Raw genomic sequence first — 63,624 nt, 5'->3', positions numbered from 1 at the left:
ATGTGTGCGCGTGTTTATGTGTGCACGTGTTTATGTGTGTGTGTGTGAGTGCGCATGTGTGTGAGTGCGCGTGTGTGTGAGTGCGCGTGTGTGAGTGCGCGTTTTTGTGTGTGTACATGTGTATGTGTGTGCATGTGTTTGTGTGTGTGTGCACGTGTATAATTCTAATACATTTGGACTGGTAAGGTAAGAGATGTAGGCAGTGCTGCTGGGAGGACTGTACTACAGCAGATGGGATGACCACATTTATTGGCGCGTGTGCGCGTGTGTGTGCGCGCGAGTGTGCGTGCGTGTGTGATGACCACATTTCTTGGCCTGTTACAATACCAGCCCCCAGCAGGCTGTGTTTGTGTGGTCATCCCAGCACCGCCTCTCTGACCCCAATTACTTAGCCATTTATTCCTCTGGCCACCTCTCATATACACACACACACACACACACACACACACACACAGTACGTTTTCCAGGATTACCCAACACTTTGGAGAGTTGCACCAACATCCTGAGCGTTAAATTGCGTTAAAGCGTAAGAGTTACATTAACACTGCAAAGTGTTCTGTGTACTTTCACGTTCAGGTCATCTAGGAACCAAAATTGAATCCAGGAACAAAAAAACAAAACAAAAAACAATTATGGTGCACCAGCGTCTTTGGTTGCCATGTCGGCACTGCAATAGTGGTGCTACAGACTACTTACTAGTAAAAGATGAGAGTTTGATGAGGGCTGGGTGAGAGATTCTATTACAGCATTCTGTTATTGGATGAGAGATTCTATTATTGCATTCTGTTATTGGATGAGAGATTCTATTATGGCATTCTGTTATTGAATGAGAGATTTTATTATTGCAAGTGTCTGCTGGCTGACCCTGTCCGCTTGTGCAACAGAACATTGCGAATGGTTCCAGAATGCTGCGGCCGCATTAAATGACTATTACCTGTAATCGTAGGACTTGAGGGTTCCATTCTGCCTCATCCGAAAGTGGATATGGCAAAAAAAACTTTTCCAAGTTTCCGAAACATCTTCTCATTATATTAGCCGCCTTTGTTCGTCAAAAACAGGTACAGGCAACGTGCTCGTCACAGGGCACCCGGCGGCCACAGAATAGGTGCAGAACTAACATCCGACGCTGACACCAATACATTGCCATGTTGAACTCTCAAACAGTGTCTGAGTGACGATTCCTCTCCTCTCCCTCCTCTAAGGCGCATCTCCGTGTCAACTTGAGCTGTAACTCAAACCCTGGGAGTGAAATGTGATGTGCGGGGTGGACGACCTAATGTGCGCACCTGACACCAAGGCTGCTCCAGCTAACCTGGCGGAGGAGCGCAACAAAAAGACCTACAGTAACAGATGACACTCTCTATTCTCGTTTGTACTGTGCATTGTGCAGTATTGTATTGTATTGTATTGTATTGTATGCAGGGCTCTAAATTAACTTTTTTCATCACCAGCCAAAATGGCTAGTAGGTTCTAATCTTACTAGCCAAACACACACTCACAGTCAAACACTCAAAGTCGTGGCTAGTAAGTTAGTCTATTCTTCTACCAGACACACTGAAATTTCACCAGCATTTGGCCTGTTGGCTGGTGTTAATGTAGAGCCCTGATTGTATGTGTGACAACAACATGTCTGTGTCTAACACAGTGTTTCTCCCCCCTCAGGGGTGCCGCGGAAACGTGGCTGATAAATAAATTATGTAATATAATACATATTTGTCTAAATTAATAAAGTATTGCTTAGTCAGTGGAGTCTTTCATCTGCCATTTACGCACAATAAAGTCAATTTAGGTTGCCCCAGTAAGCTGCAACTTCGAACGTAGGTTGTGTGACGTCTCCAAATGTGTTACTGTAAGCTTTTGTGGTATCCAAAGCGATGCCATGTTAAGGCTTGTTGGTTTGGGGTGCCTTGAAAATTTTCAGGAATTGAAAGGGTGCCTGGCCTAAAAAAAAGGTTGAGAAACACTGGTCTAACATACAGAGAGCAAGAAAGCCTACTTTAACAGACGAGACTATGATGATCTTTTGTGCGGTGCATTGTTTTATAATGTGTTGTACAGTATTGTATTGTATTGCACTGTATCTGTTACATATACAAGATGTCTGTGTCAAACGTACAGAGAGCCAGAGAGCCTACTTTAACAGATGAGCCTGTATCTATTGTCTGTATCTATCGTCTCTACAGTATTGAATTGCATTGCATTGTACGTGTGACAACGACAACATATCCATGGCAAACGTGTAGAGAGCCAGTATCTCATGAAATGAAGCCCCAACTGTCTAAGAAATGCTAAAAAGACTTACTTTGACAGATGAGCCTCGAACTATTTTTTTCCACTGTGAATTGTGTTAACTTAGATGTCTAGCAAAATGGATTCATTACTGTAGTTACAATCCAGTGCCACATTTCCCAAATGACCTGGTTTTACCTGTCCAATTCAACCAGGTGATCATTCAACCAGGTGATCATTCAACCGGCCAATCACCTGGCAGAATTGGACATCATTGGACGGAAGTAAAAATCAAGTCATCTGGAATATGTGACTGGATTGTAACTGATGAATCCATTTCGCCAATCACTTCTTAAAATGCATTGCACATGTCTATGTCAAATGTACAGAGAGACAATATCTCCTGGAGTGAAATTACTCCTGGAGTGAATATTACTTAAGTTACAGCACAATAGAACAACATTCTAGTCAAACGGCAGTCTCTCGTTTTATATATTGTTATACTGTAAGCTTATTATATGCAAATTACATGTAATAGCACCATTGTTGCAGTCACGCCAACATCTGCTGGAGTCAATTCTAGGGCCCTATGATTTCCGCGATACGGAAAACACGGACGGAATCACAGAATGTAGACATTATAACGGAATTTGGTTATAAACACGGAATTAAGCAGAATTTGCACATTTCTTATGATAATATTAAAATTCAATTATTTTCGTCATCATTCATCAGTCTAAAGACATGTCAACCACAAAATGTGGTCACAATATTAAATGTGGCCCACGCGAGGTGATGCGCAAAAGTTCTATGCATTCTATGATAGGTGAAAATAAGCTAAAAAATGTTTTTTTTTTAATCCGATAGGGCAAAAGATAAATCAGATAAAACGGAATTTGAGAAAAAATAAAACTGAATTTGAGAAAAAAATTAAACGGATTTCATAGGGCCCTACAATTCCCACTACGTAGGTAGGTGGGCTTGGCCACTGATTCCGATCTCCTGCTATCTTGATAAGGTACAGTACACTAAAAACACATACTGCACCATCAGACCTCTTTCTCTGGTTCATATCTATTGACTTTTTTACAGGCCATTGCGAATAACATGTAGAATATTCACTGTGCACACGTACAATGTGAACTATTGAAAGCCTCTCACTCATCAGTACAACAGAATGAATGTGCGAGGTGAGGTCTATAAATATCTAGATATAATGCCTTCCGCAGGCTAAACTGGGAACGCAGCTGCAGCCTGAGAACGAATAGGGCAAATTAATCAATTCCCATGACTGTCATTATAACCTTCAGAAAAAAATAAAATGTATTAAAAACAAACCCATCAGATTACGTTCATTTAAGATCAGATTAAGGGTTTTTGATTTACTAGAATGGGTCAAAAGATCACATCCTCCCCAACGCGTAATTCCACATAATCCAAAAAGGATGCAAAGAACACCGGCAATCTGCGCACGATGATGCGTCTGAGCTAAATTCCTAATCTCAGTTGCGACACGAGAGGAGGGCTGTGCCAAAAACAAGGGATATACAAAGCAAATTCACAGCCAGACTGGAAAGTTCAGTTGTGTGTGTGTGTGTGTGTGTGTGTGTGTGTGTGTGTGTGTGTGTGTGTGTACGTGTGTGTGTGTGCATAAGTGGCAGTGTGTGCTTGTGTGAGTGACAGTGTGTACGTGTGTGTGTGTAACAGTGTGTGTGTGTGTGTGTGTTTGGGTGCGTGTGCGCGCATCTGTGTGTGCGCCTGCATCTGTGTGTGCGCCTGCGTGTGTGTGTGTGTGTCACTCCACTGTGCAAGAGGGAGAGGGTGTGTTGCTGAAGACGTTCCTGAAGCCAACAGGTCTGGACTCGCAAAGCACAGCTCCCCTCCCGCCGCGACGAGGAGAGGGAGAGGGAGAGGGAGAGGGAGAGAAGAGAAGAGAAGAGAAGAGAAGAGAAGAGAAGAGAAGAGAAGAGAAGAGAAGAGAAGAGAAGAGAAGAAAAGAGAAGAGAAGAGAAGAGAAGAGAAGAGAAGAGAAGAGAAGAGGAGAGGAGAGGAGGGGAGAGAAGAGAAGAGAAGAGAAGAGAAGAGAAGAGAAGAGAAGAGGGAGTTGACAGCTCTTTCATGTGTAGCAGCAGGCAACACTAGAGACTGGGGCCTCCTGAGAGAGAGAGAGAGAGAGAGAGAGAGAGAGAGAGAGAGAGAGAGAGAGAGAGAGAGAGAGAGAGAGAGAGCGAGAGAGCGAGAGAGCGAGAGAGCGAGAGCGAGAGAGCAAGAGAGCGAGAGAGAGAGGAAAGGAGGAGAGCAGGAGAGCAGAGCAGAGCAGAGAGAGACTGTGTTCCTGTGCAGATTGTTTTGTGTGATTGGTGTGTGTGTGTGTGTGTGTGTGTGTGTGTGTGTGTGTGTGTGTGTGTGTGTGTGTGTGTGTGTGTGTGTGTGTGTGTGTGTGTGTGTGTTATGCATGAGTGTCTGCGTGTCAGTGAGCATGCCTGTGTGTGTGTGTGTGTGTGTGTGTGTGTGTGTGTGTGTGTGTGTGTGTGTGTGTGTGTTATCCATGTTTGCGTGTGTGCGTGTGTGTGTGTTATGCATGAGTGTGTGTGTGTGTTATGCGAGAGTGTGTATGTGTCAGTGTGCATGCCTGTGTCTATGTCGTGTATGTGGCAGCTGTGTCATTTTAGCCACTCATGCTTGCAACATCTCCACAACAAAACTCCTGGCTCTCCGTCACAGGTGGCCACGGATGATAAATGAGCCACCTGGTGGGTGATTAGTGATTGCCATTAGGAAGACAACAGTGTTGTCAGCACCGAGTGGATGTAACGTAAGTAACACACAACACAGAGTTGTCTTTTCAACCTTAAAACAAATGTTTTCAAAACGGTTTCTGTGGGTCATCAACTTGTTACAGGTTCAATGGTTGCCTGGCGAACAGGAGACTACCCCACAAGTGAGACAGTCTTGGTGGCCACCGATACTCATGAACGGCGTGACGTTTTCCATGTGCGATACGCCCATTTGTGGGGGAAAACAACCCATACAAGTCAATTGGTGATGTTGGGGTTTAATAAACGAAAGATACGGACCTGTAGACTAGCGTTGTTCACACGCAACATGCCGAAAACGTGTTGTGTTGCCGGCTGTTCAAATAATATAGCCAACCAGCCGTGGCTGAAGCATGGACTGTGTTCATTTAGACAAGCCGATGTAGCATGTAAGGTAAGGCAAGGCAAGTTTATTTATATAGCACATTTCATACACAGGTGCAACTCAATGTGCTTCACAAAGTTAACAAATGTAAATGAAAGGAAACAGGGAAGAAAGAAGGAAATAAATTAGAGTCAAAAAACATTTAAAACATTAAGATAAAACGTAAGGTAAAAATAATAATAAAATAAAATCAAAAATTTAATCAAAATGTAAGTTGATGAGTTGACGGTTTGTTTTCGCCCATAAAGGGGCGTAACGCACATTTACGAGCAAAGTACCCGGATGGCAAAGTACCCGGATGGCCGTTCATGAGTATGCAATTTCTCATAGGGAAGGTGTGGTTTGGCCTAGAGCAGTGGTTCCCAACCTTTTTCTTAAGGGACCCATGTTTTTACTATTGTAATCTTTGGTGACCCAACCACGCGAGATGCGTGTCACAAGATGCCCTCTGTTTCCTGCGAAAACTCATTTTAGTTATTTTATTCCTCAATTCGTCTTTGGTCAAATATAGAATAAATGTTTAATGTAGCACTTACAATTTGTTGCTTCTATGCATTTATTAGTTAAATGCTTTGTCTTTTATTCAACATGGGCTATATAGGCTATATTTAAAATGAAACCCCTTAAAATCAAGAGGGCTCCGCGACCCCCTGTGGATCTTTGGCGACCCATAAGGTGGGTCCCGACCCATAGGTTGGGAACCACTGGCCTAGAGGATGACATTTTTCGGGAATTCCCGTGGGTCCCGTGGGTCCTGCGGGATTCCCGCGGGATGGGAATCAAAATTCAAAGATGAACGGGAGCGGGCAGGAGCGGGAATTAAGATGAATGGGAGCGGGCAGGAGCGGGAATAAAAACAGGAGTGGGATTGATTTTGAGTGGGAATGGGCAGGATTGGGAAACATTATTTTCAGGAGTGGACGGGATGGGATTAGTTTCTTTTACTCCAGTCTGGGATGGGACGGGATGGGAATTTTTTTCTGGGACAGGGATGGGACGGGAGTGAAAATCAGGATTTTTTTTCTGGGACCGGGATGGGACGGGAGTGAAAATCCACTCCCGTGTCATGCTCTAGTTTGGCTCTGCCCTGGCCTAACAGTAGGCCACTGGGTTTGGCTACTACGCCAGCGACCTGGGTTCGATTCCGGCCCAGGTCATTTGCCGATCCTTCCCCATATCTCTCTCTTACTCACTCGCTCGCTTTCTGTCATAATCTCCACCTTTCTATCAATAAAGGCACAAAGGCCCCTTACAATATCAAGGAAAGGTGTGGTTTGCAATTGTCCATGACCTACTACTAGGCATTACGAATGCATCATTTGTCATATACCTATAGCCCATACCCAAACATGTCAGTTGTATTAAAACAAATTGCAAACTCATCATTCTCAGTATTGTTTTAACAAATCTCCACGAATCTTGACACATCTCCTCTCGTCATGTACCAACATAATGTAGGCCTACTTGATAATTGTGAGACGCTGCACAATTGCCAAGCCAAAAAAAAACTCACAAAAAAGAGCTGCAACCAACCGCAACACTACATGTTCCTAACACCATGCAGTAACAGAACAGGGGATTGGTGGTAAATGAAATATCCTGTCTACTATTGGATAACGGTTAAACTTGCCAGTCTGCTTCATACCAATTTGGCTCGGTCTCTGTAATTAACTGTCAAAAGCCTTTGCTCAGACTAGTCCTCCAGTCACTCACGGGCGGTTGAGAAATCTTGATGACGAAATGTCAACAAAACCGTAAAGACACCGACACTGACGCTGATGCTGACAAGACAAAGAGATTGATGAGCAGCTGTGGTGACGTGATTTATGTTTAGTCAAGAGTTACAGAAAGCAGGGAGGTTGTGAAACAATGCTTAACCATTACAATGTCTCGTGCCAGGCTACAAGGGAACAGATATGTCATTTTTGGACGTTTTTTTTTCGTTCTTTCTTTCAAAAATACCCAGAAAGAGAGCACGTACAAACGTATACAGTTTGGGGAGGGGATATTGCGTAATCACTGCATTCTATGTGCTGAGCAAATCATCTTTAATTAAAATGCATGGCCATCTTGTTGGCTGGTGAGTGACTAATCAAACACATTGAGACATGTGCATGATTTGAAATGTCATAAGATGCTCATGTCTTCTTTTAGACTAGCACTAGTATGCACATGGATCGATTTGCTCATGGACATTGAGATTAGTAAACAGTTATGCTAGTTGACATATCCCTTCTTTGAATTTCCTATAAAGCGGATAGGATTTATCCATCCATCCATCTGCAGTTTTCTATAGTCCTGCTGAGCTGCACAAGTTGTTTATTTCACCCTCATATGATCCAGTATTCTGACCTAACGTTCAACTGCACTTGTGTTGAATGCCATGAGCACATCAGCAATTGGCAAGTGACCAGAGAAGGTGAAGTAATTTCAACAGACACACACACACACGCACGCACGCACGCACGCACATAATCATGAGGCTTTTTCACACCTCTGTGCTGTCCAGGCCCTTGGCTAATGGAAGTGTAAATTGCTAAAGCAAACTGCATGATGAAACTCACCACCTCTGACCTAATGCTTACGGGACACACTCGCCACATCTAAGGCCTGGTGTGAAATTAACCAGTTGCCTACTTGCACAGTCCTTTCTTCAGGCTGAAGTTTTGAAATGAAATGAAGTGAAAATATTGTGTTGTGGAGATCTTTTGCAGACGTTAAGCTAACTTAAAGTGTTGGAGCAGTGCAGGCTCTGCGATCCATAAAGTGATAGTGTCCCATTTTTGTTTTTATTTTATAAAATAAGTTTATTTTACACCTCTCCTTCAGTTAAATGATTGGGTTGTACCTCTCTCCTGTACTTTCAACCGTTCTCTGAGTATGGCAGTCAGTGCAAATTTTACCTCCAAGCTAGCAGTTAACATTGAATCCTATGAGACCAGCTGGCGGCTAGCTTCAGCTCGGTCATGTGATGGGGAAACATCTGTTTTTGGATGTGGTCATTTATAGAGAATCAACAGACAGACATCGTGGTAAATATCAGATGTCATGAAAGCTGTATCATAATACCTGTTGCCAAGCAAGGTGACAGGAAATATCTAAGCCTGTCACATACTGTAGTGAGGTAGTGAAGCCAATTGGAAGTCAATTGGAGCCAATTTTGGTCCCCTAGGGGAAATGCTTTCTCTGCACTTTATCCCATTTGGACTAGTGAATCACATTGAAGTACACACACTAGCACACTAGTCCGTAGCAGTGGGCAGCCTGCTGAGCGGCGCCCGGGGAGCAGTGGGGGGGTTAGGTGCCTTGCTCAAGGGCACTTCAGCCGTGGTCCGGTCGGGCATTGAACCGGGAACCCTTGGGTTGCCAACCCAGTGCTCTAACCACTGAGCCACGGCTGCCCCCGTGAAATGTAGACAGGCTTTATGAGACGGCCCAATTCCTGCAGCAGAGCCACACAAGACTGTGAGTGCATCTTAATATGGGACCTTGCTTCCTCCACTTGCTCCTCGTCATGATGACATCACTGACAACAGCATTATATTTCAATATCTTGCAAAAGCTCAATTGTAAAGTCTTTTTCTTGTTTGCAATTGGGATGGTGAATGACAAACAGTCCCTCAAAAGTTGTTGTGGCGAGGCTGACAGCTGGGAAACTTTATCGTTTTCTCCACGGAGGAGGGTCCAGGAGGCGGGACAAGGAGACAAGCGCAAGTGGAGGAGGCAAGGTCGCATATTAAGATGCACTCTGTAGATTCCTCCCAATATGTGGACTCCTGTCCTCAGCCTTGCGTTTCCCTGACGCCCCGCCTCTGTGTAGAAAACAATAAAGTTTCCCACTGTCAGCCTACCCACAACAATTTCAGGCTAGACTATTCCTCATTCACCATCCCGATTGCAAATGAGAAAATTACACAAGAATTGAGCTCTTTTTGAGCGATGTATTGAAAAAAAATACACTTCTTTCGTCAGTGACATCATCATGAGGCCATAAGCAGGCAAGGAAGCTGTTGCACTGTCAATCCCACCTCACAACACTGGTGGAGGGTAGAGCTGCACGATTATGGAAAAAATCAAGATCACGATTATTTTGGTCAAAATCATAATCACGATTATTAATCACGATTATTGATTTTTGCAGATTTTTTTGAAAATTATAACAAGATGAAATATAACCAAGAATGAATTACATACGGGATGAGCAAAATAAAATGAATTGTAATAATTATGTAAAGGCAATGGCATGAAACTTAAGTGGACAGATTTCTGGCCAGAAACACCAGCCTGTCAGTATGTTCTGGTTTCAAGGACGCTCTCAAAAGTAGGTCACTATTGCCACAATTAAATCACGATTATAAATCACGAGTTCGATTTCACTATTTTATCACGATTTTCATTATTTTTCGATTAATGGTGCAGCCCTGGTGGAGGGTGTCCCAATGACCTGATTTACAGACCAACACAGTTGATTCTCAGTTTAACCTCTTCACTTTATTTTGAGCTTTTACTGCTCGTTCTGAGTGTATTTGCTGTGGTAGAGTAAAAGCATAACTTGCTTTAATGCAATACTCCCCGTCCTGAACTTGCATGGCAGGCCCTGTATCAGTCTGATATGGCCGCCAATGCCGCCACTCCTCTGTCGACCTCGTGTCAGAGTGCTGGAGGGCGTCCCGAGCATCTTTACAGACTTCCTCCATTAAGTTAATTCTTAGTAAGTTGCAACCGAGTCAGTCAAATGGAAGTCCTTTATGACTTCATGACCTTTATGAGTTTACTAAGAGAATGAAGCACAACTTTATTGTGCGGTGTACCACTTGCTATGGCGTTTAATTGCTCAGGTAAGTGGTATAACCCGCTTCTGAACAGCCACAGGCACCATCTATACCACCACAACTGTTGCTAACGCCGTCAATTCCATCTCAGAATGCTGAAGGGAGTTCCAAATCTCTGGTGAGCTAACGTGCTAGCCTAACTCTGAGTTCAACTCTACTGTACATCGCTATGAGGTTCGGCGTTTGGTCTTTCTTTTCAATTGCTCAGGTAAGCGCCAGAACCTGCTTTCTGCAATCACTCCTCTTCTGAGCTGGCTTCTCAGCCACCGCACAAACATCAATACCGCCACCCCGGCTGCTGCTGTTCCTCTGCTCTGACGCTCCAATCCCCACCCAGCAGGATTGGCCCGGCATGTTGAGACACCACACGACACACACTCACACCACAAGGCACACACTGTGACACACACACACACAAACACACAGCGGTGCTGTTCCAACACGTCTTTACATTACACAGGTGAGAGAAAACATCTGAAACTGGATGACAACACACGGATGGACGGACTGGGCTGCGCTGGGTTAGGCATGTGCACATGTTTGTTATGATGGACACACTGATTAGCAGCAGTAAGCAGAAGCAATTTAGCAGATGACCTGAGGAGGCGCTGTTGTATTAATCATAACAAACCACTCTGCACTTGACAGGGATTCTCTCACACTTTTGACCCAAGTGTGTCAGAAACCTTCCAGAAAACATTTTCCATAGATATAAATAATTTATAATAAAACGGGAATAATGTGAGAGTATTTAACAGAAGTGGTGATGGCGCATTCAAGATGTCTGGGCCTGGGTTCTGGAGGAAGACATTGGGTGTAAGCTCTACTTTGGAAACCAGGCAAGGGTACAGTAAATACAAACAGTGTACAGTCAGCTATTAGACCAGTACTGTAGGGTCTATACTAGGGGGCATTTAAAATCGATGGTTGGTGGTCATTACCCAAGAAAGGCCTACTGATTTGTGAGTGGTATAACAATGTCTGAGGAAGGAAGGGCCAGGGTGGCCCGAAACGTCACAAAATAAAATGGCTTACATGGGAGCTCATCGGTGTGCGTTTTTTCTTCACTACCTACTGAGTGGTATAACAAGCCACCCAAAACGAACCGCCTTGCCGCTTCACTGCCTCTACGGAAGGAGTTTTCGCATCTGGTCTAGTGGGAACCCTAGGCTGCAGCCATATCAAGCCTGTGCCCCCCCCCCCCCCCTGGCAGGTGGGGCTCCCTAGGCTGCAGCCATATCTAGCCTGTGGGGACCCCTGACAAGTGGAGGCCCATTGGCTGCAGCCATATCTAGCCTGTGGGGGCCCTGGCAGGTAAGGGGCCCTAGGCTGCAGCCATATCTAGCCAGTGCATTAATCTGGTTATCTGGCCCTTCTCGGTCCCTTCAGTCAAGGGAGCTTCTGAACTCTGCTGAGGCCTCGAGCAGCGACTTACCACCTTCAGCGAATACTGCACTTCCCCTACAGAAGGTCAGAGGTCATCAGCCCTCTTCCAAGGCCCTTTATTGGCCTATGGGGACTGCCGGGAAGCTCTGCATGACTGCATGTTGATTGTAATAACACCTTTGTTTCCTATGTGCCTTCTGACCCTATCACAGACGGGTGTAAATCAGCATAGTAGAGAGAGAGAGAGAGAGCGCGCATTTTAGTAGTCCCCAAGCATTCACCAATGTTGCCTGCTGGCTGTAGGCATGCCCATAGAGCAGGTGTGGGCAATTATTTTGGCTCAAAGGCCAATTTGAGTTATGAATATTGGCCAAAGGGCCAAATGTCACAGGCAACTTGTGTCAGAAATAACAAATAATGTTCATAATATCAACATAACTTATGTCAACTTAACTTTTTGACCATTTAATTGATGAATACAGCCTTAGATATACTCAAAGCCTAAATACCCCTCTGTTGAGTAGCCATTTTAAGAATGCTGGGTGAGAGCATCATATTGGCTTCCTTGTAAAGGGTCTGCAGGCCAGATGAAATGGCTCACAGGGGGCCCCGTGTGGCCCCCCGGGCCTGAGTTTGCCCACCCGGGCCAGAGTTTGCCCGCCCCTGCTGTAGAGCCTGATGAGTTATGTTTCCGCTCTGAGACCACCAGCACAGCAGCCTGCCTCTAAGGTAGCGGTAGCAGTTAGTTTTCACACCTGGCCTAGACGCCACTGCCACCAGATCAGAGGGGTCAAGGTGGTGGGAGTACTAACTGAGGTGTCCCGCGCAGTCCGCCACCCTGGGCTCGCACTCGCCACCTCTCAGTAAACACTCCAGCTCGGGTATGGGAGTCACAGCACGATACCACTGAGCTAAATGACCAATCCGATACAGTATGAGACCTCGGGAGGTAGGTTTAGGAACGTTCCACGCCACACTCTGCTAGTTGGCCTCCGTTACTGGAGCACTTCAGAGAGTAGACATCCTGAGACAAAATATTCAGTAATTGGCTTGTGACCATCTTCAAAGTGTGAAGATAGATGCTTCCACACGGAGACCACAAGCCCAAGTGTCCACAACCCTCATACAACCAATACAGAGTCATAAATGTGTGTGTCTGTCACAAAATAAAAATGCCTCACCTCACCCACAAATCATCATCATTCATCACACAAATATATTGGCATATTATCCTGTCCCCATCTGCCATGGTAAATGCACACTAAAAATAGGAAATAAGGCTACATTACAGGGCTTTTCTTTTCTTGAAGGGGGGGGGTAAATCACTGCCAGTAAGCTACCACCAGTCAGTCAGTCAGTCAGTCAGTCATGCCTGCACTACTGCCCGCTAGGTTATTTCCTTGTGTGGGTAATTGCCCTATAGGCTAAAGCCTGCCCCCCTCCGTTACCGTTGCTACTTTGGGCAAGTGTGTCAGGGGGTCATGGACTGCACATGGCAAACAATGGAGGCAGCGGCCCCTACACATATACCCAAGTCTCTCTACAATAGCAGCCTCGCCGTCTACTATGGCGGGGAAAACAGAAAATCAAGCAATGCACTACATGTGATTCACCACAATGGCTGAAAAATGGACAAGACAGAGAGAGCACTCCATACATGTCTGCATCAGCAGCACACTGGCTGTCTAGATGGAGGCTTACAGAACTAGAAGCTAGGCCCTACTACTAGGCCTACATACATGACTAATTCACCACAATGCCCGTCAAGGGGAAATGACAAAAGCCACGTCTCATTAACATGCCTGCAGAAATTGTTACAGTGGAGCATTATGGTAATGGTGTTTAAATGCCACAGAAAAGACAAGACAATAGTGAATAAGATTGGGGCACATTCTCAAACATTCTCACAAAGCCACCATTTGTGATTTAGACTTCTATTTAAAAAATGTAGGGATTCTGAACTCTGAGCTCATATCATGTTTTCTTGTAGCCTATGTATATTAACGTCTATTCTGTCGCAACTGTAGCAACTACTCTTGGCTACATCATTAACACATTAGTAACAACTGCAGCCGAATGCAGTTAAGAGAAACATTTCACAATACGGGGTAAAAGTTACCACTTACACGTTTGGGACTAATGACTAAACGTGTTACTGGAGATTCATCTTTTCTGTCTTCCCTGAATACAGCATGAAAAGTATGCTATTAGGCTACTACCACTTGGGTTCACCAAACTACTATTAGGCTACAAGGCAAGCTTTTAAAATGTGAGGCTTTGCGGCATAATGCTTAGGTTTCCAGCGAGGACGTTTCTTTCCATGAACTGGCGCGAATTCAGGCATCAGAAAAGGAATTCACTCGAAAGAACCCTGGCAATAGAGCAGCGCACGCGTGCACTGCAAGATCTGTGGAAAATCCGAGCACATCAATAAAAGCGTTTTAGACTGGTGGTGAGTGAGGCGGTGTTACATATAGGCTACAGTAAAACTTCAGACAACCCTGATTAGGGTATTCATAACCTTTTACTGTTTTACCTAGCCCCGCCTCTTGTGAAGTATAGCCTTGTATGTTCTTCTAAAAAAAACAAGGCTAACTCAACAGAATTCTAATGCATCAAAAGAATTTAGATAATTGTAAGGTTGTGGGTTGTAGACCTGTGTAACTTGCTGACCAATTTCAGCGGGAGCAACTATGTAACAACAAACAATTACTAGATTCCTGACTGATGTAACGTTAGGCCTATTTTAAGGGGTTAAGTACAAAACGGCGCGACAGCAAGCTCCCACTGTCACATAGTAAAATTTCGCCATTTGCGCAAAGCGCGCATAACAAAACTTGGATACGAAACAACAAATTGTAACGATTTTGAAGCACAAGCATTTTCCAACAGATTCCCTACTATGAGACCGCGAGATCTTGTAGGCTGTAGCGCTAGCTTGACACTACTTAAACTGGCAAACAGTTCGGCCAGCGAACTTTAGCCAGCAAGGTTAACCAAAGAATCTGGACAACACGAGGCAAAAGCGCAAAGGCATTTCATAATCTATCGCCTCAAATAGTATTCTAATCTCAAATGCATGTCTCTTGTGTGCACAATTAACGTTGATGGGATCTCTAAGAATTCCCCTTCCCTTCCCTGTTCTCCCAGAAAGCGCCATGTTGTGCGCTCATCGACACGCAGTTCTCAGCCTAACAACAGAAACCAACAGAACACCAAGTTAACAAAATAGACAACCTACCTTGGCAATAGCCTTCTTGTATCGCATAACAGCTTGTTCGATGAGATTGTGCACTTTGATATTCCCATCGCCGCAAGGAACGACCACCCTGGTCCTTCCGAAACACACGGTTACTTTCATAGTTCCTGCTGTTCCTTGTGATTCCAGCGAACGCGCTAGGTATGTGACTAGTTTGTGAAAAGCCCGTTGTCATCGGTTCTACTGAGAGATATAAAATAATTCCCAAGATACATTAGGTGAAGGAATATCATCTTTTCTCCATGGCCGACGCGCCGACGTACTCGTTGCTGACCACCTGTTCAGTGTTTCTACGGGAATCGGGATGACTCGGTCTGGTGTTCCTGAGGCCGTGGGGTGGTGCTTGGGACTCCTGTGTCGTGAAGCCGAGGTAGGCTGTAACACCAAAGTTAGGGGGCAGCTCACGTCTTGAGAAAGCAAAAGAAAAGGCAGGCAAAAAAGAAAAAGAAAGGATGCGCTTCTTCTGTGCCCAAATTAGCTGACAGTTACTTTAAATATTTACGCGCGCAAAATATTGCCTTTTTGCCTCTTTGCGGCTCTACTAAATATTCAACTAAATATTAAAGTTAACTCCGTGACATGGCTAGGTCTATTTCACCTTCAAGAGGAAAGCCGAGATTCCCCAAAAATGTGTACCAGTTTATTTTTCCATTTTATTTCCTTTTCATAATCTACTGCATTTATAACCAATTTTCCCTTTAGAGATTATTGATCATTATCATTATTTAGAGATCATTGATCATTATCAGTATTAGGCCTACTATTTACAAATAATAAAACAAATAAATAAGTAATAAGTAAAGACACTTCAGGTGGGAAAACTGGAAATATACACACACAATGTATCAGCAAAAGTAAAATGTAGAAATAAAAATAAAAAATGCATAACACAAACACTCCACCACACCAGAGTGGCACGACACGCCACTGCCATTTTCGGCCCCACTTGCAACAGAGGCGGCTGCCCCAACCTCAAGGGAAATTGGGTGGGGGCGTCTGAACTCACTATAATTAAAGAGTCAAAGCTTGCCGCTTGAAAGTGTTCACTGGGTCTGCGGCCCTTTCCTTAAACCACCTCCTAATTGCTACCACTTGGCTGCGCAGTAGGCCTGGTAGGGCCGCTTATAGCTTTGGCTGGGACCGGGACAAAGACACATGAAGGGGCCCCTAGTCCAATACACACATTGTAATGAGGATCCAATTTTGGGCCCCCTCTCTCCTTGGACCCGGGACAAGTGACCCCTTGTTCCCCCCCTGTCGGCTTCACTGGGCCTGGTCCTATATAGGCCTGCACAGGGAAGCCGACATGGGGGGGCGCTAAGCAAGTCAGCTGTGTGAGGGAGAGGGGCGCCCCAAAATTGGGTCCTCATTACATTGCATGTATTGGGTGGGGGGGACCCTTTGAGACGACTTTGTCCTGGGACCCGGCCCAAAGCTGACGCCGGCCCTTAGCTTGCACTCTCTGATCTGAAATCACACTCGCAGACTAAATCGAGCTCCCTTTTACTGAGGAGAAGGGAAAGGCCTAGATAGCTGTTAGTCTACAGCAGACAGCTTTCTGATAAACCTCCTTGCAGTGGGGCAAAGATAGCCAGGCTGTGCCCACCTAGTGACGCAACAGCTTCAGCGTTGCTACCAGTCAGGTCAGGAGTCCATGCAAGTATTTTCTGAGTTCTCGCAAATACGGGAACTTCTCCCACTTTGTTGGGAAGCAAACAATCATCAGCAAACCAAGGGAGGCCATTTGGGAAATGCTGTTTGGGAAATGTTAATTGTTATGCTCTTGGTCAGACCAAGTCTCGAAGAGATTTGAAAGTCGATGATAATCAGGCTAGGGCAAAGATGGCAGACATGAGAGGTGGTATGGGGCACATAAGTCACGCCTTTCTACTTCCGATCCATGGGGCAGTAGCTCTCAAAATTTTGAATGCGAGTTAATGGAGCGAGTCAAGCTAAATCCTCATCCCGTTTGGCATGTGCTCCGGATTTCACATATGATGACAGTGAATTTGAAAGGTTTGGATTTGCGTCGTAAGACCACTCATTTTCGGCACGCAAGAAACGTTATTTTAGCTTTTGTGCAAAACTGTGTTGGAGACTACACGTGCGCCTCGCATATCTGACGTGAACCGAGGCACAGCCAACCCTACTGCTGCACCGTGGCTTAAGTGGCTGCACGTCGGACATGCGACGTCTGTTGTGTAGTCCAAATAATTACATATTTTTGCACACACACAACTCAAAAATCGCTTGCCAAGTGAAGTCAACAAGCACACCATTGGTTGTTATTAATTCTGAGGCACAGCATATGTGTGATCGACGGGGAAATGCGAGGTGGGTCGGAAAATAGCTTTGATCAGTCCATTACAGCCCAGTCAAACGTTTTTGCGTTGCCAGCCCCACAAGCCGCCCGGAAGGGGTGGAGACTTAGGTGCCCCATTAGTGAACCACAGGTTTGCCAAACTCCCAAAGCATCTTTCACTGAATAAAGTAGCTGTCCTTGGTGAGCTGGGGAAGCCAATCCCACATTCTAGGGGCACAGTTTGCACACACATACATCTCCAGAAGGACTGAAAGTACTGTACAGGCAGGGCCGGATTAATGCACAGGCTAGATATGGCTGCAGCCTAGGGCCCCCACCTGACATGGGGCCCCCGATTGGTCAAAAGTGAGAAATTGCAGAAATATGACCAGATGCAATATTGAAATATTCATCTGTCATGTTGAGTACTGTTGGTAGATGTGTTGTCCCTAATTCCTAGCATGTAATTATGAAAATTTGTCACAAAATGTGCTTTCTGAGGGGCCCCACATCAACTTGTAGCCTAGGGGCCCCAGGCCATCTTAATCCGGCCCTGTGTACAGGTACAGTAGGAATGACATACCCTTCCCTGAAGACAATCTAAGCACCTCTGTATCGGACAGTGAATCTCAAAGTGTGGGCCGGGGACCACTGGTGGTCTATGACAGAGCTCAGGTGGTCCGCGAGGGGATTTCTACTTTTCCAAGACAAGCTAACACAGTAGGCTATATTTCTAACATTATTGCAAAGCTAAGCATATCTGATGTCATATTTTCACCACAATAAGACAGGCTTGTAAATGTGAATAAGAAGTAAGTGATCAGCATCGGAATTAGCAGTGTAAAATTAGCACACGCCAACTGTCAATTCAGTTGTCAGGTGGTCCCTGAGCATGTTTGGGGGGGACAAAGTGGTCCTTGGTCCTTGGAAAAAGTTTGAGTTTAACAGTTTACAGTTAAAAGTTTAAAAGTTTTACAGTTAAAAGTTTAACACTGTTATAGGAAAAGCAAATGGCGTCTCCAAAATATGGCATTTCTGTTGCACTACACAGTGCATTGCGCTACTGTTTATATGGAACAAAACAATGTCACTCACATCCTATGTAAGTACTAGAGATGCACCGGATCCGGTTCCGGTTCCGGATCCGGCAGGATAATAGGGTTTTTCACAGGATCCGGGTCCGGCAGTATCTTAAGCAGTGGATACGGTATAGGGTGACCAGCTGTCCGGACTTCGGCCGGACAACCCCGCCCCTTAACTTTCTAACCTAGCATCCTCGCGCCGTACCCATTGCTTCGACTTGCCGACTCCCCTCCTCCGTGGAGAAAACAGTGAAGTCAGCATTCTAAACTGTAGGCAGAAATCAGGGAACCGCGCTGCCATCTTACCTCAGACAAGATGTTTTTGGGAAGGCTTTTCGCATTTCATTACCTCACTCCGATAAAGGAGTCATCAGTAGGCTACCACTAACTTAATGTTGTATCAGAGACGGCAGGTTACAATAGACAAATCCTTCCGTTGTTGTCTGTATTATTTCATAAATATTTTTTTCATGTATTTTGGGTAGTCACAGTCATGCATGCGTAGGCCTATAATAGCCAACAATTAATTTGATTTACTTTACTCAAAGTTGGTCAGGAGTGTGTTTATCAGCGGTGTTTTAAAACCGCTTCTGTCCACCTTTTTTTTCATGCAGACGCTAGATAACCATAGCAACAACACAAGCTCAAAATACAGACAGAGCGCACATGCAGAAAGGCGCTTTCTTTGCCCTGTTTGTAAAGTTGTGAGAGCCCTCCTTGTAAAGGCATTTAGCGGACAAACTTAGTTGCACTATGCGTTGCCACCAGTGCAGGAAAAAATAGGAAACAGACAGTAGACAATAATATAGTTACCTTATTTAACTTTCATGCGGTCAGTTAATGCACTTCATTGGACCGCAATTAACACTAATTGCACAGAGAGTTCCCCGACATAAGGCGACAGCAATAGGCCTACAGTTAATTCGCTGTGCGTAGTCTGGAGTTAAATCTGGAGTAACATGGCGGCCGCAGATATCGGAAACGCGACCGACTGTCAAGGTCTAGTTTGAGTCAATGACGTTGCCTCGCATCTCGAGGCCATAAGCAAAAGGGTAGGAGGAGATGAAAGACAAAGAGAGGGACACACGGATGTCGTGAACAGGTCGTAAAAACGAACCGATGGCCACCCTAATACGGTATCCGGCATGTTACCTAAAAATCAGGGTCTGGTGCATCTCTAGCCTAGGCTTTTCAGTCAGTCTTTCACAACCCCAATCACTGCATGGCGTGAAAGCCCTTTGGAAGCGGCAGTTGCAGGCAGTGTGGCAATAAGCCAATGAGTCTAAAAAATAGTTTGAGCCAAAGTAATAAAAAGGGCCCACGTGTCTGAGTAGACTATATGTTTCAACCCTTTTGTTCCAGATCCGGCAGGATCTTAAGCAGTGGATCCGATATCCGGCAGGATCCTAAAAATCAGGATCCGGTGCATCTCTAGTAAGTACACGTAGTAGTGTACTGTACTGTACTGTACTGTATGTTGAATGAGAGAACACTTCACACACAGCCCAGAGAGGTACGTGATGCCAGAGCCAGAGTGCTGACCTGTCAAGAGCTTTAAATTACTGCCAGGATGAATCCAAAAATCAATCCTGTGTTGCTCGCGTGCATCCCTATTGTCAGCCCTCCGCTTGAGTGAGTCGCTGTCTGTTGTGGCTTTACAGCAGGGGTGGGAAACCTTTTTAATTCGAGGGGCCACTTGAAATGTTATCAAGTCCTCCAAGGGCCGTACTATGAAAACAAACCATTAAAGTCCGTTAATATCCGAATTAAATGTCTCATGTAAACGTAGCAATTATATCATCTATGGCCCTCGAGTAAGGCATTGATCGAACCTGACACAGGCCCAGTGACAGTAACCAAAAACATTTTTTTGAGTTGCTTTGGATAAATATAATAATGGTATAATAATAACTGGTAACTCTTAAACCAGTGGAGAGGTTATTTTAAAAAGCACTCAAAATCTGAGATAAAAAACCTATTTCATACCACCATTGTCACATCTTGGATAAATACAACTTACTCAGTTTTGACAATTTTTGTAAATTTTCCTATAGTTGTCTTTTTTATAAAACTTTGCATGGCCTGGCACCACCTTGTTTACAGGAATTCATAAAATATCGTCAAACACGAGTAACTCGAGGAATGGTCAATAAAGATGCTGAGATTCCTTTCAGGAAAACCTCTTTTAGCCAAAATGCGTTATCTACTAAAGGCAGCGCATTATGGAACTCTATTCCACTACATATAAGGGAACGTCCCTCTTTAGCATCCTTTAAGATGGAGATTAAAAGGAACCTTCGAGCCCAACAAACATGTTCACACTGATAGTCTGAACCTCTACACAGCATGCACACACACACACACACACACACACACACACACACACACTCACATAATACAAAGCCCTATCTTGGGACCATTTTCTTTTTTTCTTCTTATTGACACGCTTTTTGCGTCTGTATTGTGTTTAATTTATTTTGTTACTAACAGTCTGCTTTGGTTTTAGATGTATGTTTGGGATTTTAATTTATAATGCTTGTTAACATCTAGCCTGCCTATTTTGGACACCAGATGGAAATTAGCCTTTGGGCTACAATCTGGCACATTTACATATATGTGCATGTATGTATATGTTCATTAATGTGCAATGTCCTGAAGAAATAAATAAATGAAATGAAATGAAAATAGTGTCTACTACACCTCAGGTTAGGGTATTTTGCAGAGGAGTACTGGACACTGTGGTCTGTACGGCCAGTCACGCTGCAGCTGTTACATTACATAATGGATCAGTGACAACAAACCTACACAGGAAAGGCCTTTGATGTGAACATTACTTTCATGAGGACGAGGCGTCTTGTGCTTTCATCGACACACAGCTCTCAACCAAATGAACAGCTGCAACACAAACACCTCTGCACCACCTTGCCAATGCCGTTCTGCTGAAAGACACCAGCACTGTGGCCTATAGGCTACCAGCGGTTTTCAAAGTGCAGGCCGGGGAGGCAGGTAGAAAGGAAAAGTATTGCAAAACAAAATCTCCTAATTTATGCCATAGTCAACACTGCTATATTTATTACAGTTCCTGTTGCTGCTGCATGGATTTCGAGGTGCATTTATCGACTTGTGAAAGGGGGCACGCCAAAAAAAAAAAAATGTGTGGCACGAACCATCCATGTGAGGGACCTCTGCCGGAATCTATTGGTATTAGGGGGGGGGGGGGTGTTGTCATGGTAAAGTTTGGGAACCCCTGGCTTTTACAGTTGTTATGACATGGTAGACCTTTGATGTGAATATGGTGAGTTTGATGTGGATGAGGCATAACATGCATTGCATGTACTGTGAGGGGTTTCAAGGAAATTGTCATCGCCCTCTAGTGGTTGGCCTGTTACATTACATCCAGCTTTATGGTGTGCCAGCCTGGATTCCATAGTCCGTATCCTAGTAGCACATATTCCCAAATCATCTGGGCAGTAGTCCAACTATGTGGTTGAGTGACTAACGCACATAAGACAACTCAGAGTGAGCAGTCAAATTTCCAACAGAAGTCTCATGGCCTCATTCTCTTTGTAAAATACAACCATAGGTTTCAAATAAGGCAAGGGCAAAGTCAAAAGCATGGACCATGTTTGCAATTAAACTTCTGAATAAGGCTGATGCAGACAGCACAAACTTCTGAGTTCAGCAGAGGGCAATGAGCAATCAGTCCTCAGCATAAGCCTACCTAAATGGACACTTGAATGTATCTTTCCTAGGATACAAAGTGCAATATAATTTCAAAACAATCTCAGTCTCAGCCAACAATAAGCTCATCTTTTTTGGCTCGTATGTTTACGTTGAGTGGCAAACACTAAACATGTTCATAATTAAGTCACGTGCATAAGGAAGAAAAGAAAAGGAGGAACCACTGGGAAACCCCCATTGTCACTGTGACATAGAACTCAAGTGCAAAGAAATCCCGCACACTGTCCATTCCACCAACAAACTTTAATACAACGTTTCGGTCATCCGACCTTCTTCAGGTAAAGTTACAAAAGAAGGTTGGATGACAGAAACGTTGTATTAAGTTTGTTGGTGGAATGGACAGTGTGCGGGATTTCTTTGCACTTGACTGATAACCCCGCTGGGATAACATCCTACGCACCTGCCCAACTACAGAGGTGTGCAAAAGCGTCTTTGTTGAACTGTGACATAGCACACCATGACTTTGCATTTATGCCTCACCCATACAAGGGGGCAGCCCAAGGGAGGGGGGGCTACCTTGCTCATGGTAGGCCTACCATGGAGAAGGATTGGAGAGAGCGCTGCTTGTCCACTCTCCCCATCCACCTGGAGTTTTCAGGAATCAAACTGTCGGGCTACAATAAGAAACATCCATTGTTTTGGCTCCAAGGTGATTGAGAAATACTACACATGTTCATCATTAGTGTAGTGTCTTCAGTCATTGGCTGGTACACAAGTGAACAACATTGGCTGGTGCATATTAAGGTCATCAGACAACTGAATCCTTCAGAGAAATCTAACACGGCTGCTTAACAAATTCATCAACTTGTTTTCTGGCATGCTTGATGTGGTGACTTTGTAAGCAGTGTTGCACTCTTTCTACACCCTCAAAACAATTCAACTTTGAAAAGTTGCACCTGCAACAATAAAATACTTTCAAGGTGTGCAGACCTTTGCTAAGGTTTACAGACAAGTAAATAACATTTGCTGCAACAGATTACTGTCAACAGGGGTGGGGAACCTTTAATTCGAAGGGCCACTTCAAAATGTATTAAGTCCTCCGAGAGCCGTTCTACGAACACAAACCAGGATTTCACCCTGCACTTTAGGCCTACTATATTGAAGAACCACCTTTTCAACAGATCCCACCTGCACCAGGTTCCCTGAAAATAGAATTGTATTACAAATATAATTTCTAAGATTGCTTTCCAAAACATGTCATATTTCATGTGAAACTGCATAACATTGCAATTATTACATTGGGGGGGCGTATAAGACGGCCTCATACAGGGCTGATATGGGGGTGAAATAGGGCCCAGGCACTTTTAGCTTAAGGGGGCCCCTCATGGGGGAGAAATACTGTAGGGCCATAATTAGCAGTGCAGAACTGACTCACCGGTGGGCCCCGCACCCTAGTGGGCCCCTATTTTCAGAAATGTAAAAAAATTATAATAATAATAATGTTATTTATTTATTTCTTTTTCAATGTTTGAAAATAGGGGCCCATGAGCATGCGGGGCCCACCGCGAAATGCCCGCTATGCCAGATGGCCAGTCCAGCCCTGGCCTCATGAGCCATAGGTTTCCCACCCCCATGGTCTACAACAGCATTAACTGATACATATTATTTTCTCGAGACGGATGAATAACATTGGCTGTTTCTTTTATTTATTGACAAGCAGCAGGATCATCTGTCACCTCAGTTTTCTCTTTTTTTTAATGTCTTTACACTTTGAAGTAAATACAGTTATCAGTATGCCGGTTTTATTACAATATTTTTTCTTACTTTGATACATTAAAAAAACACACACAACTGCAAACGTGAGAAAAAAGCATGGTTTTGTTTTGTTTCGTCTTCCTTGAAGGGTTTTCTTGTGTAATTTTTTTATGTCTTGCTTTGTATACCTTTTAAAGAATCCCAGAACGCGTCTCTTTTTATACTCGTCTTTTTTGCGTTCTCTCTCTCTCTCTCGGTTGCGCGCTTTTTTTTGTCTTCGTTCAGTTAATGGTTCAGAGAAATGGTGTTTGTTTGTTTTTTCTTCTTCTTCTTTATCAGCATTTGCACTCCGGTAGCTATAGGCATCTCTCATTGACGCACGTTGGCGTGGCACTGGTGATGTTGTAAACAGCATAAAAGAGGAGTAGGACGAGGAGGAGGAGGGGGGGGGGGGTGGAGGGGGGGTTGCAGGAGACAGCAGGGGCGTTTTGGGGTTGGGGGTTGGGGGAGGGGGAGGGGGCAGGAGAATGAAGATGGGTGGTCGAGTGGAGTGGAGTGGAGCCAGGTGGTGATGGGTGGTGATGGGTGGTAGGGGAGTGAAGGGTGGAGGGTGGAGGGCGGGTGGCATCTGGTGGTTGCCAGGCAACCCCATGGCCATTTCGGTTTCGGGGTTTTTCTTTTCCAAGATGGAGGAACACAAGTCCAGAGAAGCTTCGTCCAAAACTCTGGGTCGTCGTCGTCGTGGTCGTGGTCGCCGTTGCCATGGCAAATCGCTGCCGAAGGAGGAAGGAAAAGAAACTGATAATAATAAATGGTCTATTTTTATTAGATTTTTGTTTCGTTCCACTTTTGCCTTTTGTTGCTCTTCTTCTTCTTCTTCTTCTCCTCTGTCCGGTGCGGTGCGGTGTGCACTATGCCACGTAGCTGTACTCGTCCGCAGAGCTCTGGCTCCGCTCGATATACTGCTTGTCGATCAGGACCTCGATGCACTTCTTGATCATGCTGATACTGGGGTTGAACCGGGCTTTGGACTGGTTGATCACCTTGGTTACACATAGAAATAAAAAGACAAAGGGGAAAATGGTGGAGCTCTTCATTAGTCTGAGGAGGGTTCATATGGGCATCTCTGAATTAAACATCAGCAACATCAGGAAATGTATGAAATAAATTCAAATTCAAGAAAAGGGGGGAAAAACTTAAATGATACCTCAATAATTTCAACTGTGTGTGTGTGTGTGTGTGTGTGTGTGTGTGTGCGTGTGTGTGTGCGTGTGTGTGTGTGTGTGTGTGTGTGTGTGTGTGTGTGCGTGTGTGTGTGCGTGTGTGTTTGCCCACCTCTTGTATAAGCGCGTTGTGTCTCAAGATTTTCCTTGCCTTCATGATTCTCACTATTGCAGCCTGTAAATACATTTTTCTGTCCTCGTCCACGGCACTCCGAGTTTGTTCAAGCTCCTGCGACAAAAACAAAAAACACACATATGCACAAGGCAGACACGTTACAGTCAGAAGCAAGAATATCTATAGTATCCAAACATGTTCATTTTAAATTGCAATGATTACAGTGAATCATACCTGTGGTGTGTCTTTCTGCATTGACGTTGTGATTTTGAACTTTGTTCGTTTACTGGTGAAACTCATATTTAGTGAAAACGTTGACTCTGTCTCTATGTCCTCCTGTGAAAGACAAGAAAACGACAAGAAAGTGTCAAGAGCTAGAGCTAGCATTGAGCAAGAGCTAGCGTTGGGGATAGGTTACACCAAAAATACTGAATCAAACCAAGATAACGCAAAACACGCCCACTCAATGCAAAAGTGTGTGTTCAAGTTGGGTCTCCTAAGGGGGCGTTGTCCCCTACTACTTCTTCTCTTTTTGAGGTGTTTGCGCAAGACGTGCGCTACCGCCATCTACAGCGCTAAGGGGACTCTCAACCTCAGGACTCCGAAGGTCTCCTAACCGAAGGTCTCCTAAAGGGGCGTTCACCCGACATAAAGTGGATACCGGAAAAGAAACAAAATGACGCTTCTTGTTAGATCCACCTTCTTTGGGTTACACTTTTGAACAGCTCCTTAGACCCACAGTCGGTACGTGTACATGTTATACACTCACCGGCCACTCCATTAGGAACACCTCTCTAATGCTGGGTTGGACTCCCTGACAGGAATGACACCATATGTGGTTTTCTGCAGCCAGCTATAGCCCATTTGCCTCAAGATTTGATGTGCGGTGTAATCAGGGATTATCTTATGCATACCTCGGTTGTAATGAGTGTTTTTTTTTTTAACTTAATGTTGCCTTTGTATCAACTCAAACCAGTATGGCTATTCTCCTCTGAACTCTGCCATCAACAAGCCATTTTTGCCCACAGAATCGCTTTTTTGTACCATTCTTTGTAAACCCTAGAGATGGTTGTGCGTGAATATCTCATTAGATCAGCCATTTCTGACATTCTCAAATCAGGCCCTTCGTCACCCACAGCCATGCCATGTTAAAAGTCATTTAAATAACCTTTCTTCCACTTTATAATGCTCGCTTTGACCTCTATCAGAACATCTCGGCCATGTCTACATGCACAAATGCATCAAGTTGCCACCATGTGATTGGCTGATCAGAAATTTGCCTCAATGAACAGTTGTAACAGGTGTTCCTAATATAGTGGCCGGTGAGTGTCCAATCTTGTAGCAAAGGGAAGTAGAATTGCCCAGCCGGGACTCAAATCCATATCTCCTGGGGTACCAAACTGAGGCTTTGACGGCTACACCAAAGAGCCAGGCTCGTTAACATGGCAGTCAGTCAGAGCGCGCCCACAACCCTTATGATGACCACTACATCACAATACTGTATGACAACTCTCTCCTCCCTTCTCTGAGGTGCCGTTTCCACGTAGCTGGATATTTTTATATGTGGATATTTTTTTCTCCTGCTTGTATTGGTTTTGCATTGGTTTTGGCCTTCTGTTTCCACGTAGCTGACATTTAAAAATCCAGGTGCAGGAGAAAAAAATAGCAGGAGAAAAAAATATCCTGTTTAGGGGTCTGAAACGCATTTGTTACAATGGAGGATTTTTTTTATCCACATGTTGCGTTTCCACGTAGCAGGAGAAAAAAATACCCTGCTAAAAAAATATCCTGCTACGTGGAAACAGCACCTGAGTCGTGGTTGAGCATTTTTGTGTCGAGTAGGGACTTGTAGCCTGGTCCTGACCATCCCATAATACTACTAGCATTTCATTTCGTATTCATGGTCTGGAGGTTGTTTGATCTGACGCTATTGCAGGAAGCAGGAAGGAATTTTTCAGGGAAGGAAAATCAGGATTTAACTTATAAGTTGTTGAACAAACATGTTTGACGTCTATCTATGGCGATGTAGGACCGTTTAACAGACATGTCTGACAGAACATCCTACCGTAGGATAAAATTACAATGTAGGACCGATTGTCAGAACACCGGCGCAAATCCTACCGGTCAACATTGCTCCACAGAAGATAGGTACCCGACGTAGTGCGGAGCCAAGTCTCTTGGCGGAAGTACGTAGGATGGTGCGCGAGGCTAAAGGACTTGATGGTCAAGCACTACTGACATAACACCATATTGAAAGGCCCTGCCCATGGCTCTATCAGTGGGGCACTGGGCTACTACACCGGCGACCCGGGTTCAACTCTGACCCGGGTCATTTGGTGACCCGTCCCCATCTCTCTCCCAATTCGCTTCTTGTCAACCTCTCCAACTGTCCCATCATCATCAATAAAGTCGAAAAGACCAAAACAAATCTTTATTTAAAAAAAACATTATATAAAAATAAGTGAAACTCTTTATCGTACCCTCTCGGAGTCGTGGTTGAGCATCTTGACGTCGAGCAGGGACTTGATGGTCAAATACTTATTTATACAGTACTGACATAATAAGCCTATATTAAAAATAAGTGAAACTCTTATCGTACCTTCTCGGAGTCGTGGTTGAGCATCTTGACGTCGAGCAGGGACTTGATGGTCAAATACTTATTTATACAGTACTGACATAATAAGCCTATATTAAAAATAAGTGAAACTCTTATCGTACCTTCTCGGAGTCGTGGTTGAGCATCTTGACGTCGAGCAGGGACTTGATGGTCAAATACTTATTTATACAGTACTGACATAATAAGCCTATATTAAAAATAAGTGAAACTCTTATCGTACCTTCTCGGAGTCGTGGTTGAGCATCTTGACGTCAAGCAGGGACTTGATGGTCAAATACTTATTTATACAGTACTGACATAATAAGCCTATATTAAAAATAAGTGAAACTCTTATCGTACCTTCTCGGAGTCGTGGTTGAGCATCTTGACGTCGAGCAGGGACTTGATGGTCAAATACTTATTTATACAGTACTGACATAATAAGCCTATATTAAAAATAAGTGAAACTCTTATCGTACCTTCTCGGAGTCGTGGTTGAGCATCTTGACGTCGAGCAGGGACTTGATGGTCTTCTGCAGCTCCTTCTCGCTCATCTGTGTGCTGTCCTGCAGCTCCTTGTAGCTCACCGTCTCACTGTTGTTGAACGCCAGCAGCACCGCCATCTGATAGGTGGTCACGATCGCCACGTACGGCTTCGATAGGTAGTTCATCTTCACCTCGCCTGGAAATGCCGAGTAAGGGGAGAGGAGGGTGTGTTAGTGGATTGGCCACGTACGGCTTTCGCCATTTTGGCTGGTGACTCAGGGCCCTGATAGCCATGTATGGCTTTGATGGGTAGTTGATCTTAACCTCTCCTGGAGATAGGACATGAGAGTAAAGGGAGCGTGTGTTAGTTGAGCTTTTCCCCCCTACAAACTATGAATCAAGCGAAAGGGAGTTTTTCCTCACCCCTAATGCCACCAGGGACCGCATCTGAGCGCCCAATTTCAGCGTGACTATCTATGACTTATGCTAGACCCAGCCACTATGGACCTTACGCCTCTAAGAATCCTGGTCCTAACCTACGTTGACCTTATGACTCTACAATCTCTTTCTATCTCTTCTTCCTCTGCCTTCCTGCTATCTCTGCCTCTCCTCTCTTCCTCTCCTTTTAAATCCATCTCTAACAATTATGTTTTTTTCCCATTTGTTAAGCACTTTGAGTTGCATCCCTTGTATGGCACAGTGCTATACAAATACAACTATTATTACAATTATTATTAGTTAATTGCCACGTATGGCTTCTATAGGTAGTTCATTTTCACCTCTCCTGCACTCGAGAAGGAGAGCAAGAGAGTGTTGCCGAAAAACACAAGGGAATATTTTATAATGATACCATATCGTTCAGCTCAGAGTTTCCCGACCAAGACGTCCGAGGACCAACCGCAGGAAGTATTTAGGCTTTACTTTGCTGTCTGTCACATGCTGCATTTTTTTTCCTTTCTACAATTTTATAACATTTTCAATCAATTTCAAAATGGTTTCCCAAAAGAGATACCTGTGCAGAGGAAATGAAGCCAGGTCAACTTTCTTCCACTGAAGTGCTGATTGTAAAATAACTCGAACTGTGGAAACAAAGCACACAAGAGTATTCATTTGTCATCGTGTACCCAAAACAAAGGCTAAATAAACAACAAAAGATGTACCAAAGTTAGAACAATTTTGAGCTTACAACACGAGAGTACTACTATCTCACAACGAGTACTCTGAATGAATCTGCCTGAATAGTTCACACTATTTAAGGCCTTTTCCCCCCTTTACATGTACAGTTAGGGCCAGAAATATTTGGACAGCAACACAATTATCACCCTTTTCCACCCTATACCCCACCACAATGGATTTGAAATAAAAACAAACAAGCTGTGCATTAACTGTAGACTCTTAGCGTGAATGTGAGGGTGTTAACATCCATGTCGCATTAACAGGAATGAAATAGCAACGTTTTTTGTGTGTGTTGCCCACTTTTCAAGGGATCAAAAGTAATTGGACAGTAGGCTTCTCAGCTATTCTCCAGTCAGATGTGTGTTATTCCCTTACTACATCATCACCAAGATGTCAATACAAGGTCTTAGAGTTCATTTGAAGTGTTCCATTTGCATTTCCATATAGTTTTACGGAATGTCCATGAGATCCAAAGTCCACCTGTCACCATCAGCGATTCAAGCCATCATAAGGTTGAAAAAAATCTTGACAAACCCATTTGAGAGATGGGGAAACATTGAATATGATTAATTCAAGAGTTCAGAATGTTGGAAAAAAGCAATACCACAGCAATACCAAATTACCTGGCAGACATGGAAGACAAATGCTGTGGATGACAGACAATATTCTGTATCTGGTGAACAAAAACCCATCTCCCAAAAGTTTGCCAGATGTAGAACAGTGTCCAGGTGAACGGTGGATACATGTCCAAGGCAACAATCAAGAAAAAAGATCAAGAACATTCAGGAACACTTCACCATAGGAAATACAGAGGGTTCACTAAAAGATGTAAATTATTGATTGCATCAGAAATAGCAATACCAGATTTGGCTTTGCCAAACAACGTCTTAAAAAGACTGTATAGATCTTGAGCTACATCCTATGGACAGAGGAGACTAAAATCATCTTGTACAAGGGTAATGGGAAGAAAGGAGTATAGAGAAGGGAAGGAACTGCTCATGATTCAAAGCATACCACCCAATCAGTGAATCATGGTGGTGGTAGTGTCATGGTGTGGGCATGCATATCTGTCAATACTATTTTCCCCTTGTATTTATTGATGATGAGGACTACCGACAAAAGCCACAGGATGAATTCTGAAGATTTACAGGCTATATTATCATGTCATATTAAACCTAATGGTTCTGAACTCATTGGACAATGCTTCGCAGTGCAGATGGACAATGACCCAAAGCTTCATCTGAAAGCCACTAAGCCATTTCTACCCCAAAAAAGTGGAATATTATTCAATGGCCCAGTCAGTCACCTCACCTGAGTATGGTTGAGCAAGCATTTCACTTGCTGGAGGCAAAACTGAAGGGAAATACCCTAAGAATAAGCAGGAACTGAAGACTGTTGCAATAAAGAGCTCACCATAGCATCACAAGGGCTAAAACCCAGTGTCTATCGATGTCTATGGATGGCAAATTACAGGCTGTAACTGACTGGAAAGTATTTGCAACCAAATAATTAAAAATTGAAAGTTTGATGTATAAATACTAGACTGTCCAATTACTTTTGGTCCCTTAAAAATGGGGTGGCACTGATAGACAATGTCATAATTCCTTCACAGTTCACTCGATTTGGACGCAAACACCCTCATATTAAAGCTGAAAGTCTGCTGTTAATGTACATCTCGTTTGTTTAATTTCAAATCCATTGGGATGGTGTACAGCACCAAAAAGATGAAAAATGTGCAGATGTCCAAATATTTATGGCCCTAACTGTATTTCCATTACATTACATTACATTACATTACATTGCATTGCATTTGGGGGACGCTTTTTAACCAAAGCGACTTACAATCGAGGATCCATTGTTTCTCTTATAGCATTGACTAATTTTGATGAGTCATACGGGCCATATGCTGCTTCGGTGTGTGAGGAGGCTCACCATCTGTACGCTTTTCAAAGTTACAGAAACTTTGGGTTCACACCAGGACGGAACAACACACAAGGAGATAGATGTGCTTAAATAGTTATTCGAGACGTTTCCCCTTTAGTAGATTGATTTAGTTTACTTTATATTTTCCAGTGTGTGAAGTGGCTTACCATCTGTACACTTTTCTCTAGCTCCTGAGGGATGGCAAACGTGGATGAGGAGGCGTGCGTGAGGGGCCAGGCTCCCGCCTTGATGGAGAGAGGGAGAGAGAGAGAGGGAGGGACAGGGAGAGAGAGAGGGAGGGGGAGAGAGGGAGAGAGAGAGAGGGAGGGACAGGGAGAGAGAGAGAGAGAGGGAGGGGGAGAGAGAGAGGGGGTTTAGAGAGAGAGAGAGAGAGGGAGGGGAAGAGAAAGAGAGACAGGGGGGGAGAGAGAGAGACAGGGCGAGAGAAAGAGAGAGAGAGAGGCGGAGAGAGAGAGAGAGGCAGAGAGAGAGAGGCAGAGAGAGAGAGAGAGAGAGAGAGACAGGCAGAGAGAGAGAGAGGCAGAGAGAGAAACAGAGAGAGAGGCAGAGAGAGAGAGGCAGGGGGAGAGAGAGAGGCAGGGGGAGAGAGAGAGAGAGAGAGAGAGAGAGAGAGAGAGAGAGAGAGAGAGAGAGAGGCAGGGAGAGAGAGAGATGGAGAGAGGCAGAGAGAGGCAGGGAGAGAGAGAGAGAGAGAGAGAGAGAGAGAGGCAGGGAGAGAGAGAGAGAGAGAGAGAGAGAGAGAGAGAGAGAGAGAGAGAGAAAACTATATTTAAGGTGCACTGTGCAACATTCTTAACAGTTTATTTCAGAATTCAAGCTGCCCATTAACAATGTTACCTTTCGCACGAGTACTTACCACGACTTTCAAATTCTAAGTACCAGTATTCATTATGACTGGGAAAAAATCACTTTTCATACATGTTAAGGGTGGTTTTAAGAACAGATTTGGATATGCCCATAGACGGCCATTATAAAGCCAGTTGAGACAAAATCCAAAAAATTATCAAAATAACTGGGACAGCAGCAAACATCAAAAAATGGTTGAGGACCTCTCTACTTTAATGAATACAATTCAGAAATGGGGCTAAATGTTCAAAACGTGCTTTTGTCCTTTAAAATGTACTCTTCAGAGTACTTCACAACTACTGATTGAACACCGCTATTGATGTAGAGAGTAAAAGACAAAACCAAAAAATTCTTCTCTTTTTGAGGTGTTTGCGCAAGACGTGCGCTACCGCCATCTACAGCGCTAAGGGGACTTCATTTATTCTCAACCTCAGGACTCCAAAGGTCTCCTAACCGAAGGTCTCCTAACCGAAGGTCTCCTAAAGGGGCGTTCACCCGACATAAAGTGGACACCGGAAAAGAAACAAAATGACTCTAATTGTTAGATCCATCTTCTTTGCACTAAACGTCAGCCAGTGTTCCTGCAGCAAGGCTGATGAGGGCTTTCTCACCTAGCCTCACAGGCCAGACCATTCATTTCCAATTACTTTGTAATTCACGTATGGCCTGATTACGCTTCTCTGGGGAGGTTTAGTCGTATAACGCATATAGACGAATAACAACATACATCATGAAGGTCAACTATCAGCGATTGGGCCACTAATTTCCAACCAGAGCTGAGCTCACTCCTCCAACCCAAGCGCTCCAGGGCATCGAGCATCCAGACCAAAAATGAATTACGAAGTAATTCACGTGGTCTGGTAAAACCAGGCTAATTCTCACCTGCAGTACGTAGATCTGAAAGCCGATGCCCAAGTCCACCACCGTCTCCTGAGTTTTGATGAAGTTGTTGAATTTGTTGTTGAGGTCGGCACTGACGCTCATGTCTGTGTACATTCTGTGCAGTTTGCTTGTGAACTCATACCCACACGCTTGCTACAAACAGACACAGAGAGGGAATATGTAAGAAAAATAAAATTCACTCTTCATCTTCTTATTTCACTCTTTCTTTGTATTGTTCATCTGTTCATAGGAGATTGCTACTTAACAATTGTCCATATATTTAGTTAACACTACAATCATAATAGTACCAGTACGTAGACGTTGCAGTAGATACTTCAATGATCCAAAAGGAAATTGTGATTAACGAGACATGTCCATACCGATCGCACTGCTATTGTAACATATAATTATGCACACGCTACATACAGTATAGCTGCATGAATAGTCGTCGTAGTGAGATGCTTTATTAATCTCGAAGGGAATTATGATTAAAGGACCAGTTCAGTCAATTTCAATATGCTGTTGTATTGCTCACGCTACCCTTGACTTGTCAGTACCCGGTGATGCCACATTTTTCGGCTAAGCCCTTTCCGAGATATGAGCTATTCTAATGGGGGCAGCGTTTGTTTACTTTTTTTTTTTTAATTAACATAGGCCTACTCCAAATATTTTCCCATAAGGTACCGCTGTTTGCTAGTTGTCTGCTGATGTTGTATAACCTTTCAGATGTTTTTGGGAATAAATAAAAAAAATTTAATGAAATGTAAACAAAGAGCTGCCCCCATTACAATGACCAGGATCTCGGAAAAGGCTGAAGAAGAAGAAAAAAACCCAAGTCCATGGTAGTGTGAGCATTACAACTGCATGTTGAAATTGACCAAGCTGGTCCTTTAAGGAGACATGTCCATACTTATCGCTACATGAAGCCATTGAGTTACCTTGAGTTTGTTGATCATGGCCTCTTCTGAATCCATAGATAAAGACAGCCCATGTATTAACCTCTTCGCAAGCATCCTCGCATAAAACTGGGAGACAAAAGCAATGTTTATGAAGAACAGCAACAAAAAAACATTTTAACCTAATAATGCAAATAATGTGTTTTTGTTTGTTCGTGACACCTTGAAAGCAAATTTGTAATTACACTGATTTACACACACACGCACATACACGCACACACACGCACCTTTTGAAAGACGTCTTTGTCGTCGATGTACTTGAAGACTGTGATGAAGCTAGTCAGCTTGTCCTCCACCTCGTTCTCCGTCATGCCCTTGGCAGACTTCTTCAGCAGGTTGTCACAGTACTTAGCCAGCTGCAGAGGAAAAGAAAATGGAGTGTAAATAAATACATCAATCAAAACAACAAAAAAGGGAATGCTTCACTGGGTCCTGTATCCAGTTAGTAAAAAAGGGTGCTCATCAAAAAGAACTTGGAAGTCCAAAATTCCATGAAAAGATAAAAAACACTATTTGAGGCACTCCTTACTAAAGTCAAAAAGTCTTTATTAAATACTGGCTACATGCCTACACGTTTCGACCCATTGTCTTCATCAGGGCATCCTTGATGAAGACAATGGGTCGAAACGCGTAGGCATGTAGCCAGTATTTAATAAAGCCTTTTTAACTTTAGTAAGGAAGGAGTGCCTCAAATAGTGTTTTTTATCTTTACATCAATCAAAAAGTTTGAACACAAACACAATAGGCTACTGCATGTATATGACGACTACTGGTGTTGGGAATTGATGTCGTCCCTGAGAAGGACACGGAAACGGCGAGTGTTATTATGCTAAGTGCTTTCTGTACACTCCTCAGCAGAAGAAGCGCACTCTATACAGTTAATTTCCATTTAATTGGCTGATGACAGACAAGCAAAAATGACATTTAAAACGGCAATGAAGGCCCTTCATGTGGAACAAGAAAAAAAAAAGGCCAAAAAAGGAGAAAATATACAGAGTGCATTGTGTGTTACAGAGATCTCTATGGTGATAGTGGTTTTTATACATGCATGTTCAGATGGGAAAATCGGGAATTCCTGACTAATCAGGAACAATGTGCATATACTGTACGAGTGAACAAATGAAGAGTTTCTCCATGGTTTAAGGTAGACCCCCCAACTCAAGAAGACTGGCTTAGTATAGTGGAAGAGATATATGGCATGGAAAAGTTCTCACATTGTTTGAAAATGCGGGAGGAACTATTTGGAAGGAAATGGGTGAAATGGCTCTGGTACAAAAACAAAGATGATACCACTGAACAAATTATAGATGAATAGACTTGATTGTTTGCATTTATATTTAAAAAAAAAAGAAGACGATGAACCCATAAGCTGTTATATTATGTTTTTGTTTTGTTCTTTATTATTGTGTTGTTGTTTTTTTCATGCTTGTAACTTTGTATCTGGATGCAAATAATTAATAAAAAAGAAAGTTAAAAAAAAAAAAAAATGAAGAGTTTCTCACCAGTTCAGGAGCTTTGCAGATGGATTTTGGTTCCCTGTTGTTCACTACAGAGGTCAAAGCCTACAAAATAAATAAACACCCAGATTACGACAAATTCGATGGTGAAACTGGCAAGACTGAGTGTTGCACATTAACCCAGACAACACTTATTGGAAAGACATAAGTCTGGCTCTTTTATGAATCGCGTTCGATAAAATCGCCTGCTAAGTGTCATGAAATATAGGCCACACTTTGGAGGGAAATTTCTTGAACAGTTGTACTAAACACACACACTCGGGACGGCAGACAAGATTTCTCATGTAGTAAATCAGGAGAACGAGCTCCTCCCTTCTGGAAGACGTTTCGTTTCAGAATGCCTAGCTAGCTGCCGGAGAAACAAATAGAAACACTGGGCATTTCTCAAAGTCAAGTGTTCTAGCCTTGGTAGTGCGTGAAACGCCCAGTGATTGGATGCTCTCCGCTGAGTATCCAATCACTAGGCGTTTCACACATTACCGAGGCTAGAGCACTTGACTTTGAGAAATGGTGACTCTTTTCTCCCTCATTCTAGAATCTACATCATCACTGCAGCTCCTACCTTATCCAGTGCGCTCATGAAGTGCTAGAACACTTGACTTTGAGAAATGGTGACTCTTTTCTCCCTCATTCTATATCATCACTGCAGCTCCGCCTCCTACCTTATCCAGTGCGCTCATGAAGTGCTAGAACACTTGACTTTGAGAAATGGTGACTCTTTTCTCCCTCATTCTATATCATCACTGCAGCTCCTACCTTATCCAATGGCTCATGAAGTGCTGGTCTCCTATCTTATCCAGTGCGCTCATGAAGTGCTAGAACACTTGACTTTGAGAAATGGTAACTCTTTTCTCCCTCATTCTATATCACCACTGCAGCTCCTACCTTATCCAGTGCGCTCATGAAGTGCTAGAACACTTGACTTTGAGAAATGGTGACTCTTTTCTCTCCTCATTCTATATCATGACTGCAGCTCCTACCTTATCCAGTGCGCTCATGAAGTGCTGGTCTCCGTTCAGTACTGTGTTGATCAGCTGCACAAACTTGCTGTGGACCTCCAGCACAGACTCCACAAACTGCGTTGGCATCTGGAAGGGAAACGATTTGTTATTAAACGGTTCGCTGGGAGATGTCTGTCAGTTTTTTTTAATATGATCTTGCTTTCAACCAGAACGCGGCACATATATTCCATTAGCTGTGTTGGTTTGAGTAGGGGGAAAGAAAATGAAAATTTTGACCAAATGTTTGCTATTTGTTAAGTTTACTTTTTTTATTTGATGGGGACACGATACATAACAGGTAGGTTGCATAACAACCAAACAGCAAGCATCATTAAATGGTTAGGTAACTTAGGGCATGTATGTATAATGATTACTGAGTTATTATCCTGTTTTAAAGGAGAACATAGCAGCACATACTCCACAAACCGAGTTGGCATCTGGGAGGAAACGAGAGTGGGAGATTGCGATCTGGAGCTGGGTGAACTAATTGGTCATAATGAGGCCTTCGTCCTGCATTCTAACTTGGCCCTCCACTGCGATTACTGTGTGCGAACAAGTTGCTCTCGAGTCTCGACAAACTTAACACTAGAACTGCCCAAGTGTACCCTTTTGCATAGGCGTTTCATGATTGTTCATGCCTTATAATGGTGCGCGCACGCGCGCACACACACACACACACACGCACGTGCACACACAGTAAATGCACGTGCACACACACGTGCACGTGCACACGCATGCACGTGCGCACGCACACACATTCCTGTGAGGGTGTTGGTAGATCTTATCTCCTTGTCATAGTTATGAAAGCCCACCTGGGAAACTCCCATTGCCATAGTGACACAGCAAACAGTGCTCACTGCACACAAATAAATTGCATTTATGCCTCCCCGTGCAAGGGGGCAGCCCCACACAGCGCAACAAGGGCGCAGTGCAGCATACTCGGGGTACCTCAGTTATGCAGGGCGACGGGAGAGAGTACTCATTAGTTATTCCACACACCAACCTGGTGGTTCAAGGGTTAAACCGGCAACTTTTGTGCTGCAAGTCTGACGCCCCAACCGCTTACCCATGAGGACTGTAATGACCTTATGACCATACACATACAAACACATACTGTAAATACAGTACATTTTCACACACACATACACACACACGCGCACACACACACGCACGCACCCAAACACACACCCCATACAAACATCATCCTGCACTGTCATACTGTCATACACACACACACACACCATCATGCAGCTACTGTCATACTACACACACATACACACACATACAGACACAGACACACACAGACACACACACACCATCCTGCAGCTACTGTCATACTACACACACATACACACACATACAGACACAGACACAGACACAGACACACACACACACACACACACACCATCCTGCAGCTACTGTCATACTACACACACATACACACAGACACAGACACTACACACACACAATTCTGCAGCTACTGTCATACCACACACACACACACACACACACACACACACACACACACACACACACACACACACACACACACACACACACACACACACACACACACACACACACACACACACACACACACACACACACACACACACACACCGAGTGGGTAGGGTACTGACGTTTTCCTGTGAGGGGTTGTTGGTGGCTCTGATGCCCTCGTCGTGAATGTGCACCTGGAGCTCCTGGATCATGTGAGGTAACCCGCTGGACACCGCCCTCAGCAACGTGTACATGTTGGCCATGTCTAATAACACACATGTCAAGTTCAGATGAGTATACTAAGAAGTTATATGAAGTGTAAGTACTGTACATATTGGACACCGCCCTCAGCAACGTGTACATGTTGGCCATGTCTAATAACACACATGTCAAGTTCAGATGAGTATACTAAGAAGTTATATGAAGTGTAACATATTGGACACCGCCCTCAGCAACGTGTACATGTTGGCCATGTCTAATGACACACATGTCAAGTTCAGATGAGTATACTAAGAAGTTATATGAAGTGTAACATATTGGACACCGCCCTCAGCAACGTGTACATGTTGGCCATGTCTAATAACACACATGTCAAGTTCAGATGAGTATACTAACTACCTGCCGGTACATCTATTAGCAGGTTCACCACGTCCTGTAGGTTGACTAAGTCTGGTTTACTACTTAAACATGTTCATAGTATACTCCCCAGGTGTCAAAGAACAAAAACAAACAATGAACAGCAGCAGGATATTACTAAAATGTTAAAATTTTAAGACGATTGTCTAATATGGAAATATGTTAGACAATAAAGCTTTTTGATTCTTGAATCTTGAATAAAATGCTATTTGACTTACTGTAGGACCTGTACAATATATATATATAATATTGAAAGTGGTTTGGCCCACTTCACTAAAAGCTCCAGATATATTGGGAACGTTGAGTGTAGTGGACCAAACCACTTTCAACAGAAAACCACAAGCTTTCTTGGAATAAGCGCTTATTGATATGAAACAAAGTGCATACCGAGAAAGGCAAAAAAGGATGCTACTAGTCAGACAGAATTTACTGTTTCGCTTTCACTTCTCATCATGACAAAACAAGAAATCAAAATAGCTGCAAAATACTGATTGATTCATACTGACACATATACAAACATGAACATGAACAAGAATCCTTGTTGGCATGAACTGAAACCATGTGATAGTCATGACATGAACGTAAATAAATAACTAAGCGGCGGCGTGTAGGTTTGACTTGGAAAGTGGTGGGGACATTGATATTGCAAATTGCCCGGGCTAGCTATTTTTGCATTGTATTTGTAATTAAGTGGTGGGGACAAGCTAGCTCATCTCAAAAGTGGTATGGATATTTCCTCATCATCTACACCTGAAATTACCCCCCCTCCCTCACCGTCTCCCTTCTCCTGGCGGTAATGTTTTGGCACTTGGGGTCAGCTAAAATATTTACATTTTATCTCACATTTATTCTGGCTTGCCAGGCTACTAAAAGTCCTGAAATGAGCGTAAATAAATAGCTACCGGGTAAGCGTGCCCCCTCACCATCTCTCTTCTCCTGGCGGATGATGTTCTGGCACTCTCCGTGGAGGAACTGCAGGTGGTCGGCCACCATCCTCTGCTGACATTCGTGGATGACCTTGCCGTAGGAGCTCGGGTGCAGGTACTTCCGACACCGCACCTCCTCGTCCTTCAACCGCCCCAGGACCTGCCGAAGGGAGAGGGCAGAGAGGGGAGAGGGGAGAGAGAGGAGAGAGGGGGGAGAGGGGAGAGGGCAGAGAAGGGAGAGGGGAGAGAGGGGAGAGAGGGCAGAAAAGGGAGAGGGGAGATAGGGGGAGAGGGCAGAGAGGAGGGAGAAGAGAGAGGGCAGAGGGGGGAGAGGGCAGAGAAGGGAGAGGGGAGAGAGAAGAGAGAGGGCAGAGGGGGGAGAGGGCAGAGAAGGGAGAGGGGAGAGAGGGGGAGAGGGGGAGAAGGGAGAGAGGGGAGAGAAAGGAGAGGGCAGAGAAGGGAGAGGGCAGAGGGGGGAGAAGGGAGAGGGGAGAGAGGGGAGAGGGGGGGAGAGGGGAGAGAAGGGAGAGAAGGGAGAGGGGCAGAGGGCGGAGAAGGGAGAGGGGAGAGAACGGAGAGAGGGCAGCCAAACAAGGATGCCAGTCAGAGTGTTTCAGCATTCTAGTGTGATGGTGCTCTGCTGTTAACGCAGATTGAAAATGAAGTCTGAAGGGCATCCAAGCCGTCGTCTTAATCCAAGCCGTCTTCTTAGATTAAAAAGCTTTTAGTGTTAAGTAAGTAAGCTAGTTCTTGTTTCATAGAAGTTCATATTTCAACAAGCCTAAAATGCCAACCTAGCAGAGGAAGGGGTGACGGGAAGAAAAAAATAGGACAGTGTCAAGCTTTGTGCTACGTAATCGGTTTAGTACTTTTTGTTTTGTTTGTTTTTGACGGGAGGTTTCAGCCAGCGGAGACCAATTTGAAGCTCATTGCTAAGTAGTATGTGCAGGGAAGCTGACAGGGGGGAAAGAAGGGATCGGTTGTGCCGCGCCCAAGGAGAGAGGGGGCCCATAATAGGGTCCTCCCCATTACATTGCATGGCTTGTATTGTATTGGAACACTTTGTCCCGGGCCTGACCAAAGCTGTCAGCGGCCCTGTGTATGTGTGTTAAAGGGACACTGTGTGAGAGTTTTAGTTGTTTATTTCCTGAATTTATGCTGCCCATTCACTAATGTTACCTTTTTCATGAATACCACCAGCATCAAATTCTAAGTATTCATTATGACTGGGAAAAATGCATTTTTCATACATGAAAAGGGGGATCTTCTCCATGGTCCGCCATTTTGAATTTCCAAAGAAAGCCATTTTTAGCTACAAAAATGACTCTACTTGGACCATACTAGAAAATATTTGTTTATTACTTAGTGAACTTTCATGTAAATATCAAATTTGGCAATAGGCAGCCCAGTTTCAATGAGCAGCATAGTTGCAGTACCTTTTTTGACCATTTCCTGCACAGCGTCCCTTTAAGTCAGGTGTCACCAACGTTGTGCCCGCGGGCGCCAGGTAGCCCTCCAGGAGCTTCTGAGGTGCCCACCAAGGATGTTAATAAACAGTGACGACTACCAGATTTTAGTCACAGTTAATACTTTTCTTGATTTAAATATGAGATTATTTATTCTTTACAACCTATAAACAAATTATCATTCAAAAGTGTGATTTGAGAATGATGCCAAGACATCAGTAGAGGATTTTGAACAAAAGTAGCCCTCGGGTAGCCCTCAGTAGCCCTCGGGTAGCCCTCAGTAGCCCTCGGGTAGCCCTTGGTAGCCCTCAGACCTAGAAAGGTTGGGGACCCCTGCTTTAAGTTATGGCAACTGGTGTGCAACGTAGTAGGTTAAGGGTCATTCCATGACAATTCACACGCCTTCCCCACATGACCCTCTCCGATTTACCCGATATCTCACATACAGGTACCTTTTGATGTCAATTGAAAGAATACCAAGTATTAGCATCCTACGTCTAACGGTTGCGGAGATGAAGCCCTCCAAAGTTGGGGTGCCATGCCCACTTTTCAAGCCTGTGAATTGCATACAAAATTTACAAGCAGATTTTGACACCTCTAGTTTTAGTTTGAAGGAAGATACAGGCCTAAAAATCACCATGGCCCCTCAATATGACCCTGTCTACCAGATGATGTACTTACAAATAGCATGCGTTGATTATTTTTGGCTATATTAAGCCTTAAAAATTGAATTTGTGAAAAGCGTGATGAAGAGTCTTGCCATTTTGGGGTTCCAGATCTTGGAAACTATGTATGCTTTGGGAGTTATAATTGATTTTCCATGATATTTGGGAACTGTACAGTCTATTCCAAAAAAAGTAGGGCACTCAGACTTTTAATCATGGAATAGGAGGGACTCAAAAACAGCTTTTGGACAAAATTACCTTACGGTACCCTCTACTTCAGGCCTCAAATTAACCATGTGGGCACTTGATGACTGGAACGCCCTTTTAACCCCATGTACAGTAGCATTGTATCAAACATTCAAGCTTCGAAAAACTTTGTTTTTCAAAGTTCTTCATATTAATCTTGGCCTTCAAAGTATATGTTTTTGTCTATGTCTCATCACAGTGTCTGTTTTGTCTGCTGCCATCTGCTGGTCAAAAAATGCAACAACAGTGTAATGTAAGAAAACAAAAGGGGCTTGACAATCTTGCCCATAATTTACCAATAAAGTAACCTAGAAATCTAGACGCCCCTAGGGGTTAAGGTCGCTAGGCTACCAATAAAGCACTTTAATTCCACAGTATATTGCTATTAATTATTGCTATTATTTTAACGAGCATTATGCAGAATGCTCAATCATAATTACATTTCTACCAGGACACCCCCACCCCCATGGCTGGTAGAAATGTAGTGCAGGGTGAGGCCATCTTGGGACTGGCATCATGATTGAGCATTAAGCAGTCACACATAGGAAATTATTTAAACTATAAATATTCATCATGCTTGTTAAAATCATAATTAGTATAAAGCAATATACGGTATAATAATTACAGTGCTTTAATGGTAAGATTTTCCAGCCCCTGTTGTTCTTACACTACGTTGTTGTTACTTTTCTAGACCAGCAGATGGCAGCAGACAAAACAGACACTGTAATAAGATAGAGAGAAAAACATATACTTTGAAGGCCAAGATTAATATGAAGAACTTTGAAAAACAATGTTTTTCCACGTTTGAATGTTTGATACAGTGCTACTGTACATGGGGTTAAAAGGGCGTTCCAGTCATCAAGTGCCCACATGGTTAATTTGAGGCCTGAAGTAGAGGGTACCGTAAGGTCATTTTGTCCCAAAGCTGTTTTTGAGTCCCTCTTATTTTATCTTTTAAAGTCTGAGCGCCCTACATTTTTTTAAATACACTGTACAGTTCCCAAATATCATGGAAAATCAATTATAACTCCCAAAGCATACATAGTTTCCAAGATCTGCAACCCCAAAATGGCAAGACTCTTCAACATGCATTTCACAAATTCAGTTTTTAAGGCTTAATATAGCCAAAAATAATCAAGGCATGCCATTTGTAAGTACATCATCTGGTAGACAGGGTCATATTGAGGGGCCATGGTGATTTTTAGGCCTGTATCTTCCTTCAAACTAAAACCAGAGGTGTCAAAATCTGCTTGTAAATTTTGTATGCAATTCACAGGCTTGAAAAGTGGGCATGGCACCCCAACTTTGGAGGGCTTCATCTCCGCAACCGTTGGACGTAGGGTGCTTATACTTGGTATTCTTTCAATTGACATCAAAAGGTACCTGTATGCGAGATATCGGGTAAATCGGAGAGGGTCACCTGGGGAGATTCTAGGGAATCATGTGAATTGACATGGAATGACCCTTAAGTAAGTCATGGTTTGTTTGCCTGTTCATGACGGGCGGTTTCAGCCAGTGGAGACCCTTTTGAAGCTCAATGCTAAGTAGTATTTTAAGAAAATATACTATTATGACATCACGTTGGGGGTTCCGCAGGCTCATAGGAGTCTATGTAGAACCTTAGAATCCTGGGGGAGTTCCCCCAACGTGATGTCATACCTGCAACCCCACCTTTAAGTTATGGCAACCGGTGTGGTAGCCTGGGCCTGGCTCTCACCAAATACATGATTCCACAATGTTGTCAGTAGCTTATAGAATGAAACAGTAATGTTCATTTTACTCAAACACATGCCTATAAGTAGTAAAATCAGGGAAAAAAAAAACAATCATTTCGAAGTGGTTTCTTAATTTTGTCCGCGGCTCCATACTGTATGATTCCCCAAAGCTCGGCTTGGATCCACTCACAGATATGGGAGGGCCAGCCTATTTGGGAAGGTCAGCTGACATAACGAACCAATCGGGGGAGATTACCGGGAGGGATTTTCACAAATGGGACGTAGTCAAAGGGGTTAAGCATAGTGTAGAAGAAAATAGCAGAGAAAAGCGACAGCTGTCACAGACAGCAATGAGGGCTTGCATGGAGGAGTCACGCATTATTCCGAGTCGAAATTTCAACTGCATTGTCGAATCTGTGAGTGGTTGAATGACGACATACAAGTGGTTCCTTTTCTAGCTTCGCTCGGCGTTTCACTACGGGGAATCACTTAGGGCGTAACCATCTATGGAAGCTCCAATGACATTACGTCTGTCAAAGACAGACAGGTCGACTCAGTCAGGCTCCGCCCCCCTGGTTGTACTACCCATTCGACCCGCTTGATACAAGCATTCTATACACGGTGTCTTCATTCTATACGGTTTCGCCCCAAGGGTTACAGTCGTAACTTTTACCCATCTTGTGTGAGGATTTTTTTATAAAGCCACACCCTTGGGATGGCGAATCAGTACGGCGCTAGCTAAATGGAACCACATTCATCTGCCGAAGGCCACATTAGTGGTGTGTGTGTGTGGGGGGGGGAGAGACTCAGCGAAACAGACCACAGTGTCATGTGTCTTCCAGTTTAGGCATTAGTCTGTGGGTTGAGGGAGGGGGAGAGGTGTGTGTGCGGTCAGAATAACAAGGTCAATGTTGCATCGTAGTATCTTTAGTGTTATCTTAGGGTATTAGTCGGTTCCTGTGTATTCCTTGTACGTCAGTCCTTATCGTCTCCATGTACTGCATTGTGTGTGTTTGTGTATTTATGAGCGAGACTGTGTGTGTGTGTGTGTGTGTGTGTGTGTGTGTGTGTGTATATATGTATGCATGTGTGTGTGTGTGTGTGTGTGCGTGTATGTATGCGTGTGTGTGTATGTGTGTGCGCGCGTGTGTGTGTGTATATGTATGCGTGTATGTATGCGCGCGCGCGCGTGTGTGTGTGTGTGTGTGTATGTACGTGTATGTATGCGTGTGCCTGTATGTATGTGTGTGTGTGTGCATGTGCGTGTGTGTGTGCCTGTATGTATGTGTGTGTGTGTGTGTGTGTGTGTGTGTGTGTGCCTGTATGTATGTGTGTGTGTGTGTGTGTGTGTGTGTGTATTCCATATTGTGTGTGCGCGCGCGTGTGTGTGTGTGTGTGTTTTCTCACCTTCTCCATGTACTGTGAGCAGGTGGACTCCTGTAGGAGATTGGAGGCCTCCTGTTTATAGTACTCTCCAGTCTTCGTCAAGAAAGGCCCTTCAAAGATTTCCTGGTAAAACTGCACGCAAAGAAATGGAGGGAGGGGGGAAACATGTATTCAATGCAAGTGTGCAACATCAATTAACCCATTGTGTCCTGGAAGCACATATACGCTGCATTCAGGTTCTTGAGATTTGAGCTGTTTTATTTAAAATGTGGGGAAGTTAGAGCTGAATGAACACATTCTCAGGCAAAACGAGGGTCCTAGCTTTTAAATGCAACTCATTTCATGTTTGTATGTGCTTCGGAGACTGAGATAATAGGTAGAGGGCACCCTTTCCCAAAAAGGGCTTAGGACAAAATGGGTTAAAAAAAAAAAAAGATAATTCATTTCCTTAATCTATCCAGAGTCAGAGTGTACTTGATTGTCCCCAGGGGGATATTTGTCTTGGGCTTCACCCACTGCATTGTGATTCACTAGTTGTTTTCAGGCCAGCCAGAATCGTGTTGGTGCCTGTTCCCGCATTCATGCTAGACTGGGTACTCGACCAGATATGACCATGGGTGCGTTCCAATATACGACCTTGCGTCCTCCACTTGTGCTTGTGGCCTCGTACCAGGAAGTAATACGTCATGATGACATCACCGACAACAGCATTATATTTCAATATCTCGCAAAAGCTCAATTGTCAAGTCATTTTCTGATTTGCAAACTGGATGGTGAATGAAGAATAGTCCGCCAAAAATTTTTTGGGCTAGGCTGACAGTGGGGAAACATATTTGTTTTCTCCACGGAGGAGGGGCCAGGAGGCGGGGCGAGGCCACAAGCACAAGTGTAGGACGCAAGGTTACGTATTGGAATGCACCCCATGTGTTACCCCGCATGAACCTGCAACCGCCTAGATCAGTGTCGTGGTTCACAGAGAAAAAAAAACCAACTTTCTTGTTCCTAAATGCCCAGACTTTCGGCGTGAAAGTGTTTTTGTGTGTCTGTTGGTTTCGAGATTAGGTGCAGGAGAGGGGCACCAGCATGGTTCTCTGTTCGGCCTGAATACTCCAACTATACATCCATCTAGGGATGGACCGATACCGATACTTGCTCATTATACTCGTACTCGTCAAACACTTGCCGATACCAGGCACCGATACTGCTATTACACGAAACACTGCAACATCTCTTCACGTTTTTTTGACTTGACAGCAGCATGGGGAAAAAGCACCACCTCATACATTTACTAACATATAAATCTACATGGAAATGGACAATAAAATGGACAATAAATAAATACCACGGGTGGAAAAAAAATAGGATGTGCCTATTTATTGCCATTGTATGGTGGTAAAAGTATCGGTATCGGGACTGGCAAGTACCAGAGGTTGCGCTAGACTTTTTCACAGTCCGTCATTTTGACGGACAGTGTCGAAAAAAATCTGTCATCGCTCATTTTTTAAAATCCTCATTCTCGTTTCTCAATGTGGGGGTCGCGACCCCGCACCGGGAACAACACATGCGCAATTGCGGCCAATTGAGAGTAAACCGCTGTGAATACACCCCCTTTCACTCGACATTCATTCTCCAACTTTGAGGATGGAGTCAATTTTGCTGTCCACTTTCTCTCTCTGCCCCCCTCGTTGCACTAAAGCTGCAGATATCTCTCATGACGCGCGTCTGATTAAGTGTTCAGCGCTATGGTCACCACAAGCACTTTTTTAAAAGACGCGTGCAGGGCTTTATCCAACAGCTGTCAGTCACTCGTTTTGCTCTGATTAATACACCGATTGTAATAGCCTACAAAGGCGCAGTGTTAAATGGGTTAACATGCACGATGGAAAGGAAAGCCGTCTTGAAGCAGAAAGGTTTAGCCCAGGCAGTCGACAAAGGCACTGAAGCCTACAACAGGAAGACGACCAGATTTCGCAAAACTTTGTTGAAAAATGTCAGCGACGGTAAAGGGAGCCTCTCTATACGTAGCCCCATCGGCTTAAATATGTTGGCTCTGGGAGCGCGGTAAAGTTGTCTGAATAAAAAATATATCGCCTATAATGGGTGAACCAGCTATCGAAATGAGAGAAGCCGTTTCAGGCAACGTTTGCCAAGTTGTAAGTTGTGTTGCCTGGTAATATTTAGGCTCTTGAATATCCGTCGTTTTTATTAGTTAATGTCCTGAAGCCGTTTTAGACCTGCGTTGCCTTTGAGTGAAGGTTCTGGCTAGCAAACATGCTATTCGCATATTTGTTTATGTTTCAAGTAGGGAGTTATGAAACAATGCTTCTATGAAGGGCGATAGAGGGACAACTTCGTCATTGGCAGAAAATCAGATAGTTGGTAAATGTAGTAGGTCTAGGTCTACACATAGTTCTGAATCTTAAAGTCGAAGTCACACGTGTATGGTGGCAACGTCTTAGTTATTTTAATTCATTATTTGGAACAAGTGGAGAGGCGCGCGCTCTGCTGCAGCCAGTCGCACAGCCCTGCTGCGGCGCATGGTATGACAAGCAGGGAGAGAGGGAGAAAGGCAAATGTTATAGCATGAAATTATCTGCGCTGATAACTATGCCTAATTGAAATGCAATACTCTACTCGATAGAGGCGTAGGCCTACTTAAACTTAGGATTTATTTATCATGACCCTGAATATTGATCCGTCAAAATGACGGACAGGCTTCAGAATTTTCCGTCATCCTTCAAAAAAATCCGTCAATGACGGACATTTGTCGGTTAACGCGACCTCTGGCAAGTACAGACATTAATGTACTCATACTCATATTGGTTTTCAAAAAAGTTGGTATCGTGCATCCCTACATCCATCCATCCTTGCTGCCCATTCAGCCTCTGCACAGTGCTACTTACCTTTAGTGGAAATTTCTTCTTGTACTGTTCAACATGAACAAAGGAGTTGATAACCCCATGAATCACTTTCTGGTTGGGGTCCTCACCACACCGGTCGCTGTCAGACACAAAACAACACATCCCATTCGTTACCAATAGCACTGCAGTACAGTAAAGTACAGGGACCGGTTGCACAAAACACCTCAAGTTAAGGATTTCCCTTGAAGTCTGAGTAAAGGGTTCCCTAAGTGAAAGTCAAGTTGAACAAACATCCTTACACCTTATTTATACCATGTACAAACCCTAACCCTAACCCTAACCCTAAATAAGTACAAAAGTACAAGTAAGAAATTGGTACATGGTGTTACACTGGTATTACATGATATTAAATATTGTTACACTCAGGGGAGTTAGGTACCCTAATGCTATACAGGGGCACAGTAGGGCACTGAGAGATAATACGAGTATGTGAAGCTTGCCAGCACATTTTTTAGCAGTAATTTATTTTAAAAAGCTTGTAAATGAATTACATTATTACAGGTAGTGCATGTGCGCCATTTTGTGCGCATTCTGTAGATTACTCCGTATGCTAAACTTGAGCTAAATTCCAAGGTAGCAAGGTTGTTGTTTTCTTTGTGAAACTCATACCGGGGCACAGCAAATCAATACCAAGGCACGTGCCCCTGTGAAATAGGTCTAGCAAAGCCCCTGGTTACACTGTTTATTACACTGTACCTAATGTGGTAGTAGTGTAGTAATAGTGTAAACTGTTAAGTGTAACCTACACCTTAAGTGAAGGATTTCCCTTGAAGTCTGAGTAAAGGGTCCCCAAAGTGAAATTCAGTTGCAAAAACATTCAGAAGTTTTTGTTTACATTAGTGCCAATGGGGACGGAAACAGACCCCAAGTAAGTATGGCCGCCACTTGAAAATGTGAAACATGCCTGGATATTCAACTTCAATAATGCAAGGTCCACCCTTCACCATAGAACTACAGTGCAAGCACAGCACAGTGTGGTATAGGTTGTATGGAATGGTACAAGGTGCATCTTTAAGCCAAGAACTACAGCAGAGTACAGTCGTTTCCTATGCTATTAACAGTTGCTCACATTCAGTCACCATCCATTACAGCAGTGGTTCTTAACCTGGGGTGCGGGCACCCCCTGGGAGTGCGCCAGAGATTTCAGGGGGTGCGCAAAAAATGTTTTTGTGTTGAGGTTGTGACCAAAATTCTGCTTCCAAACATAATAATTAGGCCAAATCAAGACAAAATTATAACACGTTTTGGTCCCCATGTAAAGTCATTAAAGTATTGATTAATGTCTAAAGCAAGAATCATTGTAATTAATCATTGAAATCATTTTTTATTGCGTATACACATGTAGAATTTTGGGTTGGGGGTACGCGGCTTGTCTTAGGTTAGGGGGTGCTTCAAAAAAAAAAGGTTAAGAACCACTGCATTACAGCATCCATTACAGACATTAACAGACCAGACATATTGCAAACACCTACATAAATAAAAAAAACTCCAGCTCTGGATAAAAGGACACTGAAGGAGCAGCGTCCTAATCTATTTCTGTCTTTCATGAGTTCATGTGCAAAATGCCACTCACAGAGACGTAACTATAATACCAACAAATTATTCAATTAAAACCACAAAAGGTAAATCGAGCCAAAATCTCTCCTGTTTTCCAGTAGTGAGTTAGAACAAATTACTCCGAGAAGGTGGCTGAGTTCAAATTTGTTTTCACGACAGCAACAGCTGCACCCCTTTCCTTTAGTAATTAAATTTTTGCAAAACCCAGACTCAGAAAATGACTCATTATACAGCGACTAATGAAGTTTGTGATGAAGTCAAGTTACACGGATATGACCTTTGAACACGCCCGGGACAAACTATGAGAAAACAGAATTACGGCTAATGTAACAGAACAGAACAGAACAGAATACAGCAGGATGTAACAGAACAAGAGAATACAATACAGCAGAATAGAACCGTATAGAACCAAATAGAATAGAATAAAAAATGAAAGAATAGAAAGGAACAGAATGGTATAGAACCGAATAGAGTAGAATAGAACAGAAACTACTACAACACAACAGGACTGAGCAGGATAGACAGCCCGAGGTCCGGCAGGTGTGTAGACATGACAGGTGACTTACTTTTTGATCTCGTTCAGCAGCATCCGGATGAGAACAGCCTGCAGCGGCTCAATCATCAGCTTCCTCCACATATCCAGAGCCAGCTGCAACAAGACGACAGAGTTTTAATGAAGAAATATACAATAACAACAAAGTATACGCTAAACAATGCAGTAGTCAGGGGTGATAGTGAAAAAAAATCCTGAGCCTGAACTTTTTCCCCTGCTCTAACGACTACGACAAGATACTGCATAGTGACGTATCGTAGGCCTATTTTGACACATTATCCAAACATTTAATAGCCTGTGTGACCATTATTCAGGCCTGATAGTAGAAGAAAACTCTGAACCTGTAACACTTTCTGAGATAAGAATTACCTAATGGCTATTTATTATCAATGTTTTTATTTTTGCAAACTCTGTCAAGCCTGAAATCAGGCATGGAGCCTGAATACTATCAGCCCTGAGCAGTAGACCAAGGCAAGGCAAGTTTACTTGTACAGCGAATTTCATACACAGACACAGTTCAATGTGCTTCGCAAAAAAAAACCCCAACATTTCACTTCTCTACATTTCTCTTTTAACTGCTCACAACTTGTTGGGCCATTCAGACCTTCTTAAGAGGCAAGTGTAATAGACAGTGCGCAGGAAATGTGTCTGCTACTTTGAACCACTGGTTACAGTCAATGGACCTGATTGATTTGAGGTGTGCAAATAGTAAGCAATGCACAAATCCTAAAACCAATAGACTTTATTGTATTTATCATGCATTTCCTTTCAGCATTACTGAAATGCACTGTAATGTGGCAGCACGAGGTCACACCAACTACCACACTAAATTCAGTGCAATCCTGTGTATATTTAACCAATATCACATGTCAATAAAGGCAATAAAGAACTGGTCATGAACCTGCCCTGAATGAAGAATCTGAATGAATGAATGAATGAATGAATGAATGAATGAATGAATGAATGAATGCTTTCTAAAATTGCTCTGGTAGCTCTACTACCGATTAGATATGAACAGGGGTGATAGTGAAAAAAAATCCTGAGCCTGAACTTTTTTCCCTGCTCTAACGACGACGATAAGATACTGCATAGTGACGTAAAGTAGGCCTTTTTGACACATTATTCAAACATTTAATAGCCTGTGTATGACCATTATTCAAGCCTGATAGTAGAAGAAAACCCTGAACCTGTAACACTTTCTGAGATAAGAATAACCTAATGGCTAATTATTATCAATGTTTTTATTTTTGTAAACTCTGTCAAGCCTGAAATCAGGCATGGAGCCTGAATACTATCAGCCCTGTATGAATGTCTGGGCCTCGTCTGTGGATCAGACGACTAGGGCACTGCCTGTTACGCCGGCGACCGGAGCAATTCCAGCCTAAAGGGCCGTACACACACACATCGCTGCTATTTGCTAGCTTCTCGCTTGCTCGCCTACTCGCCTCTCTTTCATGAAACGTTCACTGAAAGTTTCCGCGGCTTTAACTGCCAATGAACTGGCGAGAAGTACCGAACTCTGCCTTCCAATTGGTTACTCGCTTACTCGCCTCGCTCGAACATAAAATATTTTCAACTCGGGATCCGCCCACATCGCATCGCTTGTACAGTACTCGCCTACTTGCCTGCCAGTCTCGCTGGAACACATTGACATTCTATTGAGTTCATTCGCAAAGCGAGTAACTAGCAGCGACGTGTGTGTACGGCCCTTAACAGTAGGGACACAGACGTGAATCTGTCCGAGCGAAGCGAACTTCACCATTCATTCCTATGAGGGAGGCGAAGGCAAGCGAACAGGAACGAAGTGAAGCGAAATTAATCAACCAAGTTTACCATCATGCAAATGAGGCGGCGGCCAATCAAATCAAGAACATGACTGTTTTATTCCATTTGATTCGCCGTGACGACCTGGCGACGGTTGAGCTGTCAGAATGAAACTCTGATTTTCGCCTCTCTTCGCCCCGCTCATTACGCCTGCTGCTGTATGTGTCCCTATCGTAAGGTCTTTTCCTCAGTCCTCCCGTCTCTCTCTCTCTCTCTCAAATTGCTTCCTGACTCCTCTCAAACTGTCCTGTCCAATAAAGGCAAGAAAAGTCCAAAAAATAAAAAGAAATGAAAAAGATCTGAATGAATGGCTCACCTCTCCGATCTCCATGAGTGGTTCGTTCATGTCTACCCCTCCGTAGCCATACTGCAGGTCTGCTTCAGTCAGCTTGTTCTTCTTGATAAACTGAGTGTTGAGATATCTGCAACAGACACATTATCACCACAATTATCACTACTGGCGGTAAAAGCAAAAGCCTCCCAGCACACTCCCACCATTGACACTTCAACTTGGAATTTAGGAATCCTCTGAAAAGAGAGGTGATGCGTTTTAAAAAGAGCAGAGAAGAAGAGAAGTCAACATGCGATGACTTCATCTGACTATTCCCAAAACGTAACGATATGAAATTCTGTGTTTGTTCAGGAATACCATTACGTTCCCAGATTTGCCCAAGGCCCTGAACTGTAGGCTTTCTGTCTGGTAGCAGAAGCTCTTGAGAGTCGGTCTGAGGGGAGCCAATAGACAAAAGCCAATTTGCACAGAGTGTGAGAGATACTTTGCGAAGGAGATTGCCCTCTGCCACTGTCTATGGACAAAACCCCAACAGCTTCTTTTGATGGACTGGGACTGTTTTTGATGGCTTGTCTGATGCCTTACAAGTTCTTTTTCTTGTTTCTTACAGATGGGAAGCATACAGAATGCGATATTGCTTGCGTACAACCGAAGGCATCACCTTTCACATGTAGTTTCCAGTGTACTCATTAATTTGTACAGTGTCTTTTTGTGATGCCTGATATGACAGAAGCCAATGAACACACACACAAATTTGACCATATGCCATCAGTTCTGTCTCCAGCCCTTCCCAAAAATTTCCTAATAGCCAATGTAACAGCACTTTCATACAAAGACTGCAAGCTTGGCAACAAGATGTGTTATGGCTTTGGTACAACAAACTCTTTTGCCGTTGTTCTCTGCAAGGATGTTCCCCAATTGGTGTTTAGAAATGATTTGCGAATGTATAGGAACTGAGAATTCTAGTTACAGGGCCCTCTTATACGTGCTGTGACGTGAGTGTAAAAACATTTACTTCTGAACTATGCATAACATCATAAATAAATAGGCTTTCTATTCTATTCTATTCAATTATATTCTATCATCCAAACATGCACATCTTTCAGTCATCCTCACATTCAGGTTATGCAGTCCTCATCTCAAACTGAGAAACTGTAATTACACCGAAGTGAAAGTAAAAGTGACTCCATCAGATAAGAGGGAATCCCCTTCCAGAAAACACTGTGTGATCTGCATCCGGGAATCGAGCGCTCATGATGATGCACAAAATAACACTGAATGAGATGACGCCAGAGCATTTGGCAGTAGTAGGGTGCCTTGCTCTAAGGCCAGGGGTGAAGGTAGACCAGAGTGCACAGGTACCGGTATGAAATTTACAGCCGGTGCGCAGTACAGAGAATAGGTTTAATGCTGGCCCAAAAAAAAAACACATCTGAAAAAAGTAAGGTCTGTTATTAAAGTAGAAAACACATACAAGTAACACTTGAGACAAGTGTCCTATGAACAGACATCCGAAACGGCCATGCAGCTATATAGAGCTATATAAAGCCAAAATCTGTAGTGCACGTGTTTACTTTGTTTGCTTGTTTATTTACTTTGTTTATTGTTTGATTGTGGGTGAGGGGTTGGGTAGCACCGGAAAGACATGAAAACTACTTTCACCCCTGTCTAAGAGACAACATTTTTGTGCTTCAGGCTTCACCCCTTTCTGAGATTCTGGTCAGCTAATGGCGGCATGATTGTTTGGTGGTTGATGGTTTGTTAACATTTTCTTTGAATATGTTTTAACATACTCCGAATATCATCCTGGACGCTACTGCTGAATTGTTCTGCAGATGTTGCATAACTTGGAATAGTATGTTAAGAAGACGTTTCCAACAATCTGTAAAGAAATCCATGCCCCCATTAAATGGCCAGGAGCTCCAAAAAAGCTAAACAACAACAATCAGGAACATAAGACATGAATAAAAGACATAGATGCTAATGACCTGTATAGGCAGTCCATGTAGTCGGCCCCCTTGCTGTACTCCTCCCAGTATCTGTGGTACATCACTAGAAGCTTCTCCTCTGACTCAAGCACTTTCTGCAATGAAAAGAGAGAGAGAGAGAGACAGGTACATTAAAGTGTGCTGTATTTACACGGATATCAGGATTTTCTTATGCATGCATAGAAATACTATGACAAGTAATAAGCATGCAGTAAAATTGCCTGTCATAGACTGTTTTTGTGTGTGTGTGTGTGTGTGTGTGTGTGTGTGTGTGTGTGTGTGTGTGTGTGTGTGTGTGTGTGTGTGTGTGTGTGTGTGTGTGTGTGTGTGTGTGTGTGTGTGTGTGTGTGTGTGTGTGTGTGTGTGTGTGTGTGTGAAAAAAAGCTATTTAAAATGTGTGAAAAGTGCAATGGTTTATTCATGTGTTTTTAATCACACCAAAATAACTACATAAACAAGTGTAAAAATGTACCGGTAATTACCTTGTACAACTGACGAACATGATTCTCGAGAAATACTTTCGTCTCAGTATACAGTCTCTCGCCCAAAGGTTCTGGATAAGCAACGCAAAGTGCGTAAATGTCCCTGTGTGTTGTGGGTCAAGGGGTCATATAATCGATGAGGTGTGGTGCGTACAAGGGAGTTCTTTTAGGCTGGACTCATTATTTTGCCGTCATGACAGCCAAAATTGTCATCATCCCGTACCTGTACACAGCGTTAGAAAGACCAGCCCTGCATGGAGATTCACTACCAGCCCTGAATGTCCCTTTAATGCAGCATCTCAAAGGATGGAGACTGAGAGCATCGTGAGGGATTGCCCATTGAGTCCTCACTGCTAGAACCAAGACCTCAAGGGCGCAAGTAAAACTGCCCAGAAATGGATCCAGTGTTAGCACAGCAACTGTCATCGAAACCCAAAATCAAAACAATAGCCATAATACAGTGTTTAGTGTTGTTCTTGTTGATGTTGTTAAAGGGTAATTTGTGCCAATTTCAGCATTGTATTGCTCACACTACCCTTGACTTGTCAGACATTTTTTGCTCAGCACTTTCCAAGATCCTGGCAATTCTTAAATTGGGACATGCATTTGTTTATTTTATTTTTTTTAAGTGTCTCCACATACTAGAAATATCAGTTATTGGTGTGTTGTAAGGTCCCTGCTGATGTTGCCAACTTTGAGGATGATATTTTAAGTAGGTAAAATGTAAAGAATTATAAACATTGTAACTTACCAAAGGCACAACGTTGTAAATGATGTCAACAAACTATGCCCCCATTTGAGTGGCCAGGATTTCAGAAAGGGCTAAACAAAACAATGCCCTGTCGTCGAGTATTGACAAGTCAACAGCAGCGTGAGCATACGTGTTTAAATGTAGGTTTACATTGACAGGACATCTCCTTTGAAGTGATGGATGGTGGAAGGAATCAGCTCTCATTATGATGAAGGATACGAAAATCTGTCGTTCCAGGTTGCTCTTTCAACATAGTCGAGCATCACTACTGCTTTGATTGTCGTCAGAAGCTTGTTCCATGTCTCGTCAAAATCCACTACCCGTGGTTTTAAGGACATTCTGTAATCTCTTGTAAAACCTGAATGAAGTTAAATAACACCAAGTTAATAGGGACACATAAACAAGACAGGTGAAATCCAAAGCAAGCCAAATACAACTACAACACAAAACAACCTATGCGGGTAGCCTACAGAACGTTTAAACAGGCGCACACATAGGATGAACCTGCATGGCACTGCAAATTACTTTAACCTTCGTACTAACTGCCACAGACATACGCACAATGCGAGACATCATGTTATGGAGGGTTTCATGGTAAATCGTCATATTCTTCGCCAATCCAAGGTGTAAGCTCCCCAATAGAAAACATTTAGCATCCGTGACATCCAAGCTTGGTGACACTTCTTCCTGTATCGTTAACTCATTCTCTGCCCTTCTAAGGACAACTTCTCACAGTTCTCAGACTTAATTGGTCACTCATTTCGTTAGATAACGTAAACAAGGTGTATCGTTGAGGTTAGGATGAGTTTACTCACGTGCAGTTTTCAAGTAGACACTGATATTTTAATGAAATTTATGAAGAGGGACGAGTTACTAGAAATGCCTCAAGATGTCAACATTCTGCACACAGCACACTGAACAAATCTTCATAGCGAACTCATTTGGGGTTTAGTTTAGTTATTCTCTCTGCCAGACTACAAGGTCATCTTGTTTTTCGATTTACGATCATCACGTAAACATAATGCCTTAAAATGCTGGCTGTAATCATATTTGTTCAGCTAGCTGACAATGTTAGCTGCCAGGCTCACTTGCTCTGTAAAACGGGGGCTAAAAACTAGCCTTAGCTTTAGGCCTACCCAGGTAAGGTACATTAGCTAGGCTATGTGTATACTGTCGTTATTCAAGATTCTTGAATAGCATTTCAGTGATAACTACAGAACTCATTGCAACAATATATATCAAAAGAGCAAGTTTGCCCTGTTAGCGGCATGTTTTGCAATAGTTATGCATCCCAGTTCACGAGCTAGCTTTGTTGTAACTGAAACGGTGACTGTAGTGATAAATACGAGTCCTAGTACCGAACGGTTTAGCTAGTGAGTTAGCAAGCACGTCAACTCATAGCTTTCTTTCATATGCTCTGCACAAACCCATGATACACAGCCGCATTTATTTGTCAAAGTACGGCAAACAATGACAGGTAGGTAGATTGATATTGCGATTACCTCCAACCAATGTCACGATGTTGGAATAAAACTTAAAGTCCTCAACTGACAGGAGCTTGATCTCTTTCACTCACGCCTCTTCACAGGCCCTACCATTGTATCAGCTGTAGGTGATTTACAACATGCATACATTATTGACATATTAGTTAATTACATGTTTGTGACGTTTTAATTCAATTAACTTAAACATATAGGAGGTAAGTCCATCACATATCAAATCATTCGGCAAAAAACAGATCCCATTGTGGAAAAGGAATATATAATGGGGCACCACACCCCTAAATTTGTTATGGTATTTTCTGAAACTACGGAAGGTGAGTAGGAACAAGAGGAGTCTCAAGACGTACAGTCACTCTACTGACCCACGGAGCAAGATTGCGACAGGCGTTACAACATTCCACACACATTCAGATTTTATACCAATGTAATGAATAATGGTGGCTTTGAAACAGCGGTAACATCGCTAGTGTTGTTTTGGTCATACTATCTCAGGGGGGCCGAGTTCCCTTCTTGGACATCTTTTCTCATTTCTTCGTGCCAACCTTCGATGCCCCACTCAGTTCGGACCACAGGATGGCCTGCCTTGCAGGGGCCTATGTACCGTAGCCCAGGCCCAGTTTGCCTTAAAAAACTAAAAATAGTTTAGTCAATAGAAGTAGTGGCGCGTTAATGTAATGTGTGTAAACGATATCCTAGTTGTTAGGGCCTGCCTGAGCCTGACACACTTGTAAAACCCAGGTTATTTATGGAGGGCTAGGTTGATTCACACTCTGCTCCACTCAGATTGTGTTAGAATGGTCTCCCCCAAAATAGGCTTCATTGGTGAACGTGCTATTAGGCTACTAGTGTAAGGTGTGTCCTTTAAACCTGTGCTGTAAAACCAGGCAATCGCGGAGACTTACTGTGGTAGTGCAAATGAACCTGGAAGAAGTCATAGTGGATCCCAGGAGTTCTTGTCTTCATTCATGCAGATGTCTTCTTGAAATGGGTTGACCCTGGCCCCTGGCCCTTGATGCTGAAATACTACATAATCACAGCTCACCACCCCTACTGGGGAGAGGTTGTATCATATCACTGAAGAAAGTAAGATAAATTAGTAGTACTTTGTAATACTCTACCATGCAGTGCTTAATTTGTCAAGCGGGAGGTCCTGGAGCGCAGAGGATGGGTGGCTCCCCCCTGAGGGGGATCTGTGATGTATTTCCATGAGGTTCCATCCAAGGTTCCGGAGCTCTCGTCTGAGGTTCCGGAGCTAGCTCCCCCTTGCTCCCCCTCAAATTAAGCACTGCTACCATGTAGCCTATGAAGTGATAACTGACACTGTGGCCTGGAAGTGTGAGTAGTGGATGACCAATTTCAATCCTTTGTGCAGAGCTGCTATGACTTTACTGTCACCAACATTGTAATGACCACGCTTTAATTTCTTACTTAAGGCTCTCGGTAATGTCATATCAATGTTGTTATTAGGCACAACATTTCTTGTATAGAAGGCTTCAATAATGCAGGCGCTGATGTATGAACCCGATCAAGGATGAAAGTTCAGATAACAACACACCCTGAATAAGGTTCCTTTTTATTTCTTGGAGCGAACTATGCATTTTGCCCAGTGCATCTGTGACTGAGGTGTTCCTTTTCTAACGTTTTATGCCACACTCTGCTAGTTGGCCTTCGTTACACTGACTCTCCCCCCTAAACCTCACTCCCGTCCGGGTCACGGCACCACTGTGACGGAGGTGTTCCTGCACCTTGTGAACTACATGGCAAAAATACTGAATCAAACCAAGATAAAGCAAAACACACCCACTCAATGCAAAAGCGTGTGAAAAAGTTGGGTCTCCTAAGGGGGCGTTGTCCCCTACTTCTTCTTCTCTTTTTGAAGTGTTTGCGCAAGACGTGCGCTACCGCCATCTACAGCGCTAAGGGGACTTAATTGATTCTCAACCTCAGGACTCCGAAGGTCTCCTAACCGAAGGTCTCCTAAAGGGGCGTTCACCCGACATAAAGTGGATACCGGAAAAGAAACAAAATGACGCTTCTTGGTTAGATCCAGTTTCTTTGTACATGGTTCGGCAATGGGGGTCACAGTACAAGTGCGCTGAGCTAAAGGGCCGGTCCGATAGCCCAACCAGAACGTATTGATGCTTCGGGAGGGAGGTTTACTATTACTAAAGTTCCACGCCGAATTCTGCTAGTTGGCCTCCACTACACATCTAAAAAAGAACAGTATCAAGTGTGCTGTGTTTTCTGAACTTTCATCGCTGTTATAATGTAGCGGAGTCTTTTCAGCAAAGAGTGAACAAGCCCGATGGCAGGCCCATCTGAAAGAGGCTACAGGTTATGACATGCAGTGGCCTATACATCGCACAACAGAATATAACTGAATGACGCAAGTTTCACAATGGACTTCGTTTGCTTGCGGATGATGGTAGGCTTTGTCAAACTTATGGGGGGGTTATCTTTCTTTTCTTTTTTTTTACATACATTCTATGTGAATACACACGGTCTGGCTTTCGCAGGACACGAGCGCCCACACACACACACACTACTGACTGAAAAACCCAAAGGTTGCCGGTTCGACTCCCGACCCGCCAGGTTGTTGGGGGAAGTGATTAACCAGTGCTCTCCCCCATCCTCCTCTATGACTGAGGTACCCTGAGCATGTTACCGTCCCACCGCACTGCTCCCTTGGGCGCCATTGGGGGCTGCCCCTTGCACAGGTGAGGCATAAAAATGCAATTTCGTTGTGTGCAGTGTGCAGTGTGCACTTGTGTGCTGTGGAGTGCTGTGTCACAATGACAATGGGAGTTGGAGTTTCCCAGTTGGGCTTTCACTTTTTCACTTTCAATTCTGAGGCCTCAGGCAGATGTGGTATCCCTGAGCTATTGGCCTGTGGTATCTCTTAATACCTGTACCTCTCAAACTGTAGCCGTTGTAGCTGCCATTTCAAGCCTTACGTAAGTGGCAAACTGCGCAGGAACACCTCGGTTACACTGCTGCCGTGACTGGCGTTTGCCTTTAGCTCCGTGGTATTGCATCTGTGCCTCCTCCCATGCTGAAGTGTGGCAGTGATTGGGAGGTCACAGGTTCGAGCCCCGAGTGCCGACCTCGGTTGCATATAACCTGACTCTCGCCAGATGAATGCGTTAGGCTACGGCAATCCTTTGCATGATTGGAGAAACACTTGTCGTCACACATTTTCAATGAGCTGCCACTTTGACTACAGATTTGAAAATACTGTTAAAATGAGCGAATCAATATCGATTCTCCACGCGAGCGGGCATTGTTGCTGAAAAAAAAAATCGCTTTTTATTTATTTTTCACCGTTGCTACGACCGCCTGGCTCAAGGCAGCCGGAGCATGAAAGGGAGACCAGTCCGCAACGTCATTTCACCAAAAAGTATTTATTTTTAGAAAGGCAAAATATCAGTAGTGTAAAATAATAGTGTAATGCATGTGTGCGAAAAATGTAGGCCTAGTGCGAAAACCAAACAAAACCAGCTCTCAGCGAGAGCAGGGGCCAGGCGTAGCGTCAGCCCTGTGAGAGAGAGCGAGATGCTGAAAGCCAGCCGCTTTAGTAGTAGCAAAGAGACTTGAGACAAGAGGGCTTACTCACGTCATAACAGCGTAGTAGGAAATGATGGCGAGGGGAGTACGGAAATGTTATTCACTGTGGAACAGGTCATAGGACAGCGTGAATGTCTGTCAGCTGTCCTTAATTACCCCCAGCAATTACTGCTGACCAACAGCTGCCGTTACTTGGCCACAAATTATCCATCATGGTGTCGCCCCCACTGACCATGTGCAAGGGAGTACGAAAATGACATCTATACTCATGAACGGCGTGACGTTTTCCATGTGCGTTACGCCCATTTGTGGGGGAAAACAACCCATGCAAGTCAATTGGTGATGTTGGGGTTTAATAAGCGAAAGATACGGACCTGTAGACTAGCGTTGTTCACGCGCAACATGCCGAAAACGTGTCGTGTTGCCGGCTGTTCAAATAATAGAGCCAAACAGCTGTGGCAGAAGTATGGACTGTGTTCATTTAGACAAGCCGATGTAGCATGTAAGTTGATGAGACATTCGGTTTGTTTTCACCCATAAAGGGGCGTAACGCACATTTACGAGCAAAGTACCCGGATGGCCGTTCATGAGTATAACCATGCGCAAGGGAGTTAATTTTCCATCCACTCGTGTCCTCAGGCAACGCCCCCGTACTACACCGTGGCCAATGCATTCCCCGCCAAGAGATTGTTCTTTCTCTTGAGTTTCTTTGGTAGTAGCCTCCATCAAAGCAAACCAGCTCCAGCCATCTCCAATCTGCAGGATGAGACACAGGCACAAGGGGGCGGAGCCCACCCAGACGTTAGACATTAGACGTTAGTCCCAACACCTTCTCCACTACATTTACATTTTGACTGAAAATACTGCAATCCTGATTGTACTACATTTTGGTTTGGGATCAGGGCGAATCAGAAGGTCCTCCATACCTTCATGAGTCAAGCTAAGTTAGTACCTGTAGCAAATCTTGTGTATTGGTAAGCCTATATTACATTATATTAGGCCTACATTACACTTAGCTGGCGCATTTATCCAAAGCAACTTAGGTACAGGTATTTTACAGGGTACTGGTTACAGTCCCTGGAGCAATGTGGGGTTAGTTGCCTTGCTCAAGGGCACCTCATGAATGGAGGTGTAGGGAGAGGTAAGGGCGGGATTTGAACCACCAACCCTCTGATCTTAAGTCCACTTCCTTAGCTATTAGGCAGAGATGTCAAAAGTGACAATAAAGGTAAAAAAAGGAACACAATTCCCTTACAACACAGCTAACTTATTTGAGTAACCAGTATGCACTTGTACGATCAGCTATCTCCATGCTGGTTGAATCAAATTTATGGAGGGTTTTTGTTGGTGTCTTGTTTGGTTTTTGGTGTTTTTCAATAACGACACAGTCTATCTTAGGTACAATGGATTAACTGGTGTAACAGCTATGTAAAATAATGTGCTAGTATAGCAATTACACCACAAATTTACTTTTATTGTTACTTTTACTTTTGACACCTCAGGTATTAGGCCACCACTGTCTGCAATGTAAGAAATAGCCCAACTGGGAAACTTTGTCATTGTGACACAGCACTCAACTGCACACAAGTGGACACTGCACACAATGAAATTGCATTCATGCCTCACCCGTGCGGGGGGCAGCCCCCAATGGCGCCCCAAGGGAGCAGTGCAGAGGGACGGTACCATGCTCAGGGTACCTCAGTCATAGAGGAGGATGGGGGAGAGCACTGGTTAATTACTCCCCCCACCAACCTGGTGGGATAACATGGCATGACTATCCGGGAACTCTTGGACTCTGGAAAAGGAATAATCTCTCAAACACATTGTTGTCAACACTGTTTAATACCATCTGCAATGTGAGTCTTTGTCACCTACCCTAATCAGATCAGTATTTTATTAATGCATTTAATTACAGCTCTAATTTGGAAGCTTATCACTAATAACACTTTTCATGTAGTTGTTAGATAGGCTGTTAGTGGTTGAAATTGGGTCACTTGGCTAAAAGACTGTAATCAGTGTCTTGGTACACTGAAAGAGTAGCTCTCCATGAAGAAACACTGGATAATTAACCCACAAGCAGTGTGATGTGCCAGTTTTTAGCCACCATATCATCTGATCCTGAGACATTAGGGTACTACCTTACCTTCTCTCTCTTTGCCATCTCCAGACAGGTTTTAAGGACAATGGCAAATGCCTGCGTGTCTTTTATTTTTGACCTACCACACTTTCAAGATATTTGGACTTTTTTTTAATCCCAAGGGCTAGTTTTAAATCTCGACAGCATTTTCTATACTAGAGAAACTCTGGTGAAAACATGAATGTCATCTTGAACAATTGTTTATCGACCGACCAGGTAGTCATCACCACTTTCTAATGAATATCCATTTGCAGACAATGCCCTTCCATGGTGTCTCCTGTCTCCTCTCCATCTAGGCCAGGTGTCACCAACGTTGTGCCCGCGGGCGCCAGGTAGCCCTCCAGAAGCTTCTGAGGTGCCCATCAAGGATGTTAATAAACAGTGACGACTACCAGATTTTAATCACAGTTAATGCTTTTCTTGATTTAAATATGAGATTATTTATTCTTTACAACCTATTAACAAATTATCATTCAATAATAGCGTGATTTGAGAATGATGCCAAGACATCAGTAGAGGATTTTGAACAAAAGTAGCCCTTGGGTAACCCTCAGTAGCCCTTGGGTAACCCCTTGGAAGCCCTCAGACCTACAAAGGTTGGGGACCCCTGATCTAGGCCTATCGAAAGCATTTTGGTGCAGCACTGCAGTGGGCCTACCATGCACTAGACTCGAGCACAGGTGGGCTATTATATTGGCCCAAACAATGGGTTTAGAATACTGACAGAAGGTGTCAGGTGTTAGAATAGAATAGAATAGAATAGAATAGAGAGCCTTTATTGTCATTATACAAAGTATACTGAGATTTGAGCTTCCCTACAAGGTGCACAGTCCTTTATAGATGAACATTGTCCAAGTCAAGTCAAGTCAAGTAGGTTTTATTGTCAATTTCTTTACATGCACTGGTCATACAAAGAATTTGAAATTACATTTCTTGCTTTCCCATACAGACATAGACTAATCTAGGTAAGGACATAGACAGTATAGACATAGACAGTACTTATACATGGACGTAAGACAGTATGGACATAGACAGTGCTCATAC

At 43.7% G+C, this 63,624-nt stretch overlaps 2 protein-coding genes across 7 annotated transcripts in view; both read right to left on the bottom strand.

The window, feature by feature from the left end:
- The window catches only part of pard3aa (par-3 family cell polarity regulator alpha, a), a 657,729-nt gene extending 642,460 nt beyond the window's left edge, over positions 1-15,269 (bottom strand). For all 5 annotated transcript variants that reach the window (XR_010036106.1, XM_063206446.1, XM_063206444.1 and 2 more), the window contains exon 1: positions 14,890-15,269. Coding sequence is in view for 4 of the 5 variants with exons in the window: in XM_063206446.1 (XP_063062516.1) it covers positions 14,890-15,009 (120 nt within the window). In the remaining variant the exon portion in view is untranslated. The remainder of the gene's footprint in view (positions 1-14,889) is intronic.
- An 8,387-nt stretch (positions 15,270-23,656) lies between these two features.
- On the bottom strand, positions 23,657-56,968 carry cul2 (cullin 2). 2 transcript variants are annotated; one of them, XM_063206441.1, is made up of 21 exons: positions 56,880-56,968; positions 55,597-55,735; positions 54,627-54,729; positions 54,145-54,239; positions 52,181-52,286; positions 50,054-50,136; positions 47,913-48,009; positions 45,031-45,141; positions 39,508-39,691; positions 38,110-38,234; positions 36,449-36,556; positions 35,454-35,513; positions 34,179-34,307; positions 33,934-34,020; positions 32,996-33,148; positions 31,414-31,491; positions 29,160-29,226; positions 28,141-28,343; positions 25,300-25,401; positions 25,063-25,179; positions 23,657-24,770 (listed from the first exon to the last, which is right to left on the bottom strand). In XM_063206441.1, the coding sequence occupies exons 2-21, from the start codon at positions 55,713-55,715 to the stop codon at positions 24,639-24,641; spliced, it is 2,259 nt and encodes a 752-aa protein (XP_063062511.1). In that variant the 5' UTR covers positions 55,716-55,735; positions 56,880-56,968; the 3' UTR covers positions 23,657-24,638. The 2 variants fall into 2 exon arrangements, with proteins under 2 accessions (XP_063062511.1, XP_063062512.1); XM_063206442.1 differs by having other exon boundaries at positions 39,529-39,691.
- Between the last annotated feature and the right edge of the window lie 6,656 nt (positions 56,969-63,624).

This window comes from Engraulis encrasicolus, chromosome 9 (genome assembly GCF_034702125.1).
Source record: "Engraulis encrasicolus isolate BLACKSEA-1 chromosome 9, IST_EnEncr_1.0, whole genome shotgun sequence".
NCBI lineage: Eukaryota > Metazoa > Chordata > Actinopteri > Clupeiformes > Engraulidae > Engraulis > Engraulis encrasicolus.
Note: the sequence above shows the minus strand (reverse complement) of the source record. Positions and strands in the feature narration are given on the sequence as shown.

Bases quoted from the DNA above. Each gene is read 5' to 3' on its own strand.
- cul2 (XM_063206441.1), bottom strand. From the start codon at position 55,715: ATGTCCTTAAAACCACGGGTAGTGGATTTTGACGAGACATGGAACAAG. The intron at 39,692-45,030 runs GTGAGAAAACAC...TCCCTTCGGCAG, and splicing joins GCTCACAGTACATGGAGAAG to GTCCTGGGGCGGTTGAAGGA. The intron at 34,021-34,178 runs GTGCGTGTGTGT...TTTGTCTCCCAG, and splicing joins ACAAAGACGTCTTTCAAAAG to TTTTATGCGAGGATGCTTGC.